General features: G+C 36.3%; 1 protein-coding gene and 1 long non-coding RNA gene across 3 annotated transcripts; one reads left to right on the forward strand and one right to left on the reverse strand.

Moving 5' to 3' along the window:
- Positions 1-18,481: 18,481 nt before the first annotated feature.
- On the forward strand, positions 18,482-37,070 carry LOC111917068 (probable 2-carboxy-D-arabinitol-1-phosphatase). Of its 2 annotated transcripts, XM_042901859.1 has the most exons (7): positions 18,482-18,620; positions 32,615-32,766; positions 34,120-34,239; positions 34,434-34,533; positions 35,250-35,389; positions 35,475-35,554; positions 36,830-37,070. In XM_042901859.1, the coding sequence occupies exons 1-7, from the start codon at positions 18,566-18,568 to the stop codon at positions 36,954-36,956; spliced, it is 774 nt and encodes a 257-aa protein (XP_042757793.1). In that variant the 5' UTR covers positions 18,482-18,565; the 3' UTR covers positions 36,957-37,070. The 2 variants fall into 2 exon arrangements, with proteins under 2 accessions (XP_042757793.1, XP_023768497.2); XM_023912729.3 differs by lacking the exon at positions 35,475-35,554.
- On the reverse strand, positions 29,956-31,969 carry LOC128133848 (uncharacterized). Its single transcript, XR_008232156.1, has 3 exons — positions 31,794-31,969; positions 31,408-31,536; positions 29,956-30,170 (listed from the first exon to the last, which is right to left on the reverse strand). It is a non-coding gene; the product is annotated as an uncharacterized LOC128133848 (long non-coding RNA).
- Positions 37,071-72,089: the final 35,019 nt, after the last annotated feature.

Genomic DNA, 72,089 nt, shown 5'->3' on the forward strand with positions numbered 1-72,089 from the left:
TAAATTCCATGAAGTGATACCAGTGAGCGTGGGTTGATTCCAATACTCAGAACTTATGAGTACTCGTGAAGTGTTGTCCTAAAACTTGACACCTACAACCAACTTCATGACAGTCTTAATTCATATCTACTTCCAACATATGACCGACTGTGGAAAATTTGAATAACATGTAAAACGAAACATAATACTCTAGAAGTCAAAACATGCAAAAGAAATTATAGTAAACGATTAACAGAAGATAGTAACACTTTACTCATAAATTAAGACAACTTTTATTCATCATCAAATGTCAATTACACTTTACAAATTTCCAAAATTATCTAACTACTAAAACTTATATCATCCTTTAGCCCTATGCTCCGAGCATGCTGAAGATGCTTAACCCGACCCAGTCCCTTCGTGAGGGGATCTTTTGGGTTCTCATCTGATGATACCCTCTTTGCCACGAGGATTCCTTCTTCTATGCGATGTATGAGAAAGTGATATTTTCTGTCGATGTGTCTGGATCTCCCGTGATCCCTTGGTTCCTTGGCTAAGGCAACAACACTTTCACTATCACAGAAAATTTCCATAGGCTCCTTTATAGCTGGTACAACTCCAAGGTCTCCAATGAAGTTCTTTAGCCATATAGCATCCTTTGTTGCGTTGATTGTTGCTATATACTTTGACTCACAAGTAGAATCAGCTACTATCTCCTGCTTGGAACTCTTCCAAGTGATAGCTCCTCCGTTTAGGGTAAAGATCCAGCCCGAATGAGTGCAAAAATTATCCATATCAGTCTGGAAGCCAGCATCACTATACCCTACAACTCTCAAGTCATCACTCCCACCGAGGGTAAGGACCCAGTCCTTAGTCCTCCGTAGGTACTTGAGAATATTCTTTACCGCAGTCTAGTATGCCTTGCCAGGGTTCCCCTGATACCTGCTAACCTTGCTCAAAGCAAAGGCTACATCAGGTCGAGTACAAGTCATAACATACATGATCGATCCTACAACCGAAGCATAAGGTATTCGACTCATTTCTGCTATCTGAGCCTCAGTACTCGGGCTTTGCGTCTTACTCAATCTGGCGTTACACTGAATAGGTAATTCTCCTTTCTTGGAGTCGTGCATGTTGAATCTCTTCAACACCTTATCCAAGTAGGTACTCTGACTAAGTCCAATTAGTCTTTTACTCCGGTCTCTTAAGATCCTTATCCCTATAATATAGGCAACTTCTCCTAGATCCTTCATAGAGAAACACTTCCTAAGCCAGGACTTCACTTCCTGCAGAGTTGGGATGTCATTTCCTATGAGTAGTATGTCATCCACATACAATACAAAAAAGCTAACTATACTCCCACTAGCCTTGACATATACAAAAGATTCATCTTCACTCCTAGAAAAGCCAAACTCTTTGACTTTCTCATCAAAGCAAACATTCCATCTACGAGGTGATTGCTTTAAACCATAAATGGATTTCTCAGGCTTACACACTCTATTAGGGTACTCCGTACTGACAAAACCCTCTGGCTGACTCATGTAAACATCCCCAGCCAACTTTCCATTAAGGAAAGCGGTTATGACATCCATTTGCCATATTTCATAATCATGAAATGCAGCGATGGCTAACAGAACCCTAATAGACTTAATCTTGGCCACTAGAGAAAAGGTCTCATCATAATCAACTCCCGGAGTTTGAGAGAAACCCTTTGCAACCAGTCGTGCCTTATAAGTGTGTATATTACCATCCATGTCGGTCTTCTTCTTGAAGATCCATTTGCACCCTACAGTCTTACGACCTGGTACATTCTCAACCAAGTTCCAAACATGATTGTCATACATGGACTGTATCTCGCTGTCCATTAAGGAAAGCGGTTATGACATCCATTTGCCATATTTCATAATCATGAAATGCAGCGATGGCTAACAGAACCCTAATAGACTTAATCTTGGCCACTAGAGAAAAGGTCTCATCATAATCAACTCCCGGAGTTTGAGAGAAACCCTTTGCAACCAGTCGTGCCTTATAAGTGTGTATATTACCATCCATGTCGGTCTTCTTCTTGAAGATCCATTTGCACCCTACAGTCTTACGACCTGGTACATTCTCAACCAAGTTCCAAACATGATTGTCATACATGGACTGTATCTCGCTGTCCATTGCCTCTTTCCACTTGGTTGACTCAGGGCCTGCTATGGCTTCCGCGTAACTGTTAGGTTCATCCATTCCTATCAGTGTCTCATCACTGATAAGTGTATCACCTTCCGCAGTAATATGGAATCCATAGTAATGCTCAGGTGCATTCCTAACTCTCGTGGAACACCTCAGAGGTACAGACTCCTCAATTAGCTCAACAGGAGTTTACTCCTCAAGTTGAGTGCTAGAGTTTGAAGTTCCTTCACCACTTCACTCTTGAATTTCTTCAAGGTCAACTTGCCTCCCACTGTTTCCTTGGCTTATGAACTCTCTTTCTCGAAAGAAAGCCCTCCTAGCTACAAAGACCACATTCTCACTGGGTCTGTAGAAGAGGTAACCAAAGGATTTCTGTGGGTAGCCGATGAAAATACACCTCTCACTTCGAGGTTCAAGCTTATCATGAGTCTCGCATCTCACGAAATCCTCGCAACCCCAAATCCTGATGTGGTCTAGTTTGGGTACTTTACCAGTCCACATCTCATGAGGAGTTTTGGCAACTTTCTTTATAGGGACTAGATTAAGGATATGGGTGACAGTCTCTAAAGCATACCCCCAAAATGAGATTGGTAGTGAAGCTCAACTCATCAAGGAACGAACCATATCCAACAAGGTTCGATTACGCCTCTCAGCCACACCATTCAATTGTGGTGTCCTGGGAGATGTCAATTGTGAGACAATCCCACATTCCCTAAGATAGTCGAGGAACTCTGAACTAAGATACTCACCACCTCGATCGGATCGAAGCATCTTAATGTTCTGGCCTAATTGATTCTCGACTTCCTATTTAAACTCTTTAAACCTTTCAAAAGTCTCTGACTTATGCTTGATGAAGTATACATATCCATATCTATTGTAATCATCAGTAAAAGTCAAATAATAACGATTAGCATCCCTTGTGGCATGTTTGAAGGGTCCACACACATCCGTGTGTACGAGATCCAACAAACCTTCACCCCTATCACAAGAACCAGTGAAGGGTGACTTTGTCATTTTTCCAAGTAAGCATGATTCGCAACTATCATCTGACTTTAGGTAAAATGACTCCAAGAATCCATCCTTTTGGAGTTGGCCTATGCGTTTCTTGCTTATATGTCCATGATGACAATGCCATAATGATGCTTTATCAAAGTTATTATCATTAACAGAATCAATACACAATACAATATTTTCTAAGTTATCTACAACAGATACAGTTTCATACACACCATCACAAGGTAATGCTTTAAAATAAAGAACATTATTAAAGAAAGCATTAATCGAACCAACTTCATTATCAAATGAAAAGGTAAAACCTTGTTTATACAATGCATGAAAGGAAATAATATTTCTTGCCATTTCTGGCAAGTAACAACATTTATTCAAATCTAAACTAAACCCACTAATTAGCAATAAAGTATAAACTCCAATCTTGGTGACAGGTGAAGCTTTCCTATTCCCCATGATCAAGTTTATTCTTCCATGCTCCACATTCTCACTTCCTCTTAGTCCCTGCAAATCAGAACAGATATGAATACCGCAACCGGTATCAAGGACCCAAGAGTTAGAATAGGGTGAGTTATTAGATAAGATAGTGTAAATACCTGCATAGTTGGGTTTAACTTTCCCATCCTTTACATATTGCTCGTACTTTGGGCAATTCCGCTTCCAATGTGCCTTTTCATGGCAATAGAAGCATTCAGCCTCTTTTGGATCAGCAGAAGGAGTGACGAAACCTTTCTTGGTTCCATTTGAAGAGGAGCCTTCAAGGGTCTTACCCTTGGTACCCTTCGAGGGAGTTTTCCTCTTCTTTCCCTTCCTTTTCCCAATTGCCAAGACAAGGGCGGAGTTGATAGGAGTAGAAGCAACAACTGACATACCCTTAAGACCACTTTCTGCGGTCTTTAGGAGTCCTGGAAGTTTGCTGAGTGTAACCTCCTCCTTATTCATGTGATATGTCATGCTGAATTGATCATAGCACGAGGGTAAAGAGTGCAAAATGATATCTATTGCAAGCTCCTCGGGGAAGTTCACATTAAGCTTCAGCAAACAGTCCATAAATCTGTGCATTTTCTACATGTGGCCCGTGATAGGTTCACCATCCTTCATTCGGGTTGTTATCATGGAGGAGACGATTTCATACTTCTCTTGTTGTGCACTTTGATGGTATCTTTCCATTAAGTCTTGGTGCATTTAAAAAGGGTAGAAGTCCTCATAGGACTTTTGGAGTTTTGATGTCATGGTGGCCATCATGATGCATGCCACTTTGGTGGCATCCCTTTCATGTGCCCGGAAGTCAGCGATCTCCTGGGGAGTTGCAATGGTCTCATCAATCTCTTTAAGCTCCTTATCGAGGACATATTCCTTGTCCTCGTAGCGGGTAATCATCCTGATGTTTTTGGTCCACTCATTGAAGTTGGATCCATCAAAAGTGACTTTACCACACAAGTTCATAAGGGTAAAGAAGCCATTAGGATTAGAGCCAGAAGCAGCATTGTTTGAAGACATCTGAGCAAGAAGAAAGACACGATTAGTTTAGATATAGATATAGTCCTAAATAAAACATCCAAATGTAATATTAAGGCTAGGACCCAATCACAATATATTATACTTAGAAGAGGTATGCCATAATCTAAGTAATAACATATTTGAAAGGTAGGTGAATGACGATTCACCAATTTCCACCAAAAATGAAATATTAATATATTAAGTTTTTAATTTGGTTCTTAGAAATTCCTAGATTATTTTGAGATTCAATGAACTTTTCAAAGGCATGTTTCAATCTCGAGTGTGCCCTCCAAGTTTTGTGAATGGGATACTGAGGATCACAAAACGAGGTGTGAAGTAACCATGCAAATCACTTGGTACCCTTAATGTTTATCACTCAATCGATGTGTCGATTAACCACACACGCTCCACCGATACTATGATAAACCTTAAGTCACCCTTTACCTATCTTGTTAAGTCCAAGTTAGTGTACCGGTTAACCACACACGCTCCACTAACGACTTAAACAAAGTGTAAAGTGTAATTTCATGGATTAGCACAATATTCACATTTTCCTAAAGTAACTAAGATTGGGAATTTACTAAAACATTTAGTTACTTTATAATATTCATTATACTTTTAATGAGAATTTGTAAGTCCTTGTCCTACCCGTTTGGGTAACGACCCTCCACCGATCAAGGAAGCGGTGGGTGAGAGTGGACACCCATTAAGTTGCAATTTTATAGGCAACAACCTTATAACCCCCCCCCCCCTTATAGACCGGCTTCGTGAATGAGGTGTACTAGCGGTAAGACGACTTGATCTTATACATATATATATATATATATATATATATATATATATATATATATATATATATGTATATATTATTAACTTATAATATTATAATAGTATAAGGGTTGAATTTTAACTTTTAAAATTCTAAGGGTTGGAACTAAAGTTTTAATCATGACTTTACTTGTTCCAAAACTTGAGGGCAAGTCTTGTAAACTTTCAAAACTTTTCATTTCGCATAACTTATGAATTGATTGAGTATTAAAAATGAAGACTCTTGATTTTTATAACTCTTGTGTTCTTATAATGGATTTTATTAAAGTGTGACCTTTGGTTTTCCATAACTTGAGGACAAGTTATGGACTCCATTAAAACACATAATGATCATGAATTAAACTACCAAGTAGGTTACAAACAATTCCTATGATCATCTAATCTTTATAAGTTCAAGAACATGAATATGAACATTTCAAGAATCATAAATTACTCTTAAAACTTGTAATTTTTTGATAATTGCCATTGTAAATGGATTAGCATAAACATTACACCATCTAAAACAAGTTTTAAATCACCAAAACAGTTTAGGGTAATGTTTCTAGTCCATTTCCAGTAACAAAAGTCGAAAATCTGCTGTCAGGGCCTCCTACTCGTCGAGTGCATGAACCTACTCGACGAGTAGGATGAATTTTCACTTGGACTCGTCGAGTCCCCCCATGGACTCGGCGAGTACAGTCGCAAGACAACAAGCTGTTTCGATTTTTAACACATTTTTGCACAAATAACAAACAAACAAGCCTAGTCTCTAATACCATTAATGGGTTTTGAGCATTCTAAAACTTCCTAAGTGTACATGCAACCCTAATAAACCTTGGATCTATGTTTGTCTAATATTCATGCAAAGTTGATTTCCAAGGTTCTTGATCCTATCTAGCATACATGAGGAACATTTTAACTTAAATGTAAGGTAGAATAACATACCTTGTTGTTGATTTTGATTCCTTGAAACCTTGTGAGCCTAGCACCCCAAGTGTGATGCCTCAAATGATTCACACAACACCAAATGTTATGGAGTAAACTTGGAGAGAATCTTAACACTCAAAAATCGGCTCTAGCCCTCAAGTATGCATGTGTAGCTGATTTTGGGAGAAACATGAGCTTTATATAGTATGTTGCATTAGGGTTACACCATGTAAACCCTAATGTAACATGACTCTTCATTTCCATGATCCATGGGTTAACTCCATGGAGCATCCTATCGGTGGAACCCAACTTGATAATCCATGGAGCCTCTTAGCCCACTATATAAGTTATGGATGATTTACATAATCAACCCATATATTTAATTAGTTATCTTTTGATCACTTAATTAATTCTAAATTAACTCTTGATCAAACTAATTAAATAATATTATCAATATATTAGAACTTATAATATATTAATAAACCATAAGTTTTATTTCTCTCGTTTAGTTTATCCAATTGCATGGTGCCATGCAACCCAAATGGACCATGCCGGGTCGGGTAAAGTACATACCATATATAGTTATGGACTTAGACACCTTATCCAACAAACTCTTCAAAGTTCATAAACATCAACAACAATGAAGAATCTTCCTTCCTTATTAACACAAATGGGGAGATTGTTGAGGTATTTAATGTGTTGTGTCAATATTGTTTTGTACTAGAATAGTCCATAATGTAACGGGTTGGGCCTGTCCACCCGGAATTTAAGGATATTAGGGTTAGACTATTAATAGTGCATGCATGCAACGTTTTTAGGGTAATCGATTGTATTTCCCTACATCGCCTTTACAGAGAAGTTCACATAGAACTCTTCTAAGGCTTTGATAATATATCATTCAACACTTTTTGATCAACTGTTCTTCCTGTTTTGATTCACTTTTCTGCTAAAGAATCTATCGATCTTAAAATTATTTTTTGAACAGGAAGATTCAAGTTTTTAAGGTTAAAGCGAGTACGCGGGGCGTACACATGTGTATGCATGGCGTAGTAATGTTGATTCCAGTACGCGGGGTGTACTATGGTGTACGTTGGGTGTACTGCACTAATGGATCTCGAAGCCTTAAGGGAGTACGTTGGGCGTACTAGAAGTACGTGGGGCGTACTCCAGTCAGACCCAAACCCTAATTTAGGTTCTTGGACCCTATTTAACCTACTTAAATCACCACCAAACCTTATTATCTTCAGCCTCCATCGCTCTAAACCCTATAAACGAAACTCTATCCCCCAATTTGAGTGGGTTTTCAGCTTTTGGTGGTATTTCATGGTGTTTGGTGTTCATAAAAGAAGATGGAATTTCGTGAAGAAGTGTAGGATTGCTTGAAGTTTTTGGATCCAGGTTTGTTGCATCTTGATATACCCTTTTGAGGTATAAAGTTTCTATCTTGATGAATCTAGGTGTTAGATCTAGTTTAAGGTGTATTTTGGGTTCATTTTGGTCCTTGGAGTCATCCTTGTGAGTATGAGCTACTCCAAGAGCTTAGAATGATGGATCTTGGATTTTTTTTTTCTGGGGGGGGGTCCCTTGTTCATAAAAATGTCATTTTGGTGAGTTATCTTAGACCATGTATGAGTTGGATGTTTATTGTGGATGTTATTAAGGATTTTGGTCCTATTAAGCCATGTAAAGGAGTAAAGTCGCCAACTTTACGTGTTAAAACATCTCATTAGGGTTATATCTGAGCTTAGAAGCCATTGGCTTAACCATTAAGAGCTTAATATTTATTTTTGGACCCTGATGAGTATGATGGACGTACACAGGAAGTACGCTCAGCGTAATGAAGTTATCGCGCATTAGCTGCTTGTAATATGTGCTTAACGGGTGAGTATGTTATCGCGGTGCGTACTCCCCAGTTTTCCATTTTGGGCTTTTTGAGACTTGGGCCTTGATGGGCCGTTGGACTTGGACTTTGAGCCACGGTAAGACTTTGAGTTTTCTTGGAAGCAGGTCCATGATGGTTTTGGGGCCCAATTGGTTTATTGGACCATAACATACTTTTGTTGCTTTTGAATTGGGCTTTGAATTGCCATTTTGGGTTTTGGGCTTTTTATGCATGTTGGGCTGGGCCTTGGTTAGGAAACAAGTAAGAAAAGGTTAAAATGGTCTTTTACCCTTTAGGAAGTTAGTTTATGGAGTAGGCCTCAGATTTTGGGTTATCGTGTTAATTATTGATTAAGATTGTATTTATTGTTAGTTGGTGTGAGGTTATCCGGTTCAATGATCCGAGTAGTTATTTGGTTATCATCAGATTGAGGTGAGTTTTCCTTACTGTACTTGTAGGTCGAAGGCACCAAGGTAAGGCCTTTGGGTTTGATATCCTGATATGTGATAGTATGTTATCTTGTTGTAGTGATCTATTAGATCGGTATCCTGGTATATAAGATGATGTTATGCTTAGTGATTTGTAGATCGGCCCAATTGTCTGTTGATTGGTTATATGTTAGTTGGTGGTTGAGGCTTTACTGCTGTGTGCATGAGCCAACAGGCCGGGGGCATACCAACCCGATGATTGAATGGTTCCGAGGGTCTTCCATCCTGAGGATGACATGACCCATTGTAGATTGGCATTCCAACTCAACGATTAAAGGGCCTGGGGTATTCCAACTCGATGGTTAATTGGACCCATATTGTATTGGCATTCCAACACGATGGTTGATTGGGCTTGGGGTATCCCAACCCGATGGTTGATTGGACCCGACATGATTGTATGGTATATGGTGAGACTGTACTACTTTGTGCATCAGTCAACAGGCCTTGGGTATTCCAACCTGATGGTTGATTGGACCTGACATATGTGTTATTCCAACTCGATGGTTGATTGGACCAACATGTTTTACGAGGGTATTCCACCTCGAGGATGACTGGGCCCATCAAGACATGCCTGGTATTCCAGCCCGAGGTTGATTAGGCCAACCATGAGTAGTAGCATGCTTGTTTGTATATTTTATCTGTTTGTGTGCTGGTACTTTAGGGGAACTCCCTAAGCTACATGCTTACAATTTCAGTTTATTATTTCAGGTGCTTTAGAGGACCGTGCCAAGGCGAAGGCATGACCGTACACATCATTGGTTTTGCAACTGACTGGATCTTGGTAGACTCTGATTTTAAATCATGTTTTGGAAACAATGGTTTTGTAAAGACTTTGATTAGTAAATGGGTTGTTTTGAAAAGTTTAAATTTGTTGAAAATTTTGGGATATTACATACTCTCCTTGATGGTACGAAACAAAATAGGGCTTCCATCCAAAATTCCACGAGTAACCTCGTCCGCAATAAGCTCACGCAGCCTCTTATCAATCAGTTTTGTGCCCGAGTCAAAACCAGAACCAGAACCTCCTCGAGTAATCATCACCATCCTCAAACTTAAACACACCATAGAAACAATCATCATATGACTCAAATGAATTATCACAATACATGTCTCCTTAGAGTCTCCAGGTCCATTCTTGTCTCAGGTACAGATCCTGTGCTTCCAGTAGTATGGGTCCAATACTACCTTTTACTCCTATTTGTACCTTCCTCAAGAATCGTCCTAATTCCTCTAAGTCACCACGCTAGCAATATAAACCAATCCTATTCCAAAAAACATACATATCATAGGCACTCCTAGGAATCCTCATCTCTTATCGCTCGTAATACTGAGAACCTTAATCAACACCGTTGGTAGCTTTATGCATGCAACTTATATACAAACAGAGATGATATAGACTGTCAAATAACGATTCTACCCTAAGTCCACAACCAAACAACGAACACGAAATAAGGAAAAGTTGGTCATTAAAGAATATATGATCCTAATCGTATACAACTTTAAAAGCATACACTTAGCAATTAACCGAGCCAATATCAATTCCAAGTAATAAATAGCACCCAATCCTCCTAGGCTATAAGGCATTACAAAAATCAAGCAATTTTATCATATGACACGCCCGGAAGTGTGCCCGAACCCCTCAAACCAAAACTTTGATACTAACTTGTAACAACCCAAAAATAGTGATAAAATTTTTCATTTTAAAATCAATAGTTCAACTACCAATTTGTTCCAAAACATCCAAATAGTAAAATATCAAAATCATTAGAGTAATAATATCTAAAAAGTAAAAAGTATGGAAAACATGAGGGGAGAATGTTGTGCCATTATGCCGGGCCCTTCCCCTTAGTACCGGAAATACCTGAAACCATAAACATAAACTGTAAGCGCAATACTTAGTGAGTTTGCCCCAAAGTACCACATACCAAACATAAAACTAGGCCTTGCCATTGGATATATATCAGTCCAATAAAAAATATAGGCCCTGCCCTAGGGTATATTTCAACCCGAACATGCCATATTTGGCCCAGCCCTGGGGTGTATTTCAACCCAATCATGCCATAATAGGCTTTGCCTTAGGGGGTATCTCAACTCGCCATACAAAAGTGGTCCCCACCCTAAGGTGTATTTCAACCCGCTCACATCACACTTAAATCATACAATGACTAACGTACCATATAACTGAATAATGGGCCGACCTTGGAGCCTTCGACCCGTAGATACAGTTAGGAGACTCACCTCATAGATAGACGAAAAAGCTGAAACAATACGCTGCTCTGAAAACCAACTCTACCGGTCACCTTTACAAATAGCAGTGACCAAATCTTAGACTACAACTCAAAATACCCCTAGGTCAAACTAGGTCAAAATCTGGTCCAAGTCAAAAGGTCAAATAGTAAAAAAAACTCAAAAAAGTCAAAAAGTCAACCCAACTGAGAATGCATGGCGTCCGGAACGGACGTATAGCATTCTCGATGCATGGCATTCCTTGGGAACGCATAGCTTTCTCAATTTGTTCCATTTGTCTTCCGTTAAGAGCTTAATCCTTAAGCTCTTTTGCTCAAATTCTAGATCTAACCTTAAACTAATGTCCTTAACTATAAATTTTCCAACTTTATGGTCTTGCATGGATAAAAAGTGCTTAAAATAAAAAACCCTCACTTCTTAACCTAATAAGACATCCTAATTCATGTATGGGAGGAAACCAACAAATAAGACTACATTTTTATGGCTTATCACACCTCAAAACATCTTAAAGGACAACTTAAAGGTCCTATAGTATTCGATACTCACAAGGATCAAGATTTGGGACAAAAAGAAGTAACTTTAAGCTAAAAAAGATCTAAAGGAAAACTCATCAAGGTTGGAGCTTTATACCTCAAGAAGATGCACAAGGGAGAGTTGATGATGGATCCAAAGCCTTTAGTGAAACACCACAACTTCAAGATCCTTTTTTCACCACCAAGAACACCAAAATGACACTCCAAACTTCAAAACATCCCTCACACACTTTAGGGTTTCGAAATAGAGAGGGGGTTGGAGTTAAGGAAGGGTATGAGGTTATAATGATGCTTAAATAGGGGTCCAAACCCTAAAAATTAGGTTTTTGAGTCCAAGTCGAGAACGCATAGCATCCATAACGGACACATAGCGTCCCCAAGGCATGACGTTCTCAACGAACACAACGTTCTACTGAATACATGTTTTTCTTCAAACGTTACTAGGGACCCTTTTGCCAACAATTCTTATAACAATGGTATAAAATGAATATTTGGAAAACAAGGTGTTACATTAAATAATTAAAAATAAAAATTTCATAATAATTGATTGATTAGTCAGAAAACCATGTATTACTAATTGTACATCCCTTTTTACTAATTGTACACCACTTATTTAATTTTTTGTTTTAACCTATCTTGTCTTTTATTGTCTCTTTTTATTAATATTATTTGATTTATTTGATTTATTATTATCATTATCAAAAAATATAATAAATAACAATAATATAAATAATAATAATAATAAAACAAAATTTGTTTTTATTTATTGTCACATATATTGACAGTTTGAGTATTATAATCGTGTGGTGGATTATGCATATTATACAGAACATAAACATTCAGTTGAGCACTATAAAACGTTTTTCATTTAGCAAAACGTTATGATCTGTAAATATGCAAATATGCAGTATACATGGTTTCATGTACAGTTTGCATTCCGCCCCAAAATTATTGTCCACGTTTGATTTCTGAAGTCTTTTCATGTCAACTTTGACCATAAATTACTTTATTTGTGTTATATATATATATTTTTTTTTTATGAAACTTAGAACAATGAAAATACATTTGAAAAACAATCTATTCATATATCTTGCATAAAAAATTATATAACAAAAAATAAATTATTTAAGGTCAAAGTTAAACAAACGAGACTTAAAAAGTCAAACGTGGACAATATTTTAGGACGGAGATTATTATTTTTTTTGACTATTGTTGTATTGTTTTTTTCTGTTTAGACTATTTATATATTATTTTTGTTCGGATGATCATTATGTTATTTTTCTTCGGTCGGATTATCCATATGTTATTTTTTATCATTCAGACTATGCATGCGTTATTTCGTTCATACTATCTATGTGTTTTTTGTTCCGATTATCCATGTGTTATTTTTTGATTCAAACTCTCCATGTGTTATTTTTTCATTCAAACTATCCATATGCCATTTTTCTGTTCAGACTATCATTGTATTAATTTCTTTCTTTTTTGTTCGAACTATCACGTGTTATTCTTTTGTTGTGATTTTTGTTAAAAAAAAAAAACAATTATTGAACAATACATAGATGGTTCCAAAAAATATCTGAAAGACAGTCTAAACGAAAAAAATAACATAATGATAGTCCAAATGAAAAAATAATAATAACACAGGGATACTCTGAACGAAAAAATAACACATTATTTTGAACAAAAAAAATGACGTATGGATAATCGGGACCAAAAAAATAACACATGAATAATCTGAAAAAAAATAACACATGGATGGTCGGAATGCAAAAATAGTTTGAGGATAATACAACCAAAAAAATAGCATAATGATAGTTTAAGCAGAAAAAATAAAAAATAGATAGTATGAATGAAAAAATAGCCCAAAAATAATATGAACAAAAATAACATATGAATAATCTGTACGAAAAAAATAATATAATAATAGTTGTAACGGAAAAAAATAACACATCGATTGTCTGAACCATATACAACGTGACTATAGATTGTCTATATACAACAATAGTTGGAAATAAATATTATTATTAATAACAATTTTAACGTCAATCAATTATTCAAATGCCTGTCAAGTCAATTATTCGAATGATTACATAAATCCGAACAACTATTTGTACAATACAAAAAAAAGTATTTTATAAAGAAAAATTGATGAGATGATAATAATAATAAATTATTAAGAAAAACGATAAAATAACAAAAAAAAAATGTCAAAACATTTTTGGACGTGGGTGATACTAAAGATAATTTAAGGATAGCTAGGAATTTGGAGATACAATTAGGCAATGGTGTATGGGCGAGTTATTTACGCGTAGAGGATGAGGTGGCATGCTTCTTTACGCGTGAACAGCGCTCCTCGTCCGTAAAGGTGGTGTGGATTGACTCGTGTTACACATCCTTATTGTTAATAGAATTGATTTTTTTTACCAAACAGTCACTTTTTGACCCGTTGCAATGTAAAAAATATTATCTTTTTAAACTTAAACTAAACAATATAAATACCAAATTTTTTATACCATTTCACACCACAAAACCATTCAAATATCTTCCTATTCTCTCATCTTTTCTAAAAATCATGGATCAAAATCAAAAGACCCCAACTACTCTAAACACCCCAACAACCTCAAACACTTCAAATGATGAATATTAAGGTTACATGCAAATGTCAACATCCCTAATCTAACAACAACCTCTATTTACCAACATTTCGTATCAACCAAACTACTTCCAACAATAAAGACCACAACAATTCAGTCAACTCCACTTCCAAGGGTTCAACAATTTTAATCTCAACAATTCTAAACACAACTATCTCAGCAATTTCCAACACACCAATCTCAAGTCCCTTTATCTCAATCCCTACCTATAAACTTGGACAATGACAACGACGACCGGATCGAAGAATCACAACCATCTAGAAGAAGGAAACCAAAAGGAAAAGCTACAAAAAAAAAAGAACGACTTGGAACGAACATGAAGAGGAAGCTTTGGCTAAAGCTTGGATTTTTATATCGCGTGACTAACGTGAAACAATTTTTGGGTTCGTGTTTTAGATCACTTTCACTCGCTTTTGGGAAGGAAAATGGGTCAAATATACGACGCGATGAATGGAAAATGGCGTGAACTACGAGCGGCTTGCACCAAGTATAACGACATATTTGAAAATTTGAAAAATATGCATAAAAGCGGTAGCAACGATTTCAATATTTTATCAACCGTTTGACAACAATACAATGTTACCAATGGTAGTAAAGCATTTGGCCACCAAAAAGCGTGAAAAATTTGTCGTAATGGTCCAAAATGGGTCCTTAAACCGGAGACTTCACATTTGGAATCGACCACCGGCTCCAACAAAAGGCCAAGAACATCCGAGTCAGACGTGAGTTTTGGTGTCGACCTCAATGAAGACTTCGACGACATCGAAGGAGAGGGTCCACCGGAAATCCAACTTCATCGATCATCGGGAAGGGACAAAGGGAAAAAGCGACGTCTTCAAGCGAAAAACAAAGTAATGAAGACGTATTTGCGGAAAAATTTGACAAAACTCTAAGTTTAGTGCAAAAAAAAATATGACTTGACGGAGGAAGCTCGTCGTGAAAACTAGCACTTACCGATCTTCACATTTTAAACACAAAGCCGCAACCAGATATCGACCCGAAAAATTTAGCCACGTTTCTGAAAATTCAAAAATAAGTTCATAACAAATATGAAGATTAGGTTTTTAACGGTTTAATTTTTATGTTTAATTTTCTATAGTTTTTAAGCCATTTATGTTTAAATTTCTATGGTTTTATGTTTTTTTTTAGTAATTTAGGTTTGAAATTTTATATTTTTATGTTTTTTTTAATAATTTAAATTATGTAATGTGAAACATTTATTTATGTTTATTAATTATGTTTTTTATTTAATCTAAATATAAAAAAATGATAAACAATATAAAGAGATAACCATTTTTTAAGGCCAATGAATATAATATGTAATAGTGAATATGTAGTGAAATATAATGGAAGTAATGTAACACACTTTTGTAATGAAAATGTGACCTCACCCAATAACCTTAGGGAAAATGACTTGTAAGGGTAACAAAGTATTAGCCTTTTACAAAAAATATCATTGAATTTTTTTTTGTACACACATCACCAATCAACTATAACTATTGTACATATATGACCATTAAACTTCATATTTGTTCAAAAAAATATCATTATATTACCGGTAATACTAGGTCATTAGCCACGTAGCATGCCATGTGGCTGCTGACGTGGATTTTACTGTTTGTTATGTACACATTATACCATTAAACTATTTTTTGTACACATTATACCATTAAACTTTTTTTGTACACATTTTACCATTAAACTTTTTTTGTACACATTTTACCATTAATGTTATATAATTTATTGAAAAAAATATCATTTCAAAAAATACATATTATTACATAAAAGTAGGTTTCCCATCACCTTATGTGAATTTTACTGATTTTCTAAATTTTAGTAAACTTATCATTATAAGTCATTTTCCTATCGGTACACAATGACACAATTTTAATGCACTTTTTTAATCATCAACCATAATCAAGAAGAGGGGGGATTATAATAAGGTAACATATACAAAATGTTTCATGAGTTTATAAGTGTGCCTCAAACGTAGTTTCCTAAGAAAATGTGTAACAACGTAAATTTTCAAAATAATTTTTCATTTTTAAAACATTCATTTACTCACAAGATAATATCAAAACATATTGTATCAAATGTTATTATCACAAAACATCTGCCCGGAATCCAAAACATAAACTCCACAAGTGTGTACGAATCATGTCGGCGCCTTCCCGCGTTCATCACTGGTACCTGAAACACATCACACAACAACTGTAAGCATAAAATGCTTAGTGAGTTCCCCAAAATACCGCATACAACACATACGCCACTCGAGGCTATAATACGACCCTCCGGTTGATGTGTCTTAGGGTTTCTCTCTAGGGGTTGGTGGCCACAAATGACGGCCATAAGGGCCTTTAAATAGGTCCCAAACCCTGGAAATTTGGGTTTCATTAAACAGCGTGGACTCACCGAGTCCACCCTTGGACTCGCTGAGTCCAGACGCGAACCCGCGTGAACATCCGCGATCCTACTCGGCGAGTCTAGACGCCAACTCGCCGAGTCTCCTCACAACACTCAAAAAAATAAAAGAACAAAAATAATACCTGGGAATCTGGATGTTACAAAATGACTTATAATAATATGTTTATTAGACATTAGCTAAAATAATGAACAATTGAGTATTTCTTCGCCGCTCTAGATAAAAGTCTCAAGTTCAAACCTTGTGGGTTTCAATTAGGGGTGTTGAACGGGTAATTTTTTCGGGTTTCGGGTAATTCGGGTCGGGTAATTCGGGTTTTTCATGTTAGAAAAATTACCCGTTACCCTACCCAAACTAAATTCGGGTAATTCGGGTATCGGGTCGGGTTTGGGTAATTCGGGTATTACCCGAAATATATGATTTTTTTTTTTTGAATTTCACCTAAAAATAAATTTAATGAAATAAATAAGTCGTGCTTTATTGGTCTTGTTTATATAAACAAACGAGACATAAACGAAGTTACTTAAGCTTTGAACATTGAGATTTTCTACTCAATAATACATGAGATATCAAGTAATTTTTTAACGACTTAATCTAATCTAATAAGATGTTAAAAAAACAAATACCTAAAGATCTTAATTTAAAAGTTTAAAATGTTTAAGATAAATGTAGTCATAAGTTTTGCCATGTTCTAAAGTTTCGTCAAGATAATGAGTTTGTTAATTGTAATAAAAACTATAATAAAAAAACAGTTAAATTTTAAAGAACGTGATGATATATAAAAATTACTTTTAATATTGTTAATGTCGTATTGTCATAATAAATATATTTATGTTTTACAATAATGATAGTTAGTTTAAGCGTGATCAAATACCTGTTATATAGTACAAGCTCTAAAAAAAAAATTAAATAATTTGGGTAATTCGGGTATACCCGAAACCCAAAAAGTATACCCTTTACCCGACCCAAAAAAATTTCGGGTAACCCGATTACCCGGAAAAATTTACCCGATACCCGATTTACCCGACCCGTATTACCCGATACCCGAAAAAATCGGACGGGTAATTCGGGTATCGGGTATTTTCGACAGGGCTAGTTTCTATTGATGTATGACCAACATAAATTCACAATGTAGTTGTAAAAGAAAGTCCTTAGTATCATTGTAAAAAACAAACCGTTTCCCCCAAACCTTACAAAATCAGGGAGTCACAATAGGTGATGGAAAACCCATTTTATGTAAAAATATGTATTTTTTGAAATGATATTTTTTAAATAAATTATATAAGATTAATGGTAAAATGTGTACAAAAAGTTTAATGGTAAAATATACACAAAAAAAAGTTTAATGGTATAATGTGTACAAAAAATAGTTTAATGGTATAATGTGTACATAATATACAATAAAATCCACGTCAGCAACCACATGGCATGCCACGTGGCATGTTACGTGGCTGGTGACCTACTATTACCGGTAATATAATTGTGTTTTTTGAATAAAGGTGAAGTTTAATGGTCATATGTGTACAAAAGCTATAGTTGATTGGTGATATGTGTACAAAAAAAAGTTCAATGGTATTTTTTGTACAAATCTAATACTTCGTTACCCTTGCAAGTCATTTTCCCATAACCTTAAGAGGGAAGGTAGTTGTAGCAACACCGCTTTTGTAGTACAACCTTAAATCATTCCTCTTTTGTCTGTCTCTCAAGTCTTGAGCATGTTCACCACGTGCATTTTCTTACACTCCTGCCTTTTCCAGGTTTTTCAGGTTTGAAGTTATGGCCCTACGATTAAAGTTTCCATGATAGGAGGTGGCCCTCATCCAATAATTTCACATATGGTTTCTCCTCAACCATTCCCTTCCCAACAAAACACGATATATTCCCCAATTTTAGGAAAAGATTGATGCTAAAATTAGACAAACGCACTAACGCACCGGATTAACATGGGCTCTAGAGTTCCTCTAACAACTACTCAATTACCTTTCAATCCTATAGCAGGTAAATCTCAAAAGTTTCTTCAATCCTACACACCTTGTTCATCTCCACGATTTCAGATTCTATGCTCATTATCAGGTTCAAATTATATGCTCACGATTATGTTGTACATGATAATGCGTTTTGAATGATTGGGCTGATTTGAGTGGGTTAATGTTCATCAACTTGAGTTGGATTTGTGTGAATCGCAAACAACCTTTTTTATGTTTATGTTGTCGGAATAAAAGCTGAATTTCGGAATTTGATTGATGAAGTGTTCTATATATATAAAAGTTGGATTGACTGAGAACTTAAAAATAAGTGAGGATTGCGAGAAGTAGTAATCTTTGTTGTGGGATTGAAAAAATAAAAAGTTGAAATTTGATTTTATTTATCGTTAATATATCACGAGATAATATGTTTTTTTTAGTAATTAAGGTAATTAACTTTTCAGTTTGTTCACATGTATGTAACTATATTTTTTTGTATACATCTAGGTAACAAACTTTTTGAAACTGTTCACATATGACAATTACGACCTGCTGTAGCATGTTACATCCGGCTATAGTAGGTCATAATGGTTACATGTGAACACTTTCAACAATTTCATTACCTAGATGTGTACAAAAAAAATAAGTACCCAAATATGAACAAAACCAAAAGTAAGAGTAAATTACACGAATGGTCTCTATGGTTTGGGGGAATTTGTACTTTTGGTCCCTAACTTATTTTATTTTATTTTATTTTTTAATTTGGATGGTCCCTACTATTTATTTTTGTTGCGTTTTGTCCCTGTCTTACCTAAAAAGACTATTGTGCCCTTATTAATTAATTTTTTTAATTAATTTTCTTATTTATGTATTTTTTTTATATGCTTAAAAAAACTAATAGACCCCACATATCTGTATCTCCCCACTATCCCATCTCTCATCATCCTCAACTTTTATTTATTTTCCATCTTTAATGACATCGACGTCTTCACCATTCATTGTTTTTGGTCATTCAACTCCAGGGAACCAACACCGCAACCCACTAAAGTGAAGAGATAGTGTGTTATGGTGTTTGTTCACCAAAGTTGAAGGACCAAAAAAAAAAGGATGGCGAAGACTTCCATATCACTAAAGATGGAAATAAAATAGAAGTTGCAGATAATGAGAGATGGGATGGTGACTGGTGCGACCCAGATTAAATTTCTCAAATGTGGTTTCAGGTTTATGGTGAAGAGATACAGATATGTGTGGTCTATTAATTTTTTTAAACATATAAAAAAAATGCATAAATAAGAAAATTAACTAAAAAATTAATTAATAAGCCCACAATAGTCTTTTTAGGTAAGACAAAGACTAAGCACGCAACAAAAATAAACAGTAGAGACCATCCGAGTTAAAAAAATAAGTTAGGGACAAAACACACAAATTCTCCCAAACCACAGGGACCATTCGTGTAATTTACTCTTACTTTTGGTTTTGTTCATATTTGGGTAACTATTTTTTTTGTACACATCTAGGTATCGAACTTGTTGAAAGTGTTCACATATAACCATTATGACCTGCTGTAGCTGGATGTAACCTACTACAGCAGGTCATAATGGTCATATGTGAGCAGTTCCAAAAAGTTTGTTACCTAGATTTGTACAAAAAAAAAGATAGTTACTTATATGTGAACAACCCGAAAAGTTAATTACCTTCATAAGTCATATTCCATTGATAATTTCCAAAAAAAAAATTAAAAGGTTTGAATACTAAAATGAAATAAAAAGCGTGTGTCTAGCTCCCCCCTCCCCTCAATGTATTTTTCTCTTTTTCACCTATTTTTTTTTTTATTGCAAATTTTTATTTTTGAAAATAAAATTTGGAAAAATCAAAGTTTTTAAATGCAAGATAATGAAAATTTGAAAAAAAAAACTATTTTTTCTATAAAACCCAAAAAAATTTCTCCAAAGATCATAAAAATCTAAGGGATACTTTTATTCAATTTACTAGAAAATTTTTCAAAAATAAGTTTTTGAAATATTTATTTTTAATTTAAAAAAATATAAGTTTTAAAAAAAATATTGAACATAGTATGTTCCAAAATGTCATAATCAAAATATTTATGATTTAAATAAAAAAATTTATTCAACTTGTTTATGATCCTTAGTTTGTTATTACCTAAAAATATTTACACTCAAATATTTTATAATCTTTAATTATATCTTTTATGATTCAAAATTAAATGATTCAAAATATATAATGATCCATAATTTTCTTTTTGAACAAAAACTATTTTTAATTGAATATATTCTTAATCCAAAATTATATGATTCAAAAATGATTTGGTTCAAAATACTATGATTCAAAAAAATTTGATTCAAAATTTTATGATAAAAAATAATGGGATCCAAAAAGAGTATGAATGGAAAATATTATAATCTTTAATATTCTTCATATTTAAAATTTTATAATTGTTAGACATTTAAAACTCAAACCAATATTTAGTTAACAAAAACATTATTATCTTCATGTTTGTAGTAAAGATATTAAAAAAAAAAGAAAAAAAAAATGAAAGATGAAAAAAAAATGTTTTTAAAGGTATGTTAAGGCTAATGGGAGTGGAGTCATTATAGGACTAGCTATGACACTCGCTAGGAGAAGGAACACCGTCCCTTAGCTCTCGCTAGGGGACTCGCTTCATCAAGGTCACCAAGCCCTTTACGAGAGGAAAGAGAGAGGAAACTTGCTTATGATGGGTTGGTTTATATATGAACAGGCCCACTTACGTTTTTTTGTAGATTTGAGTATTTTCTTCTAGATCTACCTTCGTATTCCATGACAGTATTTTATTCTTGAATCCTTCCCATACAAAGAGGGAAATTCTCATGAATCGAAGGATGAATTTGTTGTCTATTCGATTGGGGATGATGAAGTGTAAAAGGATTATTATGTTGTTGTTGATGAACTCACATGGAATTTTGTTAATCAAAACTTCCTCCCGCACCAGAAATCATATTCCCATATGATAAATTGCCATCCATTGATATCTAGAAGAAGATATTCTAGAATTTTATATCAATCCAAAAAAAAAACAATAAAACCCTATTTTCGTCCTTGAAACACGCAACAAATCTACACTTTGACAAAAATAAAATTTATATAATATTTAGAGAAAATTACACGGATGGTCCTTGTGGTTAGGGGTTCTTTGCACGCTTGGTCCCTAGAAAGTATTTTTAACTCGGACCGTCCCTAAAACTTAGATTTGTTACCCGCCCAGTCCCTAAACTAACTTGACGTCTATTTTGCTGTTAAACCATGGTGAAAAGACATATCTACCCTTACTTTTATATTTAATATACAATTATTCTTGAAAATGAGACCTATCCCACCCAAAAATATACCTCACAGGCCCACACTTCATAACTTACAATCGGCATCGTATCCCCCTCTCAACACCTCCTTTCCACCGACCGGACTCTTCGTTATCATCACCACCAAAACCCACTTTTACTGCCCTATACCCAATCTCGTCACCATCTTCTTCCTTCTGAGTTCTAGAAACACCCTAATCACCTTCTCGGTCTCGTTTCTCTCTCAAGTTCTTGTTTTTTGTTTCTCTTTCTTGTTCTCATTTTCGCGATTGCTCTATGTGAAGAGATCACAATGTTCCAAATAGATAAAGCGGGTATTTCAATTTGGTCAAATACACAAAAAGTTCTTTGCAAATTACTTGGCTGAGGAGACTAGGATTGAAGATAAAGTGGGTCTTTCAATACAATCAAATCGAGCGTGAATCATTCTAACAATAACACTAATGTAACCCTATTTCATAGGTGTTAGATTCACATAGCTCTTCTTCACTTCGATTCAAGAACTGTAAATTAATATTTCCACATAACTTGCATACTCGAGTGAAGCTTTCTAACAATAGCACTAATTTCATTGATGTAAATCGCTCCATCATCAGAGCAAAACATGAATTTCCCAAATGGTAAAAATGAAGAACAAGTTGTCATCACTTCCATCGATCTAGCGACAGATTCAAAATAACACAGTATAAATGGAATCACTTGGATTTCTAATGTTCTTTGAGTTACGTACCTAAATCCCAGGTGAAAAACGGTGAATTCATGGTTAAGTGCCATAATTTCAGGAGGTTGTGGAGGTAGGTCGTGATTGGAGATAATGGTGTGAAGAGCAGCCATGGGAGGAGATCGAATTTTAAAACTAGTTTACAAAAGTTAAGACTCAATCATTGTTGTTGGATGGATTTGGAAAGGGGTTGGTTTCCAATCACATGGGAGCCGAAGGTGAAGTAAATCAAAGAGGGAGGGGAAGAGATTGAATGGAGATATGAGAGGAGCCAAATTGAAGACATGTCGGTGATGGCGCGTCCAAGGGAGTGTCCTTTCTAGGTTATAGAATATGAGGGTATATTTTGGGGTGGGATATGATTTATTTGGTTTTTATCCTTTTAAGAATAATTATATATTAAATATAAAAAGTAAGGGTAAATATGTCTTTTCATTATAGTTTAACAGCAAAATAGACGGCAAGTTAGTTTAGGGACTGGGCGGGTAACAAATCTAAGTTTTAGGGACGGTCCAAGTTAAAAATACTTTCTAGGGACCAAGCGTGCAAATAACCCCTAACCATAGGGACCATCCGTGTAATTTTCTCTAATATTTATTTATGGTTTGAAAAAATAAAATTTATTCAATATTAATTCTTTGTGGTTTAAAAAAATAAAATTTATTTAACTTTGAAGAAAATGGAAAAAAAAGAGTGTTAGGGGTGCTACCACTCCTTATGAAATGCTAAGTAAAAAATGCTAACGATGTGGCAAACTAAAAAATGACATGGCATGCAAAAAAGTGATGTGGCAAGGTGGTAGGATTGTTAGCACTCCCTCTAGCCTATGACTAATGGGAGTGGAGTCGTTATGGGACTCGCTACGACACTCACTAGGAGAATGAACATCGTCCCCTGGCTCTCGCTAAGGGACTCGCTTCATCAAGGTCGCTAAGCCCTTAACGAGAGGAAGCTTGCTTATGATTGGTTGGTTTATGTATGAACAGACCCACTTACGTTTTTTTTCTGTAGATTTGAGTATTTTCTTCTAGATCCACCTCGGTATTCCATGGCAGTATTTTCTTCTTGAATCGCTCCCATACGAAGAGGCAAATTCTCGTGAATCGAATGATGAATTTGTTGTCTATTCGATTGGGGATGATGAAGTGTAAAAGGATTATTATGTTGTTGATGACCTCGCATGGAATTTTGTTAATCAAAACTTCCTCCCGCACCAGAAATCATATTCTGATATGATAAATTTACATCCAGAAGAAGATATTTTAGAATCTTAGATCAATCTATACTAAAAAAAACAGTAAAACCCTATTTTCGTCCTTGAAACACGCAACAAATCTACACTTTGACAAAAATAAAATTTATATAATAATTATTTGTGGTTGGAGGAAATAAAATTTATTTAATATTAATTCTTTGTGTATAAAAAAAATAAAATTTATTTAACTTTGAAAAAAAAAAAGAAAAAAAATGATATGTTTACAACACGATTTTATTTAAAATTTATTTAATAGTATTTTATAATATGATTCAAAATGATATGTTTACAACACGATATTATTTAAAATACTATGATCCACCAAAAGGGATATGATACAAAACCTCTTATGATTCAAAAACTTTTATGATCCAAACATGGTATATCCAAACATGTTATGATCCAACAATCTTTTATGATCCTCAACTCTACAATGTTCTAATTCTAACAACTTTATCATTCAAATATGTTAGAAATTAAAACTTATGTTAAAAATTATAAATACAAAATGAAATTATGTACTAAAACCACTTATGATTCAAAAACTGGTATGATCTAATCACCATACAAACCTGTTATGATCCAACAATATTTTATGATTCTTAACTGTACAGTGATCTAATTCTAACAACTTTATCATTCAAACTTGTAAGAAATGATAACTTATGTAAAAAATATAAATACAAAATAAAATGATGTACTAAAACCACACCATTTAAGCTGTGATACTAGTTTTAGAAAACTCATCAAACGAATACAAAAAACCATATCTACTTTGAGGATCAAGAAATGCCAAATAAAAAGGCAGAATTCAACAATAAAACATCACTTGCACCAACCGATAAGGCATTTAGGAAAATTTTGGTCGCGGGGGGGGGGGGGGGGGGTGGGTGGGTGGGAAGTGGGCAGCTGCACATGACCCAATTTTTTTTATTATATATTTTTATATAAAAATTCAAAATTATAATAAAGATAAGGGTCATATTTTTCTTGTTTGTTCTGGCCTTTAAGAATATTTCATTTTTCAGGATCAATCCTAATTTTGGTTGTGACAGTTCAAACGATTAAAGCATGAATCGTTTTGTATTATTATAGATATACTAGAGTACAAATGAGGGAAATATAATAAAATAAATGTCATGGTGACTTACACATAATTTTATTGCTATACATAAACAAATTTTTTGTTTATTTCAACTAAGAAAATATGTTCTTTTTCCCTAATTTACCATGTTCCAATACACAATGTTTAAGTTACCATATTTATCTGAAAGCTATATATGAGTTGTCAATTACGCAAAGAACAACATAGCTAGAAGGTAGAACCAAAATGGGGAAAAACAATTCAAGTAAAAAAATATGAACAAGAAACTAAAATTAAATTAACACAAGAATTGTAAAGACAAATACAATCTAAAATTGCAAAAGCTTCCAATTGGTTAGAGTAAACTAACCAAACAATTTTAAGTAGTTTTTATTTATTTATTTAAGCCCTTTTCTACTTATTACACAATAAATTTTGCTCCAAATAAACAATAGGAATGACAATAATATCAAAATAAAAGATATAAAAGAATACACAATCAAAAGAGAGCTAATAAATGATAAAGAATCATAGGGTGTGTTTGGCACAGAGTTTTTGGAAGCGTTTGAGAGCTTCTAGCTTCTAGCTTTTGATAAAACGCTCTAGTTTAAACAAAAAATTTCGTTTGGCAGTATGAGCGTTTAGCTTTTAGTTTTAACAAAACGCTCCGATTCTAAAAGCTACTTCATGTAGCGTTTAACAAAACGCTCCTGAACTTTTGAAATCAATTTCCATAATTACCCTTAAAAATATATTTATATATTTATTTATTTTTAATCAATTGTCATTTTATATATTTCAAAAGCTTCCATCTACTTTTACCAAACATTCATATAACAAATAAAAGTTACAGCTTCCCGCTACCAGCTACCAGCTACCCGCTACCAGCTAACCGCTAATCGCTTCCAGCTAACAATACTTTTGCCAAACACACCTATAAACTTGTTATTGGCGAGTTGGTTGTAGCAATAGAAACACCAGAACAACAACAATATTGACATAGGCGACAACATCATTGGAGGTGGAGAAATAGTCAGAGCCGACATCTTCTTTGAAGGCGACATCAACATTAGAGGTTGCTTACTCATCGTAAGCAACAATGTTGTAGATAGAAGATATGTCGTCGGAAACGTGAGGTAGAGGGAAATCGTGACAGAATAAGGAAAGATGGAACGCACCTACAACTGATTAAACCCTATCCAAGAATTGTTTATTTACATTACTACCATAAGCAAATGACTAGTTAATATTTTTACTCATGGTTCCTATATATATATATATATATATATATATATATATATATATATATATATATATATATATATATATATATATATATATAGGGAGATGATCAAATGAGAACACTCAAAAGGTTGAGAACACGAGAACAGTTCTGGACCAATCAATATACAAGGGTATATGGGTAAATGTGTAATTGAATTAAATTACAAAAAATAAATTAAAATGGTATGTTACTAAATTTTAGGGATTCAAATTACTGTTACTAAAAACAAGATTTATTCATTTTTTATATTATTAATTAAAGATAAAAAACATTTTAACAATTTTTTTGTCTAAATTTAAAAATCAAAATATTTTATCTTTCTTTACCTAATTCATGTTCATAAATGAAAAAATATCAATCTAATTTATCTTGCTTGCTTTAGTTCTATCAAGTATTGTCATATTCATAAGTGAAGATGCCATGACTAGACTCATTTTTTTCCATGATTTGAAAACAAAGAATGTTTAAGAATTTATCATTTCATTCGAAAAGAATAAACAACTAATCATAATCATAAATGAATACAAATCAAAACAAACTCTTTTCATTACAAAAGAATAAATCTCTCGAATACAACTTTATTTTAACAAAATACAAAAGACTTCTAAATTTCTACATTTCCAGTGGTTATATTCATTGATAAAATATACCACTAATCATAAATGAATTCATACGTCATTATTTTTCTTCAAATTTTGTTGTTGCTAACATACACATAGAAACAAAGAGAGGCGCCCTAGATCATGTTGTCGATTTCCCAACTTAGAGTTATCCATATTCAAAATATCAAGCTCTTAGATTAAACCTGTTCAAAACATCAATCATTAAGGTATAAACGCATGCAGTTATAATATAGTTCTATTCATTGATGATTAAACTCAAACAACCTATTTATAAAATCTGATTTATCAATTTTGACATTCACTTGAGAGTCTTCTAATTAATCTTGAATGTTTCCTATATATAGTGTTTGTGTGTGAACATTCAAATATGTGCATGTATGCAAATTAAAAAAAAAAAACATCAAATCTTTTTTTAGTTTGGATGTCTCTTAGGCCTAGCTCTAGGAAATTAAATGGTGGTCCTGGTTTTGAAAATAACAAGAAAATAACAAGTGGATTAATTAGGAGTTCTCGACTTCTCACAATAACTTAACCTTATATATATATATATATATATATATATATATATATATATATATATATATATATATATATATATATATATATGTTTAAATGAAAAAAATTATATAATTAAGAACACGAGAAAAAAATTTGGACCGCATATTTCTTTTTGCCTCAAAACCCTCCTGCGTATCGATGTGACACGTATTGATGTGACAGAGGAATGTAATATTTATATGTGAATATAAAGGTTAGTATATGCTCATGTTTAGCACCCCGCCACTGTAACCACTTACCCCTACTGCTATAGCTAGCACTACCCTCGCCACCGCCACCAACCGTCATATTCATATATGAATAATCACACATATTTATTCATATATGAATATACTTATGTATTATTATATGAATATACTTATTTTTATATGAATTACTTATTCATATATGGTTATCCGTCATCCTCATCAACACCTCTACCATCCATCCACATTATGGATTAGAGTGGGTCCAAACCCGGACCGGTAGACCTGGAACCAAAAAACCCGGTAATCAGTTAATGAGATTTTGTAGAATCAGAAACTAGACCGGTATATAGGAATTGATTCCGGTTTGATTCTGGGTAAGGTAACGGGTAAAGTGGGTCTAGAACCGGAAAACTCGGAAACATTAAAGTGGGTCGAGTGGAACCGATTAAAGTAGATGTAGAATCAGAAAATCCAGGAAAGCCGGAAGTTTTTGGTAATTACTTAATGGTTGAACTTTGAAAATTTTCAAATTTGATACCCCAACTTTGAGGGATTATAAGTCATTGAATATTAAACCAAAAATGACAAAATTATACTCTAAAATCATGTACAAACTCTAAGCTATATGTTCCATAAAACATAATGATAATCCGACTTCAAAAGAATTAGATATGCATTTTTAAAGTTTCACAAAATATAAAATAAAGCTGAAAAATAGAAAATTCACAACATTGATATCTCGACTTTGGGGGACTATAAGTCAATGAATATGAAATAAAAAAATGACAAAATTATAGTACAATACCATATACAAACTCTAAAATATGCGTTGCAAAAAACCTCATGATAATCCGACTTCAAACAAATTAGATATGCTTTTTTAAAATTTCACAAAATATAAAAATAAAGGTGAAAAACTGAAAATTCACAGCTTTGATATCCCAACTTTGGGGAACTGTAAGTGAACGAAGATGAAATGAAAAATGATAATATTATAGTCTAAAATCATGTACAATACTCTAGACTACACTTTGGAAAAAACCGCATGTTATTCCGATTTCAAACGAATTAGATATGTATGTTTTAAAACATTCATATAATACTAAAAAAAAATCTAAAAAACATAAAATGTCTAGCTTTGATATCCCGACTTTGAAGGACTGTAAGCCAATGGATATTAACTCAAAATGAAAAAATTATAGTCTACAATCATGTATAAACTATAAATTACACTATGAAAAAAACTTTTTGCCAATCCGACTTCAAACGAATGAGATATGCATGATTTAAACTTTTCATAGAAACCGGTTTCAGCCCCTAAAACTGGTTCCGGTTCCTAACACGGTTCCGGATCTTAAATTTGGTTTACCTGGACCTGAATGACCCAAAACCCGGATAAAACCATTCTTTAAACCAAAGACCCAGACCGGTCATATATATTTCAGTTCTAACGGTTCCCGTTCCAATCTGATTCCGGTCCCGTTCTTGTTTTTCGGTTCTGAATCGCATCCTAACCGACACCACGACCGCCACTGCCACCACCGCCTCCGCCACCATTTACCATATTCATATATGAATAATCATGTGTGAATAGACACAAACTTATTCATATATGAATATACTTATATATTGATAGATGAATATACTTATATATTCGTATATTTGTATACTTATTCATATATGAATATTATCTACTCCGTCGTCCGTAGATCTGGTATGATGGAGTGCTTAAGCGGCAGATTTAAAATATGTTAGAATATATTTACATATGCACATTACACTCCTTCGTCGCACCGCTATGCATGAGGGTTCTGTGGTAAACAAATATGTAGCCTAAATTTATTCTCGTAATGAGAACCAAAAAAGGTTATTAATTCTAGGAACCATTTTTTCATTACGGGTATTTTGGACAAATCAAACATTAATATTATATGAAGCAAACTTTCCTTACCGTAATTTACAAATAGTTGCCACTTGTTGTCGGACGGCCGTTGGACTGTCGTCGGACCACTGTGGGATCGTCGCCAGACTAACAATAAATCCAGTGGCATTTTTTTAATTGTATTCATAATTTAATAGAATAAAAATTATCGCTCCTATTTCTCGAGTAATATTTTTAAAAACATACATTTTCATTTTTTTAAGCGAAATATGAAAATTTAATTAAAAAAAAGAATAATGCTTGACAAATTCAGTTTTCTTTCTTATAAATTGTATATATCTTTAAAGAAAATGTATCATTTATCATAGATATTAGTAGTTCAAAAATATCATATTCACAATTTAATAAACATATTACAGTCTAATATTTTCATGTGTACGTTCATTTATATTTTAACATGCAATACATTTTCTATTTAATACATAAAATTCACAACTTAATACAGTCAATTATACATTAATTCACATATTTAAAGAATCAATCCCAAACTCTACCACCGCAACTACCACAGATCACCACTAACCACTGCCACCACCAACCACCGGTGCGGCCACCACCACCTTCCTTTTTTCCTTCCAGATTTGTATAAAAAAAATCAAACATTCACAGAATAATACTTATAATAAATCATGCACTAACAACTTAACACTTATGTTTTTCATGAAAACAATCATATTTGTATAAAAAATATGCATTTACAACATAAAATTTACTAAAAGACATAATGCTTTCACAACTAAAAACTTATATAAATTCATGTATTAACAACTTAGAACTTATATTTTCTTATTAACAACAGTCAAAACTGACATTAACAAAGTTAAACAATAAAATTAAACTATCAAATTTCACAGGTTAAAAAACTTAAGTTAACATTATATGTGAAGATACTAACACCAAAAAATATAAAAATTATAAAAATTCATGCATTCACAACTTAAAGCCTATGTTTTTCATTCAAGCAATCAAATATGTACAAAAAGTCATGCATTCACACCTTACAACTTATGTCTGTCGTTGGAGTAATTAGATATGTATAAAAAACATGCATTCATAGCTTAAAACTTATGTTTTTCATTGAAGCAAATCCATCAAACACCTTCTATTCCTAAAAAAAAAAGATATTCATGTCTATTTAAAAAATATGCATTCACAACCTAAAATTTATAAAAAAAATAATCTATTCATATCTTAAAACTAACATTAACATAACTAAACAACTTGTGAAATATTAAAACATCATAATTCACAACTTAAACTACCTAGATTCACATTATTAAAGAAATCAATATTATAATAACCCACATTCTAAATTCAATTCATAATATAACAACCAAAAAACCTAAGCTATGAGCAAAAACTCTTTGCAAATAAGAAAACAATCATGGATTCACAATTTAATAGTAGTTAAAATTAAGATTGACTATAGAAAACAACAAATGAGTGACTAAAACATTAAATTCATATCTTACGAGAAGAAAAATGATAAAAAAAAAATGCATCATAGAGATCTACAATTGATGTAAGTAGAAAAGTAAGTATAAAACATGTATTAACAGATTAAAACTTATAAAAAAAACATATATTCACAATTTAAAACTTATCAAAAAAATCATGTATTCACAACATAAAACTTATATTTTCTTATTAATAATAGTTAGAACTAATATTAACAGGACTAAACAATTAGTAAAATATTAAAATATCATTTCATCGTTACCACAGACACAACTGGTCAAATATTTCACAAACATGTTGATTGTAAAAATTACTAGAAAGTATGTTTTAAATATGGAATTAGCCAATTACCGAGAATTTGGCTTGAAACATCTCTTATGCATTCTATCGAACATCTTCTGTGCATTATCCAGTTGTCATAGCTTTACCTTGAAATATAATGTCAAACACCTTCAACAAGTTGTATTAAACACCAAACACCTTCACAACACCAAAAATTGCACCAAAAGCATGAGAAAGATTCATGAGATCATGGGAAAGGGAGAAAAACAAAAGACAATATCTGGAAAAAAAAAGTAGGAAAAAACAAAAATATTAGTCGGTCCTTTATTGTTTTGGATTTCTTCTCCCGTGGACGACAATAGTGAATACATAGGCAAGAAATTAATTAAAAAAAATATCTTATAATTATAGATGACAAAGGAAATTACAACCCTAGAAACTATTAAAATGATTACCTGGAAAGTGAATCGAAAAATCGCAAAGCAGGGAGAGTTAGGGTTTCCTTCCGTTAAATCTAAGAAATTAAGAAGGTCGACCTCGATAGAAGCTTGGATTTAGTGATGACATCTTCAATTGGAGAGGGTGGCGGCGATTGTGGAGAATGAAAGAATAGGTGCGGGAGGTAGGGAAGGAATGAAGCCACTGGATGATGTAAAGGGTCGATGGGTTGTTTTATAGAGATCAAAAACTAATTTCCCTGATTTAAAGGATATTAAGTGTTTTAAATATTTACCATAATTAGTCAATATTACTATTATACCCTTTTTATTATTTGTTATTGCATTTATTTTTGTTTAATTCTGATTGGTTGTTAGAGGCATACAATATTTATTAAAAACATATGAACCTAATTCTCTCTTTTTTTTCTCTCTCTCTCTCTCTCTCTCTCTCTATATATATATATATATATATATATATATATATATATATATATATATATATATATACTAGTAAGATACCCGCACGATGCATCGGCAGATATTTGTTTCATTCCTAAAGATTAGTTTGTGTCCATAGTTTTTTTCAATTCGGTGGTCGTAAAATCGTTTTTCTTTAGGTGTATAGTTTCCTTTCGATAGACATTATTTCTGTTAAAAATAAAAATACTTTGTTATTTGTTTTAAATGTACGTGGTTTATATATATATATATATATATATATATATATATATATATATATATATATATATATATATATATATATATATATATATATATATATATATATATATATATATATATATATATATATATATATATATATAAAACCATTGCAGGGACAATTGGCAATGATGCTTTAGTGGCCGGTGGTGCGTACAATTATAGTAAAGCAACAACTTCTCTTACACAGAAATTATTGTCTTCCCCGAAGCAAGTGACTCTTGTAAGGCATGGCCTAAGCTCTTGGAACGATGAAAATAGAATTCAGGTTTGCCATTCTTTATTTTACCTTTAATCATCTGAAACCATGTAGGCATGTATACATATTAAGACATGGCTTAAGCTGTTAAAATAATGATATTAGAGCTCACTCTTTGATGAGTAAAGTATGCATACTATCAGGGCCGTTCCTAAGGATTTAAATATCCTCAAGTGCCTAGGACGAGCCAAAAAAAGGCTGTTTTCGCTATTATAAGTTTTTTTATTCTAAAATAATTATATATATAATATATAATAAAATTTAGGTCATGTACAGCTGACTACTTTGTCCCCCTCAACACTCCATGCACACTATAAATAGTGTTTAGAGAAAAGAACACATGGTAAATAGCATGAACGACTTTGTTTCTCATTGAGTGTTGTGTAGATAAATGATTTTTAAAGACTATTTGAGAAAATGATAAAGTAAGGAACGAGGGCAAACTTGTAATATGATACGATTCAATGGGCATTTTCCTCATTGTTTCTATTAACTTGTTCTTTTTGAATTAAGTCAAAAAGAAACACTCACATATAGCCGATTAAGGTCAAGCTTCTGTTTGATTTTTAATTTTTTTTTTCCATCAAGTGTTTACTGTATGAAAAAAAACTGTTCTTTATGTTGAATGAGAATAAATGACTATTTTAACCTTGTGTCTATAAGTGACGATGAATAAAGAATGATTGTTTATTTGAGAACTGTTGTACTTAAGTCAATAAAGAATCAAATGTGTTTGTGGGACTCAAATCAATCTTGCCATATTTTTGTAATGACAAGAAAGGACGCACAAGTAATCCTCTCTAATAAATGAAGGCTTTTTTGTCATTTGTCAAATTTTTATGAGTTTTGCTACATGTAATTTTGTGGAAGTTTTAGAATTATTATTTTCCACTTGTCATTTTTTGGCAATTTCTATTTTTTTAAAATAAAATTCCACAAAATTCTAATGAGTTTATAAGGAAATAGAATCATTCTATTAATTTGATAATAAAGTCTCATAAATGCTCTAATTTGATATGTTTTATTAATGTTCCAAAAGATTACATTATGTTATTATGTTATGTAGAAGTATTATTTTATAAAATATTTGATGTTTAAATATTTATATTAAATTTTTATTTTTAATAAACCCATGTAATACACGGGTCTCACACCTAGTTATATATTAAAAAGTAACCTAATTAAAAGGTAAGTGTTACAATTGTCAATTAGCATGCCGGATAGAAAATTATCACAATTTTCCATTTCAACGTTTCTCCCTTAAGCATTATTCAGTTTATTACATACATAAAACATCAATTTATTGTTATGATTTATGATTGTAACATTTTGATAGTTTCCGCTAATTTTTATGACATTCAGGGAAGCTCAAACTTGTCGATCTTAAATGAAGCTGGAATTATGCAAGCAGAAAGATGCAAGAAAGCTTTGGCAGATATACATTTTGACCAGTGTTTCTCAAGTCCAATTTCTCGTGCCAAGGTTCATATGAAACTATTGCTTTTGGTAAATTAAAGGGCTGAATGCAAGAAATAGCAAAGTACTTATTCAATTTATTTAATTAGAATGTTCTAACAAAAAACAATATAAAAGTTCAAGAAAAAAAATGAAAGTACATTGCTATTTTTCTTGCATTTAGCCGTAATCTACTTCTTAAATTTGTGATCTTGATGCAGTCGACTGCTGAAATTATGTGGGCGGGGAGGAAAGAGCCTGTGATCTTTCTTGATACATTGAAGGAGGCACATTTATTTTATCTTGAAGGCATGAAAAATGGTCAGCATATACATTTTCTAAAGGGTTAAATGCAAGAAATAACAACGCACTTTCATTGATTTGTTTATTAAAGCATCCTACTTTTGTTTATTCATGTTAGAGCATTGTACTTTAATAAATGTACCCAATTATAGCTATGTCACCCAACAAAACACAATTTTCATTGGACAAAATTTTTAAAGTATAATGTCCTATAACAAAAGTACAAAAATGCTATAAGTATAATACCTTAATAAGAAAAAAAAATTAAAAGTACAATGTCATAATAAAAAGAAATGAAAGTAAATTGTTATCTCTTGCATTTACCCCTTTTTAAAACTGTTATTTTTTTTCTTTTTTTTTTTATACGAAACTCAATACATATGATAAAATCACCTAGATATGATGTACTTATGATCGAACTGAACTAACCCTTGTTTCTTTTCTTTTCTTTTTCCCTTTCTTTTTTTATTCTCATTAAGTGATGTTTGGATAAAGTGATGTATAGTTAAACAATATTTAAAAAAATTGAGAAAAGAAAAAAAAAAAGGGTCAGATTTGTAAGAATTTAGGACTTAATGGTGAAAGACCCATTTCTATGAATTTATCTATTAAAGTATTAAGTCATTCTTTCTTCATTTAGTCAAATGAAACACACATATATATAGCTTACTAGATTAAGTCATGTCTCGAGTCTCTATGCATTATACTAAATGAGTTTCAACATTTGGAGGCAGATGATGCTAAGCGAATATATCCAAAGGAGTACACAACGTGGAGACAAGACCCTTCCAATTTCAATGTAGACGGTGTTTATCCTATTCGCCAGCTATGGGACACTGCAAAAATTGCTTGGAAGGAAATCTTGTTTTCACCCGTAAGAACTCTTGTTTACACCTAAAAGGGTATTTTAGTCATTTGACCATTAGCCAAACACTATGGCTAACAAAGTTTGTTTTTAGGGAGATAATTTTCTTGTTGTGACCCATAAATCAATATTACGGGCATTAATATGCACGGCTCTTGGACTAACCCCCAAGAGGTACGTATTTATTTCATCGTAAGGAGGGTATTTACGTCCTTTATGTATAAACCATAGATTTAGAGCTTCTACTTTTTTGGGTGGGATAGAAAAAAATATAGTTTTTGTCCTCTTGATATAAGTCCTGATTCAATGTATGTAAAACACACTACAAAGGAAGAATAACTTATGATGATAATAAACTATTGATTTTGTTCATATTTAGTCTCTCTCTCTCTCTCTCTCTCTCTCTCATCCAAGCTGTTGAATCTATATACATTTTACCCTTGTGACCTGCTAGCATAAGTAAAAGGGTAATATTTGAACACTTCATCAAGTTGAATGGTATATATATAGTTTACAAGAGGAAAAGGACTGAATGTGAACAAAAAAAGAACCTCCCCCGATACCTCCAACCACTTCATCTACCACCAACACCGCACTACCACCTCCACCTCCGCCACTGTTACCACCACCACCCCTTGACCACCACCTCTGTCACCGCTACCGCCTTCGCCTCCACCTCCACCTCTACCTCCACCACCACCATCTCCGTCACCGCTGCCTCCGCCATCACCACCACCACCTCTACATTCACCACTACCACCACCTCTAACCGCTGCCACCACAACCATTTCCATCACTAACGGCACCACCAGCACCACAAACACTTCTGCCATCACCTCCACCAGATGCGGTGATGGAGGTGGTGGTGATGGAAAAGGTGGTGGCAGTAGCGGCGGTGGCGGAGGTGGAGGTGGAGGTGGTAGTGGTAGTAAATGTGTCTAATGGTGGAGGTAGTGGTAGTCGTGTTCATAGGCGGAGGCGGTGGTGGTGACGGTGGCGGTGGCGGTGATAGAGGTGGTGGTGGTGGCAAAGATTGTGAAGGTGGTGGCGGCGGAGGCGGTGGCGGAGGTGGAGGTGGTCGTCGTGGTGGATGTGGTGGTGGAGGTTGAGGTTGAGGTGGAGGCGGTAGTTGAGGTGGATATGGTGGTGGCGGTGTAGGTAGAGATGGAGGTGGTGGTGGTACCGGTGGTGGTGACGATGGTAGCTGTGGCGGAGGTAGTGCTGGTGGTAGTAGAGGCAGCGGCAGTAGCTTTGGTGGTGGAGGAGGTTGTTGGAGGTAGTGGGGGAGGTTCTTTTTTTGTTTACATTTAGTCTTTTTCTTTTTGTATACTATATATACCATCTAGCTTGTTGAACTATTCATATATTACCCTTTAGCTACGGTAGCTCGTCACAAGGGTTCCCTAATACAAAAGTACAGAATAGTAAAAGCGAATTTTGAATTATTAGGTTTCGGGCAGTTGATGTGAATAATGGTGGGATAACGGTGTTCAAGTTTAACGTGGAAGGCGAACCCATGCTTCAATCTTTGAACATGACGGCTCATTTGTACACCGATCACACTTATGTTTATTGAACATGAAGATTTCTATATCACTTGTGCATTTTTTAAAGCTATTTTGATCCTTTTTACCTCATAAGTTGTCTGTTATGTATTATTTTCGATGGTAGTAAATTTATGTTTTCATTATATGTATTTGAGATGATGTTAAAAGTAAAAAGTGTTATTGTGAGTTATTAAAACAAATAAATATATTAAAGAAAGTATTAAATATTCACCAGATATGTTACTAAAAAATATAAACAATGGTACATTATCCAAAAAGATGCGATTGGAAGTTGGAACTTGAGAGTTGAGACCAATGCCTTTGATGATTTTGCCATGCGTACAGCGTACGATTGCTGTATCTATTTCTTTTTTCATCTAAGAAAAGAAATTTTGTATCGATAGAGATTTTTTTGACACCCCTAGAATCTAGATCTAATTCTTCTTCTCACAATTTCCACAACAAACAAGGAGTCTTCCATTCGCTAGAAGCACATCAATATATTATATACACATCTTAGTAGCTTTCTTGATCATGTCGTATCCTCCCTCTTCCTGGCTTTGTGTTGTAAGAAGATGATACATTTTCGAAAAAATTAACACAACTCTACTGAAGTACGAAAACCTGTGAGAAAATTATGTACAATTTATGTGTATATAGCTACTATGTCTTGATTTATGAACTTTATGTTCAGTTATTTATAAAAGATATGCGTGTATAAGCCTTTGTGGATGAGACGCTAGTAAATAGAAATCATTTTTTTTAAAATTATATATGTACCAAATCGTTGCTATGTACGCATATGTAGGGGGTCATAAATGATTTAAGGCCTCCGGCAAAATTAAAAAAATAAGGCCATTGACAGTAAAAAAAAATTAGAAAAGGAGGGCAACACTTGTAGAAAATTTTAACTTAAAAAATATAATACAATAAGGGGGGACTCCCTACACATATGGAAAGGAAAAACCTCTAAGACATGCCCAGAAACCAATCAACCAAACAACTAAAAAAAACAAAAGCTCAAAATTGTCTAACATATCTTTCACAATGTATAATATGGCCAAACTATTTAATCAAGAATTTCTTGTGACATTGATGATCTAAATAGTTTTTTAATAATTGTAATTTTGAAAAACTTCTTTCTTTCGGTTGACACTACAGTAAGAAAGGTAGAGTTAATAACATTTGTTATACAATGAAAACATTTGGTAATAATCTTCTTCTTTAACAAACTCTCTAATATTTCAAACATCAAACACATTTGGTAAAATTATTTGCAACACTTTGAGTTCTGAAAATGAATCATTTAAATGCACATTACATGAGTTATTATGAGAAAATTGTTTTGCAAAATTATTACAACTTTTCTTAAGTTCAATGTCATCTAATAACTTCAATTTTTTGATTCATACAAAAAACCAAAAATATTTTAAATTTTTTTTAATTGTTTAAATCTATTTTCTAACACAGCAATTGCTATATCAACAACAACAATAAAATACTCAATTCTGAATTCAGCAATAATGCTAACAACCTAATATCTAACAAGATTACTTCTCTTAGTCTTTCAATCTATCTACAAAATAAACACATATAAATCAAAATTTTAGTAAAATCAGAAATTAGTTTTCATCATTTCAAAAATCAGTTAATCAGAATTTAGAAACTCAAAATCAGAAATTGTTTTCAATCCAGAAATCAGTTAATCAGAATTCAGAAACTCTATATCAGAAACCATTTTCAATCAAGAAATCAGTTAATTAGAATTCAGAAACTCAAAATCAGAAATCTTTTTCAATCCAGAAATCTGAAATCTATTTTTAGAATCAGAAATTAGTTTTTATTCAAAAAACAAAATCAAATAAGACATTAGTTTTTATTCAACAATCTTTTCTTTCATAAATCAGAATCAGAAATCAGTTTTTTATTCAATAATCTTTTTCATTCATAAATTAAAATCATAATCAGAAATTAGTTTTAATTCAAAGAATCAGAAATCGATTTTTATTATGAAATCAGAAATCGTTTGTTAATTACAATTCATATATCTTATTCATTTAAAAATCAGTTACTTCACTTATTCCAATTTTATGTTTTCATTGGCATCTTGGCGAACTAGGTAAAAACGATTTTCAGTCAAAGATTCGGATCATCAAATGAACAAATTATAAAGAATCAACCATTAAGAGCAACGGAGGTGTGTGGTGCGATTGTGTCTTCGTGCGGGACCAAGAAGCAAGGAGAATTGGAGAAAGAGAAAAGAAGATCCATTGTGATTTTTTAATTGTTGTCATTAGCTAGGTTCTTTTTTTTTTTTTTTATTTTTTTTTTAATGAGAAAACGTCCCTTAGAATTCTCCCAAAATTTTTTTGGCTCCAATAAATTGGCTATTTACCGATTATAATTCATTTTGCCGCCTTCTTCTAATTTAAGGCATAAAAGGGTTTTTTTTTTCTTTTCCTTTAGTATAAATCTATACTAATGGATCACTGCAACATGGGTTGCTTTTCTTTTGTATAAATATATAATATATATACATAGGTACATATGCATAAAATGGGGTTCTAAAAAAATTTGAGGCCCTTGGACATCACCCATGTTACCCCTTATTGGCACTACCCTATGTAGATATGTAGATGCAATACATCACAAAAATAAAGTGACAAGAAATCTTCATCTTAAAGAATCATCATATACATGTTTATACACAAAGTACATTGAAAAAAGGAGGCTACAAGGTGATCATGATAGCTATTGAGAAGTATGTCAAAGAAAGACAAACTAGCATCGTCTTGGTGTTAGAGTCAAAGTTACACTTTCCCCCTGAAAAATTTTAGTATATAAAACATGAGACTTCTCTGATCTCTCCCATTTATAACTTTTACCCACCAGCTATGTGGGAAGCATGAATATGGTAAATCTTATTTTCCTCTTAATTTCCTTTTATACAACAAATAAACATTAATTTTCCACTTACTGGTTGTTGGAAATTATATTGGGAAATGCAAGTTAGTTAGATTCTCATTATTAAGCATTGGTGGGGGAAGAAACATTTAGTGAGTTTACAATGCTTTTCTCTTCAAAGGATTTAAGCGGATCAAGAGATGGGCTAAAAGTAAAAGCTCCTCAACACCTATTGACCAATGAGTCATGCCAAGTGCCAAGTGTGCCTAAATATGAGATTGTTTAAATATCAAGTCTGAAATTAAACATTCTTAAAGGTTTATATTGTGATATAAATTTCAGACTTGTGGACACCAAAATCTCATCTGCTTATTTCTGACTGGTGAACCAAGAGTTCGCTCGACATGTCTGATACGATGGTCACAACTACACCGCTCAGCCGATAAGGACACGTTCATGCTTCATGTGTTGAAGCTAGCCTATGTTTTGGACTCTATCTTACCCCTAATTTTTGCTGATCCAATTCCCGAAGCGGGAAAGACTGTGGATCCAAATGTCATCTCTTAATTGGAGAAATGAAGGGCTCTGCATAGAGATTCTGAAGAATTATGTGTTGGCTACATCAATAACTCTTTATCTAGTCGTATCTATGATATGTGTATGCCGGTCTCAGATTCAAAAGAGTTATGGAAAGCCTTGGAACTCATGTATAAGGCACATTAGGAAGCTACTAACAAGTACCTAGTGTCTAAGTACCTAGAATTCCAAATGGTTGATGACAAACCTATCAAGGAGAAAGTGCACAAACTCCAACTCATGTTAAACAAGTTGTACACGATTTCCATCTCTCTTCCAGAACCCTTTTAGGTTAGTGAGATTATCACAAAATTTCCACCCTCGTGGAAAGACTTCTCTAAGAGAATTATGCACAAATATGAAGACTACTCCTTGGACGATCTTTAGAAGTACCTTTGCATTAAAGATGAAACTCGCATTATGGAAAAGCACGATAATGTAGGATCGAGTGTACAACATTTTTCAGTCGGGGTTCTGGTCATAAAGGCAAGACTGGGGGCATAACAAAAGGAACTTGGGACCGAAGAAACAAAAATTCAAGAAACTGAGTAAATTAGAACCCTAACTAAAAGCTAAAGAGGGTGAAACATTGCCACGTTTGCGGAGAGATTGGTCACTATACGAGAGAATGAAAAGATTGCAAATCAGGACTAGTGGCGCATGTAGTGGAGCAAGTTATTGACCTGGTGGCTAATGTGAACCTTGGAGAGATTTTCATATATTTTCTCTGACTCGAGCAATATCAGCACACGGATGGTTCGTCGACACCAGAGCCACTATGCATGTTTGTAGGCAATGAGAAAGCTTCCGTACTTACCATCTAACATTACTGGGAACAGTAGTGGTCTGTGCAGATGGATATCCAGAGTTGATGTTTAATGGAGAGGTGATGTTCGCTTGAAGTTCACACGTGGTAGTAGGATTACCCTTTGAGATGAACTTCATGTCCTGCAATCTCAAAGCAATTGGTTTATGTTAACAAGTTCGACAAGGCTGGGTTCAAGATGAAACCTGAGAATGGCAAAATTATGATGACTAAAGGCAAATTGTATGTTGGGAGGGCGAACAATTACACATGAAAGTATCTTCTTTGCTTTAGGTAAGAGGACATCATGGATCACAGTTATATATTTCATTGTACAAAACACAATAATGTAACACGTAGTAAAAACTTTGATTAGTGAATAAATGTTACATCCAATATTGGGTGTAAAGTACTAGAAATTGTAATACAGAACAATGCCTTAACAATAGGCATAAATTATGAAAATATTAAACAACCATAAGTAGATTGTCATCGCATGATTATTCCAATTATTGTACCCATAAGACTCTTCATTCCCTTATAATATATGTGATTTCAAATAGCATCAACATAATGTTGATGAGTTCACATCTTTGTAATTTTTGAATCATAAGTACTTTTTAAACCAAAAAATATGTGTTTTACCCTATATAAGTTCTTCCAAGTTATATATATATATATATATATATATATATATATATATATATAACCCAAAAGTATGTGTCTTTACTATATATAAGTATTGTTTTAAATTATATATTAATGTATTTACACTGCTCTCAACATAACAATGAGTCCATATAACCGAATTGCTAACTAGTGTGTGCCACTCTCGATGCTTCATCAGATGTCGTTAATGTATAGATAGTTATCACCTGTGACTTGACTATCGAGGATGTATCTAGAAACCACAGGTGAAGGTGTCAACCCATATAGATCTATACACTACTCTCCCGCTTAGTTAAGATTTAACGGTTATTGATAAAGGGTTTGCTAAGTATTACACTTACGCGATGAAGATGTCTCATGTAAATCATTGAGTGAGTAGTTCTAAAAATGATGTGGACAGAGTAATGACAGTGCATAACTACCATATAAGTTATCTAAACAGAGTAACAACAGTGTAATATATCATTTTATATAAGTGATAGTTTAACGACAGTTAAATAACGATTTAAGTTTATATAAATGATAAAAGAAATTTTAATCATGTATTCTTCCCCAAAAGCTATAAAAGGTTTTAAGATGGGGTCGTGAACTCATTTTCGAAGTGTGCTTTAAAAGTCAGGTTGTAGTCGGAAAAACCGGAGCATGTAGGAAATTAGTCGGACAGAGCTTCACCGTAAAAAGGTTAGAAACTGACTGGAATCAAGGGGGCCAGTTTCTATAAATTTCTTATGGAAAAATTATCAGAAAAGTGTCTTCTTTCTTCGGAATCTCGCTAGAGTGGTGCTATCGGTGGTGGTCGTTGATAACGATGGTGGCTGCCTGAGCTATTGTTGGCAAATGGGAGATGGTTAGAGGTCTGATCAGAGCTAAGGGAGGTTGGATGGGCCTGTTTAACGGCTAGAGGTGGTGGCTCACGATGATGTTGGGTAGCGTCGGTGGTGGCATTGGGTGGTTCTTCTGTAGGAAAAGCAAGGAAAGAGAGATCGGAAGATATATATATATATATATATATATATATATATATATATATATATATATATATATATATATATATATATATATATATATAAGGGTGGGAGGAGGTCAGCCCTCCAAATATTTCAAGATATGGCTAGTTGATGTGGGTGGTTGAGAACGTGTCGTGTGACGTGTTCTCTAGCCACGTGTCCAGGCCCTGGATTCCGACTTCTTGTAACACCGAAAATTTCAAACAAATTTTTTCATTTTAAAATAATCGTTTAATTCTTAGAAACACTTGTTTAAATTTCTCATTCATAATCGAATCACAAAACATGACTCCATTTTCACTTGTATAGAAAACCAAGATCCTCAAAACATGACTCTTTCTCTGGTGTGTACAATCAAGCCGGTGCCGTCCCGTGATCCTGAAAGAAACCTGCAACACAACATAAAACAAAACACTGTAAGCACGAAGCTTAGTGAGTTCCCCAAAATACCACACACAACACATACTAGCCACTCGAGGCTATAACTCTGTGGGTCCGTGGACCCTGCTCTGTGAACCCTCTGGTTCTAACTCTGTGAACCTTCCAGATCTAACTCTAGGAACCCTCCGGTCCCAACTCTGAAAACATGCACACCATAAATCACATAGAAATAATGCAATACAACACATAACATACATAGCATACAAATACTCTGTCACATAACTCTGGTTACCTACTCAAGGTAAAGTATAGTGAGAAGACTCACCTGGCAAGCAGAAAGCAGATATCCCCACACTTGAATCTCGAACTCGCCACCGCCTAACACGTAAGGCATATACTCTCATAAATATAACTCTCGAGACTAGAAACAACCCTCTCATGGCACCATCTTAAGGGTAAGAGACTATTTCACCCCTCTCTTGGCCCCAAGGCTACATCGCTGACCAAGCCCTAAAAGTCAACGGTCAACTCATGGTCAAAGTCAAAGTCCTCAGTCAAAGTTAACCCTCCTGGTTGACCCTGATCGCCGAGTCAACCCGTCGACTCGTCGAGTCCCCATGCTCAGAACTTCCCCAGTCTGCGACTCAACTCGCCGAGTCACCCCGAGACTCGCCGAGTTCCACAACTCTGAGTCCACTCGCACACAACTCACCGTGTCATCCCTTGACTCGCCGAGTCTAAGGCTATCTTCAACCTACTCGCTGAGTTATTCATACAACTCGCCGAGTTCCAGGCCATCTTCATCCAACTCGCCGAGTTGTTCTTCCAACTCGTCGAGTTCCAGCTCATCTTCAAGCAACTCGTCGAGTCCACCCATGTGACTCGCCGAGTATCTCCGGTTTGAACCCAAACAGAAGCATTCCGGGCCATGCAATTGATCCAAAACATAAATCTAGCCTCCTACAACTCATCCATCACGTAAAGTGGCAAACTTTACGTGAATCCAATGAGATCTATGCAATATCACATTAGGGCTAAGGTTTGGGACAAAATAGCTCCATCAACCACTCACAAACAGGGACTTTCATGCATTCCAACCCTTCTCCATTCCAGATCTGAGGTAGCAACCTCAGATCTAACTTCTAAACTCCAATACATCCAAAGATATAATCTCTAATACCCCCAAAATGATGCATCTAGGAAATAGCAGCTCAAAAACGAGATATTACCTCAGAAGAACGCCCCAACTGCAATGAAACTCAATTCCAAGCAAAGCCCCTTGCTCCAAGCCTCTTCTTCTCTAAGATCTCTTCAACAACCACCTCTCCAAGCTCTAATTTGCTCAACAATGGGGTTCCTCCACGAAATTAGGGTTTCTGGGACTCAAGGGGGTGATAAAGAGGTTGGGAAGGAAACATAATGTTCTTTATATAGGGCTCAACCCCGAGAATTAGGGTTTTCTCCACTTAGCACCTACTCGCCGAGTCCATCTCATTGACTCGCCGAGTCGGCTACTTAACACGCGACTAAATCGCGACTCTACTCGCCGAGTCCATCCATGGACTCGCCGAGTCACTCTTTCCCAATTTACTCTTTTAGCCCTTCAACTCTACTCTTGATATTTCGGGATGTTAGAATTCTCCCCCACTTAAATTAGGCTTCGCCCTCGAAGCCTACGGCAATTCAACTCCAAAATACTCCGACGACGCACCACCTGGCCCTAACTGGACCAGGTTCCTCAAGCATAACCATCGAACTCGAACTCACTTCCTCTTTCCTTGCGGTGTCCTGACCACCGTCTCAAACCGGCCACCGGCTGTACCCTCTGATAATCACACTCAATAATCGAGAATTACCCATGAAGCATCATTGCCCCAAATCTCAACAATCACTCGACCCATAAGGGCTAGAAAGCCATGAACCATCGGATCCCCGATCCAAATCCCACTCTATCCATTCCGTGCTGACAGAAATACCCACTCTTCAATCTCAGAGCAACTCCCACGAGTTCTCCTCTTGAAATCACATACGCATGCTGAACTTGCTCCAGCACCCTTAGGTTGGGAAAAACCCGATGCACTGATGATATCCTCCAACATCCCCCAGGATGAACCACTAGTACATATCCAATACCCTGATCATAATCAAGCTGGGAGTCCCAGACTCCCTCCCTGCATCCATCCTGAGACTCTTGGCTCTACACCCGCGGAACCCCTTCCGCGTCCTCAGCAGATATCCCAACATGATGTCATTCCATACCACTGTCACAGACACAGTGTTCAACCACCAAACTCCAAATCATCCATTCTCACTACTACTTTCACTTCCGTGGACCAACACTTCCCCCCTGGGGGTTACATACCTTTCACTTCCCTTACCTAGGGATACCCACTTGTCAACCTTGCCACTACTCCATGTTTCGCACATGCTCTGGATTTGCTCGCAAGGGCTCTCGGTTCCATGCGCTACCTCTCCCCAACAAATGAGGGTCCGACACCTCCTCCCACACAACAGCTCAAAGGGTGGCATACCAATGCACTAATGATGGCTGTTGATATAGGATAACTCAACCAAGGATAAATACGTGCCGCAACTCCCTCCGAAATCTAATACACATGCCCGAAGCATGTCTTCGAGCGTCTGAATCGCTCGCTCGCTCTGAAGTGTCCTCAGACATCATCATGATAAGCTCTAGCTCATTTCTTATATCCCTCTTCGAGACTGAGCACCAGGTCAGCTTTTGACTCCACAGTTGAGCCTCCAAAGGTCACCCATATCATGATCCAAATATCCCACTAACTTCCTCCCCATGACCACTATCTTGGCCCAGGGACACGCAAGTCACAAAATTCTCTTTTCCTCATGCGAGAAAATACAATCCAACCGAGGATCGTCTCAACTCTGATCTCTGGTTTCTGCTGCGCATATCCCTTGCGCATCTCCCGACAGAGACGGAGACCCCAGTCTTGCCCCCGGTTCAACACCCAGGCTCCAAAAGCTCAATACTAGGGCTACTCAAGCCCAAAACTCTTTACACTGATCGGAGAACATTCCATCATCACATTCTCTTGCCATCTACTGAGTACTACGGCTCCCCGCAGTATCACAACACCCTCTGACTAGTGAGTACTACGGCTGCCCGCAGCATCACAACACCCTCTGACTAGTGAGTACTACGGCTCCCCACAGCATCACAACACCCTTTGACTAGTGAGTACTACGGCTCCCCGCAGTATCACAACACCCTCTGACTAGTGAGTACTACGGCTCCCCACAGTATCACAACACCCTCTGACTAGTGAGTACTATGGCTCCCCGCAGTATCACAACACCCTCTGACTCCACTAGCTCATGCTCCGCAGACTATCATAGGCAGCTACCCATACTCGACTCGAATACGCATCACGGACTCTGGAGGCAATCGACATATCAAAATGCCCACCCTTGCGAAGATCCACTTCCTCAAATAATCTCCCTGGATGCCCATACTCGAAGGGCTCGCACTAGATCCATAGATACCTGATATACCAAAAGTCGTCTCAACTCCATATTCACGAGTAACCCCGAAATAAAGATATCATACCCGGATACCTCGGAATATCCCAATAGAATCATCACCAGATCCTGCCACAACCACTGATCTCCTGCCCCCAAGCATCATATAGATACAATAATACATTTCCTCTTAACCCCATAATTAGATCTACATTTTTCCCAAAGTGCAACTTCGGTGTATCCAATTTCTCAATTGGAATACGAGAAAACGCTAGCGCTACGAAATACGCTGATAATTCTCCGAAACCCTTTTTCGCACCGCTCAAAATCCAAACAAGGATATGCATACCGACCCGGGAGTTGGCTGCCCAGTCATTCTCTAACAACACTAACCACTACCAGGTTCCTGACCATTAAACACCTGCCGTGGAGACATTCATTCTTCTCAAACAAGTACTTCTCGCATTAACTCACTCTGACCCCCTTCCCTCGATCACCAACATCTCTGGTCTCATGATTTCTTACCGTAGATCTCTATACTCCACTTATAACTGCTCTTGGCAAATCTCTGCTTTCTTACATACGGTACCCGGTTCTCCCCCACTCAGGGTTCGAACCATCACCAATTAGCACACAACCAACCCACAACTATTTTCACCAGCAAAATCGCACCTGCCCCTGGAAAGTGCTATACAATGCCCGATAATCCCCTTTAAGGAAATCAATCGACCTCATATACTTTGAACCTCTGATGGACTCCTCAAGAACTTCTCGACACGACTGCCCCTAGTCGTTCCAAATCTCGTACCAATCTAGCACCAAACAACTCAACTGCTCAATAACATCCCTGGCTCATAGACTGAACCACAAAATCATCGTACCCCTCACCTCAACTCATCAACCAACGCTCCAACACCGGGATCATCCCAAGAACAGGGACCCACTCCCATATTCAATACCTAACATAGATAGAAAACTCTCTGCACTGCTAAAATCGACTGAACTCCCCACTGATACCACTACAATACATCCTACTATACTCAAATAGGCGTAATGTGGTCCTCGACTATCTTAGTCCCAACTGACTATCTGATCATGATAAATCACTGCCTCGCGGCACACATGCTACCTGATACTCTGGTGGGAAATCATCATCAATGACGACCTGTAGGGTTTACCCCCAAACCCAAAACTTAAACATCATGCTTCTCATATTTTGCACACGAACATAATCAGTACCACCTAGATCATAGAAGGTGACATCTCCTTTATCGACTGATCGCTCAACTGAGATCAAAATTCTCCCTTCTCACTGACTCCTTACTAAAATACTTTGAGAAGCTCTCGATCTCCCTCTCAAGGGACGCCTCTTCAAACTCAAACATGACCGGATATCCGGAGAACCACAAGCATCATTCCCTACGAACCATGGTACTCATTCCATGACATCTCTTCTCAAAATGCTCCGGCGTACGGTACTCGAACCATAACATCACTCCTTAGTCCGCTCCGATGTATGATACCCGAACCATAACATCACTCCTCAATCCTCTCCGGTGTATGGTACTCTAACCATAACATCACTCCTCAATCCGCTCCGATGTATGGTACCCGAACCATAACATCACTCCTCAATCCACTCCGATGTATGGTACTCTAACCATAACATCACTCCTCAATCCGCTCCGATGTATGGTACTCGAACCATATCATCACTCATCAATCCGCTCCGATGTATGGTACTCGAACCATAACATCACTCCTCAATCCGCTCCTTAGAACCTTCAGAATACTCCCTGTATCAAGTATGGGTCCTCTGCTTTCAGTAGTACGGGCCCATACTACCTGTCACATCTACCCATACTTTCCACACGGACCATCCCAGAGCTCCTAAGTAGCTGCTCGACCTGCTCTTTCACCAATCCCATCGCGCGTGCTCGCTCCCCAGCGAAATTCTCTACCCTACCAGTGCGCTCATCTAGCTAAGGTTACTCTCTAGGCTCTTCCTTGGTCCTCCTACTTCTTTGCTATCAGCTGCTGAAGAGCTCCTAATGATGCCAGCCATCTACCTCCTGAATATCGTCATATTCGCTTGGTAGCTGACTCCCATCATCGAGAGTTCCACAAAGCACAAAGCAAGCAGCATTCGAGCATCAAAGAATACATAGAACTCACTCTCGGTGATAACTCCACTTTCTCGGCTCATCCTTGAAAGTACCACCGAACTCTGTAACTCTACCCATCATGGGTTCTAGCTGGATACTCTCACTCATCACATACTCAAAAGCATAGCACATATAACAACAAGTCCTAGGCTAAGGCATCACAAATCAGGCCACTCTAGTCCTAAGATATGAAATACCTAGCCTGTCTCTAGCATGCAATAATATCTCATAAAGTGCATCATAAATATCTCATAACACAAAAGTAAGGGTATTTTGGGAAATCACCGTTAGGGCTCTGGCTGATTGTACACACTGCTCTTTCTCGCTTTCTCTTTGAGCTCTTATTCATTTTTAGAAATTCCTTTCTTTTGAAAACTTTTCTTACTTCCTCAGCTTGAGTCCAGATTTACCCGAAGGCGCATCCGAATCGCTCAAACCAAGGCTCTGATACCAACTTGTAACACCGAAAATTTCAAACAAATTTTTTTCATTTTAAAATAATCGTTTAATTCTTAGAAACACTTGTTTAAATTTCTCATTCATAATCGAATCACAAAACATGACTCCATTTTCACTTGTGTAGAAAACCAAGATCCTCAAAACATGACTCTTTTTCTAGTGTGTACAATCAAGCCGGTGCCATCCCGTGATCCTGAAAGAAACCTGCAACACAACATAAAACAAAACACTGTAAGCACGAAGCTTAGTGAGTTCCCCAAAATACCACACACAACACATACTAGCCACTCGAGGCTATAACTCTGTGGGTCCGTGGACCCTGCTCTGTGAACCCTCTGGTTCTAACTCTGTGAACCTTCCGGATCTAACTCTAGGAACCCTCCGGTCTCAACTCTGAAAACATGCACAGCATAAATCACATAGAAATAATGCAGTACAACACATAACATACATAGCATACAAATACTCTATCATATAACTCTAGTTACCTACTCAAGGTAAAGTATAGTGAGAAGACTCACCTGGCAAGCAGAAAGCAGATATCCCCACACTTGAATCTCGAACTCGCCACCGCCTAACACGTAAGGCATATACTCTCATAAATATAACTCTCGAGACTAGAAACAACCCTCTCATGGCACCATCTTAAGGGTAAGAGACTATTTCACCCCTCTCTTGGCCCCAAGGCTACATCGCTGACCAAGCCCTAAAAGTCAACGGTCAACTCATGGTCAAAGTCAAAGTCCTCAGTCAAAGTTAACCCTCCTGGTTGACCCTGCTCGCCGAGTCAACCCGTCAACTCGTCGAGTCCCCATGCTCAGAACTTCCCCAGTCCGCGACTCAACTCGCCGAGTCACCCCGAGACTCGCCGAGTTCCACAACTCTGAGTCCACTCGCACACAACTCACCGAGTCATCCCTTGACTCGCCGATTCTCGACTCAACCAGAAAATATTGGGACTCTTCGACAAGACTCGCCGAGTCTAAGGCTATCTTCAACCTACTCGCTGAGTTATTCATACAACTCGCCGAGTTCCAGGCCATCTTCATCCAACTCGCCGAGTTGTTCTTCCAACTCGTCGAGTTCCAGCTCATCTTCAAGCAACTCGTCGAGTCCACCCATGTGACTCGCCGAGTATCTCCGGTCTGAACCCAAACAGAAGCATTCCAGGCCATGCAATTGATCCAAAACATAGATCTAGCCTCCTACAACTCATCCATCACGTAAAGTGGCAAACTTTACGTGAATCCAACGAGATCTATGCAATATCACATTAGGGCTAAGGTTTGGGACAAAATAGCTCCATCAACCACTCACAAACAGGGACTTTCATGCATTCCAACCCTTCTCCATTCCAGATCTGAGGTAGCAACCTCAGATCTAACTTCTAAACTCCAATACATCCAAAGATATAATCTCTAATACCCCCAAAATGATGCATCTAGGAAATAGCAGCTCAAAAACGAGATATTACCTCAGAAGAACGCCCCAACTGCAATGAAACTCAATTCCAAGCAAAGCCCCTTGCTCCAAGCCTCTTCTTCTCTAAGATCTCTTCAACAACCACCTCTCCAATCTCCAATTTGCTCAACAATGGGGTTCCTCCACGAAATTAGGGTTTCTGGGACTCAAGGGGGTGATAAAGAGGCTGGGAAGGAAACATAATGTTCTTTATATAGGGCTCAACCCCGAGAATTAGGGTTTTCTCCACTCAGCGCCTACTCGCCGAGTCAGCTACTTAACACGCGACTAAATCGCGACTCTACTCGCCGAGTCCATCCATGGACTCGCCGATTCACTCTTTCCCAATTTACTCTTTTAGCCCTTCAACTCTACTCTTGATATTTCGGGATGTTACACTTCTAGTGAAAAAAATTTGAGTTATAGAAAGATACTAAGATTTTAGAGTCCATAAAATGTATAATATATCATCATGACGACTCTCTAAACTAGGTGAACGAGTCGTTTGAATGTACGTTAACAATGTATTTTCATTTACTGTGACATGCTTCTTTTCATAAAAGTTTAAGTTTGTCGCACAACGGAAAAGTTAGGAACTAACGCTAATACTAGATGATTTCCTAATCTGTAAAATGTTAATATGTTTTTTGTGATGAGCCGCATAGATAACCTAATAAATCATTTCTAGATTCATTATTAGGAAAGGCAATATTGCTCTGTCTTGATCTTATCCATAACAATGTTGGGTTTTTGGGGAAATGAGTTAGAGTTGGAACAGAATACTAGATTGAATGGTGATTAAGGAAAAATTGTTTGAAATTCAAAAATCATATATTAAGGTACCTAACGAAATGTTTAAATTTTCGTTATTATGATCAGACCGTGTTTCATTATCATTCATTGTCAATTTTCTTCGAATCGTCATAACTTTTGCATATGAACTCCATTTTCGATGTTATCTATATCCATAGATTCGTAATTATGTGTACTATTATCTTAGTGTATCTTCTATGCATAATTACATATTCAATCATGTTTTACACAAATTAATGATTTAAATGATATTCTGGATGTATTTCAAAGTATAATACTTTATTTGCATCAAAATGAGTGGAATATTATAAACTAGGTCTATTACATTGGTGTTTAGCATGTTTGTGGTTGACGATTGTTGACCTAATTTCTACAGTTGTCACATTCTCCCCCCGTTAAAAGAATTTCGTCCCGAAATTTCACTCGTACTACTCGTAGATAGGACATTATTAAATATATGGGGGTATTTTCTTTTCATTTAATCATCGCATTCCCAGGTAAACTTTGATCCTCGTTTAGAGTTCCATGAGACTTCTACTATGGGGATGCGACTTTGTTTCAACCTTTTGATCTCTCAATCCAAGATTTCCATTGGTTCTTCAACGAGGTGGAGTTTAAAGTTGATTTGGATTTCATCAAGAGGTATGGAAAGAGTATCATCGAAAAAACACTTCTTGAGGTTGGATACAGGGAAAGTATCGTGTACATTATTGAGCTCATGTGGCAACTTGAGTTTGTAGGTTACAGGACCAATTCTCGCAAGAATTTCGATGGCCTTTGATTTATCTTTCCTCTCTTTCTAAAGCATATGAATCCTTTCCAAGTATAGAATTTCAACATGACATGGTCTCCAACTTGGAATTCGAAAGGCTTACGTCTCCGGTCAATGTTACTTTTCTAACAATCACTTTCAACTTGAAATCTAGCTAGTATCTATAAAATATTCTCTGTTGTATCATGTATGATCTTGGGGCCAGTAAGTAGTGTATCCCTCATATGTTTCTTTGCTATTTGGGTATCACCTACTTCTGCCCAACATATCGATGATCAATACTTGTGCTTGTAAAAAGGAGCCTCAAATAGTGTGACTTTAATGATGGTGTGATAATTGTTATAGTAGGAAAAATCAATCAAAGGTAGATGAGTATTCCATGTGTTTCCAATATCTATGACACAAGGGCGGAACATGTCTTTTAGTGTCTATATGGTTCTTTTGTTTTGATCGACTATTTGTAGATAGTAAGTTGTGCTCATATCTATGTGTGTTCCCAAGGACTTTTGCAGTGATTTCCAAAATCGAGAAGTGAATCTGATATCCCTACCAGAGATGATAGACATTGGCACCCCATGTAATTTTGCGATTTCCTTGAGGTAGGTCCTAGTCAGCTTCTCCATCTTATCATTTTCTTTGATTAGAAGGAAGTGGGTAGACTTAGTCATACAATTGACCACTACCCAAATAGTGTTATAACCACTAGATGTCTTTGGTAGTTTTGTTATCGAGGGATTTTGGTATTCTGCTTCGACTTTGGAACAAGTCAAGCATTTGCCCACATAAGTGGCAAGTAATGCTTTCATGTTTGGCCACCAATATAGTCTCTTTAGATCTAGATACATCTAGTCAGAGCCAGGATGGATGAAATACTTTAATCTATAATTGTCATCCATGATAAAGCTTCTATAGCCACTAAATTTTAGGGTCAAAATTCGGTTATTGAGGTATCGTTTTCCGTCATCCCTAAGATCAAATTTTTATCCATCCCTTGTAAAGATTCGTTTGCAACATTTTCTTTTTTTAGAGCCTCGAGTTGAGCGTCAAGTATCTGAGTGGAGAGGTTTGAAAGGATGTTCATTGTTAGTCCTCGTACTCGGCGGGGTTTTGTGCATTCCTTTCTACTCAAGGAATTTGCTACTCATTTTCCCTACCAGGATGATAATGAATTTCACATTCACAGTCATTTAGTAACTTAAACCACCTGCGTTGCCTAATGTTGAGTTCTTTTTGGTCTAAGATGTGTTGAAGGCTTTTGTGGTTTCTGAATACGGTACACTTCTTACCGTAGCGTCGGTGTCTTTAAATCTTCAAGACGAAAAGTACCGCTCCTAGTTCGAGGTCATGAGTAGTGAAGTTGTTTTGTCTTTAAATCTTCAAGGTGAAAACTACTGCTCCCAGTTCGAGGTCATGAGTAGTGTATTTGTTCTCAATTACCTTGATTTGTCGAGAATCAAAAGCAATAACATTGTCTCTTTTCATTAATACGCATCCCAGTGCTTGATGTGGCGTGGCGCAGTAAATCATGAAGTCATATGTGATGGGTTTTGAGCATTCTAACACTTCCTAAGTGTACATGCAACCCTAATAACCTTGGATCTATGTTTGTCTAATTATCATGCAAAGTTGAATTCCAAGGTTATATTCCTATCTAGCATACATGGGGAACAATTTTAACTTGAATCATAGATAGAATAACTTACCTTGTTGTTGCTTGTGTTCCTTGAAACCTTGTGAGCCTAGCACCCCAAGTGTGATGCCTCAAATGCTTCACACAACACCAAATGCTCTTGGAAAGACTCTTGAGATAACACACACTTCTCAAAATCGGCCAAGCCCTCTAGTTTCCTTAGTGTAGCCGATTTTGGTGGAGAATATGATTCTTATATAGTGTTGACACATCTAGGGTTACACCATGTAAACCCTAATGTGTCATGACTCTTCATTTCCATGACCCATGGGTTTGTAACTCCCATGGAGCATCCATGGAGCATCCTATGGGTAGAACCCAACTTGATAATCCATGGAGCCTCTTAGCCCACTATACAAGATATGGATGATTTACATAATCAACCCATATATTTAATTAGTTATCCTTTGATCACTTAATTAATTCCAAATTAATTCTTTGATCAACTAATCAAATAATATTATTAATATATTAGAACTTATAATATATTAATAATCTCCAAGTGTTATTCCTCTCATTTAGTCTAACCAATTGCATGGTGCCATGCAACCCAAATGGACCATGCCGGGTCGGGTCAAGTACAAGCCCGAAATAGTTATGGACTTAGACACCTTATCCAACAGTCTCCCACTTGGATAAGTCTAATAACTATATCTCTAGTACTTCAGGAACCGACCGGCAATCATAGCTCTTACAAGGTCTCTCAGAACTGAGAAGATGATGGTACGCCATTTAAGATAAGTGATCATATAATCCTCTGTTCTAGATATCAGCCGGACAAATACATGGAACATTGTCTTGCTTATTGTCCAGCATTTGTTTCCCGATTTCCGATTTGTTTGACATAGAACTTAATTGAACACATCAACTTAGTTCTGACCGGGCCCGGTACATGGGTCAAAACAAAATCATCGAGGGGCCCAGATATCAGCTTCTAATCCAAGAAGGAACAGATAAACTTCGACTCATATGTTTGTTCTACCACTCATTGAATTACACACAAAAGTACGTTTTATAACATCGAGTTACCAATGCGGTTTCATACAGTCAATGCATAACCAACTTGTAAGTAACAAATCATATCTCTAGGTTTGAAGACTTATACGATATTACCGTCTCACGACCACTCGAGATAGAATTCCATGAAGTGATTCCAGTGAGCGTGGGTTGAGTCCAATGCTCAGAACTTATGAGCACTCATGATTGTTGTAGCCTTGTCCAAGACCTCTACAACCAAACATGACAGTCTTGATTCATATCTACTTCCAACATATGACCGACTGTGGAGGTTTGAATAATATGTTATACCAAACAAAATTATTCTGGAAGTCAAAACATGCAAAAGAAATATAGTAAACGATCGACAAGAGATAGCAACACTTTACTCATAAATAAAACTCTTTTATTCATCATCAAATGTCAATTACACTTTACAAATTTCGAGATTATCTAACTACTAAATCTAATATCATCCTTCAGCCCTATGCTCCGAGCATGCTGAAGATGCTTAACCCGAGTCAGTCCCTTTGTGAGGGGATCTGCCGGATTCTCATCTGATGATACCCTCTTTGCCACGAGGTGTCCTTCTTCGATCCGATGTCTAATGAAATGGTGTTTTCTGTCGATGTATCTGGATCTCCCATGATCCCTTGGTTCCTTGGCTAAGGCAACAGCACTTTCACTATCACAGAAAATTTCCATTGGCTCTTTAATAGCTGGTACAACTCCAAGGTCTCCAATGAAGTTCTTCAGCCATATCGCCTCCTTTGCTGCCTCGCTAGCTGCAATATACTCTGATTCACAAGTAGAATCTGCCACTGTCTCTTGCTTGGAACTCTTCCAAGAAATTGCTCCTCCGTTTAGGGTAAGGACCCAGCCTGACTGAGAGCGGAAATTATCCCTATCAGTCTGGAAGCTAGCATCACTATACCCTACTATTCTCAAGTCATCACTCCCACCGAGGGTAAGAACCTAGTCCTTAGTCCTCCGTAGGTACTTGAGGATATTCTTTACCGCAGTCCAGTGTGCCTTGCCAGGGTTCGCCTGATACCTGCTAACCATGCTCAAGGCAAAAGCTACATCGGGTCGAGTACACGTCATAGCATACATGATCGATCCTACAGCCGAAGCGTAAGGTGTTCGACTCATTTCTGCTATCTCAGCCTCAGTGCTAGGGCTTTGTGTCTTACTCAATCTGGTGTTACTCTGGATGGGTAACTCTCCTTTCTTGGAATCCTGCATGCTGAATCTCTTCAGCACCTTATCCAAGTAGGTACTCTGACTAAGTCCAATTAGTCTTTTACTCCGATCTCTCAAGATTCTTATCCGTAAAATATAGGCAGCTTCACCAAGGTCCTTCATAGCGAAACACTTCCCAAGCCAGGACTTTACTTCCTGCAGGGTTGGAATGTCGTTTCCTATGAGTAGTATGTCATCCACATACAATACCAAAAAGCTAACTATACTCCCACTAGCCTTGACATACACACAAGATTCATCTTCACTCCTAGAAAAGCCAAATTCCTTGACCTTTTCATCAAAGCAAAGATTCCATCTGCGAGGTGCTTGCTTCAATCCATAAATGGATTTCTCAAGCTTACACACTCTATTAGGGTACTCGTTGCTGACAAAACCCTCTGGCTGACTCATGTAAACATCTTCAGCCAACTTTCCATTAAGGAAAGCGGTTTTGACATCCATCTGCCATATTTCATAATCATGAAATGCAGCTATGGCTAACAGAACCCGAATAGACTTAATCTTGGCTACCGGAGAAAAGGTCTCATCATAGTCCACTCCAGGAATTTGAGAGAAGCCCTTTGCAACCAGTCTAGCCTTATAAGTGTGTACTTTACCATCCATGTCGGTCTTCTTCTTGAAGACCCATTTGCACCCTACTGTCTTACGACCTGGTACATTTTCAACCAAGTTCCAAACTTGATTATCATACATGGATTGTATCTCGCTATCCATAGCCTCTTTCCATTTAGCAGACTCGGGGCCTGCCATGGCTTCCTTGTAGCTTTTAGGGTCATCTTGACTTACTAGTGTCCCATCACTAATAAGTGTCTCACCTTTTGCAGTAATATGGAATCCATAGTAATGCTCAGGTGCACTCCTAACTCTCGTGGAACGTCTCAGAGGTACAGATTTGTCAATTAGCTCAACAGGAGTTTCCTCCTCAAGTTGAGGGCTAGAGTTTGAAGTTCCTTCACCGCTTGATTCTTGAATTTCTTCAAGATCAATTTGCCTCCCACTGTCTCCTTGGCTTATAAATTCTCTCTCTCGAAAGACTCCTCTTCTTGCTACAAAGACCACATTGTCACTAGGTCTGTAGAAGAGGTAACCAAAGGATCGCTGTGGGTAACCGATGAAAATACACCTCTCGCTTCGAGGTTCGAGCTTATCATGAGTCTCGCATCTCACGAAAGCCTCACAACCCCAAATCTTGATGTGGTCTAGTTTAGGTACTTTACCAGTCCACATCTCGTGAGGAGTTTTGGCAACTTTCTTTGTAGGGACTAGATTAAGAATATGGGCGGCAGTCTCTAAGGCATACCCCCAGAATGAGATTGGTAGCGTAGCTCGACTCATCATGGAACTAACCATATCTAACAAGGTTCGATTACGCCTCTCAGCCACACCATTCAACTGTGGTGTCCTGGGAGGTGTCAATTGTGAGACTATCCCACATTCCCTTAGATAGTCGAGGAACTCTGAACTAAGATACTCACCACCACGATCGGATCGAAGCATCTTAATGTTCCTGCCCAATTGATTCTCGACTTCCTGTTTAAATTTCTTAAACCTCTCGAAAGTCTCTGACTTATGCTTGATCAAGTAGACATATCCATATCTACTATAATCATCAGTAAAAGTCAAATAATAACGATTAGCATCCCTTGTGGCATGTTTGAATGGTCCACACACATCCGTGTGTATAAGGTCCAACAAACCTTCACCCCTCTCACACGAACCTGTGAAGGGTGACTTTGTCATTTTTCCAAGTAAGCATGATTCGCAACTATCATCTGACTTTAGGTCAAACGACTCCAAGACTCCATCCTTTTGGAGTTGGCCTATGCGTTTCTTGCTTATATGTCCAAGACGACAATGCCATAAAGATGCTTTATCCAAGTTATTATTAGTAGAATCAATACACAAAACATTATTTCCTAAGTTATCTACAACAGGTACAGCTTCATACACACCATCACAAGGTAATGCTTTAAAATAAAGAACATTATTAAAGAAAGCATCAATAGAACCAACTTCATTATTAAATGAAAAGGTAAACCCTTGTTTGTACAAAGCATGAAAGGAAATAATATTTCTTGCCATTCCTGGCGAGTAACAACACTTATTCAAATCTAAACTAAACCCACTACTTAGCGATAAAGTATAAACTCCAATCTTGGTAACAGGTATAGCTTTCCTATTCCCCATGATCAAGTTTATCCTTCCTTGCTCCACATCCTCACTTCTTCTTAGTCCCTGCAAGTCACAACAACTATGAATACCACACCCGGTATCAAGGACCCAAGAATTAGAATGGGGTGAGTTATTAGAAATGATAGTGTAAATACCTGCATGGTTGGGTTTAACTTTCCCATCCTTCACATCTTGCTGGTATTTTGGGCAGTTCCGCTTCCAATGAGATTTTTCATGGCAATAGAAGCATTCAGCCTCTTTTGGGTTAGAAGAAGGAGTAATGAAACCTTTCTTGGTTCCACTTGAAGAAGAGCCATCAAGGGTGCGAACCTTGGTACCCTTAGAAGAGCTCTTTCTCTTCCTCCCTCGACTTTTCCCGATTGCCAAAACCGGAGTAGAGTTTTGAGTAGGAGTGATAGCAACCGACTTCCCCTTAAGACCTGATTCTGCGGTCTTGAGAAGTCCCTGAAGTTTGCTGAGGGTGACTTCTTCCTTGTTCATGTGATATGTCATGCGGAATTGATCATAGCACGATGGTAAGGAATGCAAAATAATATCTATTGCAAGATCCTCCGGGAAGTTCACATTAAGCTTCAGCAAAGGATCCACATACCTTTGCATTTTCTGCATGTGGCTCGTGACGGATTCCCCGTCCTTCATCATGGTTGTTATCATGGAGCAGATGATTTCATACCTCTCTTGTCGTGCACTTTGATGGTATATTTCCATCAAATCTTGGTGCATTTCATAAGGGTAGAAATCCTCATAAGACTTTTGGAGTTCCGCTGTCATCGTGGCCATCATGATGCAAGCCACTTTCGTAGCATCCCTTTCATGTGCCCGAAATTCAGATCTCCTGAGGAGTTGCAGTGGACTCATCAATCTCCTTAAGCTCCTTGTCAAGGACATATTCTTTGTCCTCGTAGCGGGTAATCATCCTGATGTTTCTGATCCACTCATTGAAGTTGGATCCATCAAAGGTGACTTTCCCACACAAGTTCATAAGGGTAAAGGAGCCATTAGGATTAGAGCCAGAAGCATTGTTGAAAGACATCTGAAGAAAAGAGGACAAGATTAGTTTAGATATAAGAGAGTCCTTAATAAAACACCCAAATGTAATATTAAGGATAGGATCCAATCACAATATAATATAACTTAGAAGAGGTATGCCGTAATCTAAGCTATATCATATTTGAAAGGTAGGTGAATGACGATTCACCAATTTCCACCACGAAAACCGCAATATTTTAGTATTAGGTTTTTGAATGGTTCTTAGAAATTCCTAGATTCTTTGAGATTCAATGAACTTTTCAAAGGCATGTTTCAATCTCAAGTGTGCCCTCCAAGTTTTGTGACTGGGATACCGAGGATCACAAAACAAGGTGTGAAGTAACCATGCAAATCACTTGGTACCCTTAAAGTTTATCACTCAATCAATGTGCCGATTAACCACACACGCTCCATCGATACTATAATAAACCCTAAGTCACCCTTTACCTACCTTGTTAAGTCCAAGTTAGTGTGCCGGTTAACCACACACGCTCCACCAACGACTTAATCAAAGTGTAAAGTGTAATTTCATGGAATAGCACCTTATTCACATTTTTCCTAAAGTAACTAAGATTGGGAATTTAATAAAACATTTAGTTACTTTATAATATTCATCATACTTTGAATGAGAATTAATAAGTCCTTGTCTTACCCGTTCGGCTAACGACCCTCCACCGATCAAGCAAGCGGTGGGTGAGAGTGGACACCCATTAAGTCACCATTTTATAGGCAACAACCTTATACCCACCTTATAGACCGGCTTCGTGAATGAGGCGTACTAGCGGTAAGACGACTTTGTTCTTATACATATATATATATATATATATATATATATATATATATAATTATTAAATCATAATAATATAAGTATAAGGGTTGAATTTTAACTTTTAAAATTCTAGGGGTTGGAACTAAAGTTTTAACTTAACTTTACTTGTTCCAAAACTTGAGGGCAAGTTTTGTAAACTTTCAAAAATTTTCATTTCTTGTAACTTATGAGTTTAATAGAGTAATAAAATGAGGACTTTTCATTTTTCCTAACTCTTGTGTTCTTTTAATGGTTTTTAATCCAAGAGACTTTTGGTTTTCCATAACTTGAGGACAAGTTATGGACTCCATTAAAACACATTATGATCATGAATTAATCTACCACATAGGTTACAAATAATTCCTATGATCATCTAAACATCATAAGAATCAAGAATATGAATATGAACACTTTCAAGAATCAAAATCACATTTAATCTTTGTAATTTTGATAACTAGTTGTTGTAAATGAGTTAGAAAAGACATTACACCTTCTAAAACAAGTTTTCAAGTACCAAAACATTTTAGGGTAATGATTCTAATCCATTTCCAGCAACTCAAGTCGAAATTCTGCACTCTGTCGACCCTACTCGCCGAGTGCATAAACCTACTCGCCGAGTAGGTTGAAGATACACATGAACTCGACGAGTCCTCCCCATGGACTCGCCGAGTCCATCAGTCAGACAGCAGAATTTTCGACTTTCTTCAACTTTTAAGCACAAATAACAAACAAACAAGCCTAGGCTCTGATACCACTGATGGGTTTTGAGCATTCTAACACTTCCTAAGTGTACATGCAACCCTAATAACCTTGGATCTATGTTTGTCTAATTATCATGCAAAGTTGAATTCCAAGGTTATATTCCTATCTAGCATACATGGGGAACAATTTTAACTTGAATCATAGATAGAATAACTTACCTTGTTGTTGCTTGTGTTCCTTGAAACCTTGTGAGCCTAGCACCCCAAGTGTGATGCCTCAAATGCTTCACACAACACCAAATGCTCTTGGAAAGACTCTTGAGATAACACACACTTCTCAAAATCGGCCAAGCCCTCTAGTTTCCTTAGTGTAGCCGATTTTGGTGGAGAATATGATTCTTATATAGTGTTGACACATCTAGGTTTACACCATGTAAACCCTAATGTGTCATGACTCTTCATTTCCATGACCCATGGGTTTGTAACTCCCATGGAGCATCCTATGGGTAGAACCCAACTTGATAATCCATGGAGCCTCTTAGCCCACTATACAAGATATGGATGATTTACATAATCAACCCATATATTTAATTAGTTATCCTTTGATCACTTAATTAATTCCAAATTAATTCTTTGATCAACTAATCAAATAATATTATTAATATATTAGAACTTATAATATATTAATAATCTCCAAGTGTTATTCCTCTCATTTAGTCTAACCAATTGCATGGTGCCATGCAACCCAAATGGACCATGCCGGGTCGGGTCAAGTACAAGCCCGAAATAGTTATGGACTTAGACACCTTATCCAACAATATGTTCCTTTCGGAAGGGGTAGCATTGGTTCACTACACATCATCTGTTTCAGTTTTTCAAAAAAAAAAAAAACTCTTGTTTGTCTTCACAATTAAACTTCTTTTCTTCTTGTGTTAATTATGTGAGGGGTTTGGCTATCTTAGAAGTTCTTAATGAATCTTCGATAATAGCATACAAGGCCTAAGAATTGACGCACTTCTATCAAAATTTTCATGCTTCCTAATTCTTGATGACTTCTATCTTTGAAAGATCAACGTGAATCCCTTTTTTGTTATCCACATTCCTTAGAAAGTGTACTTCTCTAATCCCGAATTCACATTTAGAGAATTTAGCGTACAACTTTTCTTTTCGCATCAGGTCCAGGACTAGTTGCACCTGTTGACCGTGTTCCTCCTTGGTTTGTGAGTATATCATGGTTTGTGAGTATATCAATATGTCATCATTGAATACAATCATAAATTTTTCTAAGTATGGTTTGCATTCATGGTTCATGAGATCCATGAAAACCAATGGTGAATTTTTTCTGTCCAAATGACATAAATAGGAATTCGTAGTGACCATAGTGAGTCCTGAATGCCATCTTCAAAATGTATTCTTCCTAGACTCGAAGTTGATGGTATCCTTACCATAGGTCAATCTTTGAGCAGTAATTAGACCCTTTCAATTGATCGAACAAACAATCAATTCTAGGGAGTAGGTATTGGTTCTTGATCGCTAAATTGTTTAGCTCCTAATAATTGATACACATTCAGAAGGATCCATCCTTCTACCTGAAAAAAAATCGGTGCTCCCCAAGGTGAGAAGCTTGGTCTAATAAAGACTTTTTCAAATAGTTATTGTAGCTGGTCGGATAGCTCTTATATTTTGGAGGATGCCAACCGGTAAAGAGACTTTACCACTGGTGTTGCTCCTAGGATCAAATCAATTCATAACATGACTTGTCTAACTGAAGGTAATCCTGTAGATCTTCTAGAAATACGTCAGGATAGTTGCACACTTGCAGTATCTCTTTGATCCCCTTTTCTTTTCTCTTTTTAAATACAACATGTGCTAGGAAAGCATAGTATTTCTTGTGTAGATACTTTTGAGCCTTTATGTATGAGATGATCTTAAGGTTTTATCTTGATTTGTCTTCATAAATGATCAGGGTTTATTTGTTTGGTAAGCGTAATTGTACGACTTTCTTCTAGCAAAATATTTCCTCACAGTGAAGGGATAACCTATTGGATGAGGTGTCTAAGCCCTTAATTATAATTGGTATAAACTTGAATTGATAGTAGCACAGTCCCTTTGGGTTGCCCTCAAACCTAGTGATTAGACATGATGATTTTAGAGAGAGAGAGAGAGAGAGAGATTAATTTATTAAATAAATAATAAATTAAATAAATTTCTTATTGATATATTATGATAATAATATATTAATTGGAAATCATATTTTTTAATTAATAATTAATCTGAAGTTAATAAGAATTAACTTTGAGATTAATTGGATTAATTAAAAGTGTAGGGGTTGATTTGTTATTAATTAATAGTTGAGAAAAGAATGCTCTAGAATCTATCGGAAGGGGGAGGGACGAAAACCCCTAAGGGAATCCCTTAGATTTTTGTCCAAGGCCCCTTGGAATAGGGGTTATAGGCTACTTGGTCACCAAGCAAAGGATATAGGGGATTTCCCTTTAACCCAAGATTTGACACCAAGTTTCCTTAACTATATAAAAAGGCTCCTAGCTCCTTATTTAGATCACCTCCTTCTCTTCCACTGCTTTGGAAAATTTTCTCTCCTCCTTTTTAAGTCATTCTCTTGCTAGCTTGAGTGTGAGCCACTAGAGGCACGACAATTATGGTCTTGCTTCCAAAGGATCAAATGGTATGTTTTTCTTCTTTCTATCTGGATTTGAGAATACCTAGGGTTCCTTAGGGTTCTTATTTGATGTTCATAGTTATAGGTTCAATAGAGAAAACATAGATCTTTATTAGGGTTGCATGCACACTTAAGAGTTTAAGTTTGTTTCTTTTGCATAAAACCCATTAGTGGTATCAGAGCTTGGCTTGATTTCTGTTGAATTGTTATAATTTTTGAATTGATCAAATTAGGGTTTATGGCAATTAAACCCTTTTAGCTATAGATCTCGAAAATTAGGGTTTCTTGGACCCTAAGTTTCGAAATTTATGGTAAGGGTTGAAAACCTTACCTTCCTCCTTGATTTTCGATTTGGAGGGGGTTCCTTGCTCCTCAAGTTTTTTAATATAAGGTAAGAATTGAAATCCTTACATTCCTCCCCAAGCATGCAATTTTCGAATATGGTATCTATGAATAGGAATTCCTTAATTTTGGTAATTGTTAGTTTGATTAAATAGGATAATTACAAAATAAGATAAACCCACTGCCCATATTTTCGAAAATTAGGAGTGTGGATTAGGATTAAATTATTTGATTAATTTAATTGGATAATCCTTATATGATTTAATATAATTAATTAAATGTTTAAATAATAGATAATTATTAAAATCCATTGGTTTAATTTTAAAATTTAAATTATTTTTTTTTTAATTTCGAAATTTAAAAAATTAAACCTAGTATTTTGAAAAGTTTTAATAAACACCTAATACTCTATGTAAAATTAAAAATTTTAATATTACTATATGTATAAGATACTTCATTCAGGAAACCATGCTATAAAGAGGGTATAAGGAAGCGACCTATAAAATAGTCGTTGAATGGGTGTCCACTCTCACCTACCGCTCTTCTGTGTGGTGGAGGGTAGTTAGTCGAACGGGTTTGATAAGACAGATAACTCTCATTAAAAGTATAATGCTATTAAAAGTAACTAATTTTTTTTAAAATCCCAATCCTAATTACTTTAGGAAAAATGTGAATTTGTATGCTAAGCCATGAAATTGCACATTACACTTTATAAGTCGTTAGTGGAGCGTGTGTGGTTAACCGGCACACTAATGGGGGACTAATAAAGAGTGTTAATGAGTATCTCTAAAATTGTCATTGATTAATGGAGCGTGTGCGGCTAACAGGCACAATAAAATGAGATAATAAACGACATTGAGAGTGTCAAGCTAACTTTCATGGTTATTCACATCTTGTTTATGATTCTCGGTATCCCAGTCACAAATGGAAGAGCATAATCGAGATTAAACATGCTATTGAAAAGTTTCAATGAATCTAAAAAGATCTAGGAGTTTAATCAAAACTTAATTCTTTCAAAATTTCGTTTCTTATGGTTGAATTGGTAAATCGTAATTTACCTATCTTTACATACTTTACAATTAGATTACGACATCGCTTTTCTAAGTTGTGAATTATCTAGTTGGATCCTAGCATTAATATTTCATTTTGGGTGTTATATTGAGGATTATTCTTATCTAACTAAAAACTATCTTTCTTTTATAGATCTCTACTCCAACTAATGCTTCTGGTTCCTCCTTATCCTCAAATTAAAACTTCTCGTTGCTTAATATCTGCTCAAGGGTGACATTGGATGGCACCAACTACAATGGTTGGATGCGTAACATCCAGATGGCCCTTTGTTTTGAAGACATGGATTATGTCCTTCGGAAAGAACTTCTTGAGGTAGACGACACAAAAGCCACTCCTGAAGAACTAGCTGAATACAAGAAACACTACAATGATGCAAAAAAAAAAAAACTTGCTTGCATCATCGTAGCCACCATGACTCCTGAATTGCAAAGGTTTTATGAGGAATACGGGTCGTACGAGATGAACTAGGACCTTATGGAGGAGTACCATAAGCGAGCTTGTCAAGAAAGTATGAGCCACGTGTAGAGGATGCAACGATACGTGAATCGTTTGGTTAAGCTCAATGTGAACTCTGATGTGGAGTTGGCTATTGATATATTCTTGTGCTGGTTACCTAGTTTTTATGATAAATTCAATTTAACTTATCATTTGAACAACACAGAGACTACTTTGTCTCAATTATAGAACCTCCTGCAAATAGTTGACACATGCATGAAGGGAAAGAGTATTGCCTCCGCTCCTACTGCTACTCTAGTTCTAGCCATTGGGAAAAAGAAAGGGAAAAAAGGAAAGGTTCTCCTAAGCAAAAATGGAAGGGAAAGTCTCAAGTTGGGTCGTCAAGTAATGGACCAAAGGAAAATCCAGTTTTAATGCTCCCCCTGTCTCTGATCCTAAAGAGGCTACTTGCTTTTACTGCAATGACAAAGGGCATTGGAAACGAAGTTGCCTAAAGTACCTGTAAGATATCAAGGATGGCAAGGTGTAACCAACTTCGGCAGGTATATACACTATCTTATCTAATAACTCATCGTGTTCTTGATGGAAAACTTAGGTCACAAAAATTCTATCTACTAAGCGGAAAACATTCAAACAATTAAAATGATTAGGGCACATGCAACCTATTGAGGATCTATGTATTTCACGTATAGGCAGGATACTATGAACTAAAATCCTATAAAACTTTTCTAATGGAAAACTAATTCAATAGTTTAAGAAACTTACTTTGAAGATTTTTATTGTAAACAACCTTGAATCCTTCTTCAAATCTTTTGGCAGTTAGCACCACAAGCGTCGCGCCTCTGATGGTTCACACCCAAGACTAGCAACTAAGGATTTTGGTGAGGGAGGAGGAGAATTTTGGCAAGATATCTTCTAAGGATATGATTTCCTATTTATAGTGCAGTCAAGAAACCATAGATAAGCCCAAACCTAATATAATAGTATTATCTTGAACCAGATAATTATCCAACTTCCTAATTATCTACCAAGGTTAATTCTAGAAATCCTAAGGATCCTAAAAACGTCAAAGGCCATATGAAGGGTTCTAGAATGCCTCTTGCTCAACTATTGAACAATTTCACTTTAGTCCCTGCACTTTTAGTTGATTCTTTTAATCAGCAAATTAATTCAAATTAATTTCTGATTAAATATTAATTAAATATCATAATTTCTAATTAATATATTATTCCCATAATATGTTAAAAATTTCTTTATTTCCATTTATTATTCAAATAATAAATCATTCTCTCTCTCTCTCTCTCTCTCCCTCTCTCTCTCTCTCCAAAATAATCTTGTCCAATTGCTAGGTTTGAGGGAAACCCAAAATGATTGTGCTACTATCAATTCAAGTTTCTAGCAATTATAGTTATGGGCTTAGACACCTAATACAATGGTCTCCCACTTGGACTAGTTTGTAACTATAACTACAATTATAATTATAACTGCCAGTATAATCTTCCAAATTAATCAGCAAATTATACCTACCAAAATTTGTTGTCGAACTCTGACCTAATCAGTTACGTGTCCTAAGATAAGTAATCATATCATCCTCCATTTTGCAAGATATCATTCGAATATGCGATATGGAACAGAATCAATCTCATTGTCCAATACTTTGTTTCTTTGTAACAACGTAAATTTTTCAAAACAATTTTTCATTTCCAAACATAATATATTTCATAAAACAATTTTCAACCCATTGTATCACATGTCATTTCAATAAACAATTCCCAGAATCTCGAATACATAAAAACTCCATCAGTGTGTACGGATCATGCCGGCGCCTTCTCGCGATCATCGCTGGTACCTGAAACGCATATCACACAACATGGTAAGCATAAATGCTTAGTGCATTCCCCAAAATATCATATATAACACATACGCCACTCAAGGTTGTAACTCTACAAGACCTTCCGGTTAATGTATATCAGGGGACTTCCGTCCCATAATCCTGGTAGACCTTCCGGACCCACTTCTCTGACCTTCCGGTCCGTATCATCTTGACATTCCGGCCCATACATTATTGACCTTTCGGTCCATATCATAATACTCATAACATAACACAGGACATACATATCATATAACAACATACATCACGTACTCATCATAACACATAAGATCTTTCGGTCACCCATAATTACCATTAAGGTAAACTATAGTGAGAAGACTCACCTCATATGGTGTCAGATAACCTCTCGTGCTCGATAATCCGATCTAGTCTCCTCCTATCAAAAGATAACATCCCTAATCAAATACTTTCTCTTGACCTCGTTTCTAAAGAATGGGTAGAAGACCATTCTACCCCTCCATGACCTTCCTTGAACTAGCTTGACCAAAACCCTAGGGTCAACTGAAGTCAACTCTAGTCAACGGTCAAACTTTGACCAGACTCGTCGAGTGCACTCGGGTGACTCGGTGAGTCCATGCATGTCCTTTGAATCCTCCTAAGGCCTCACTCGACTCGTCGAGTTAACCTTTCACTTGACGGGTTACCACCGGTCATGAATCGCGGGGCAACCCGACTCGACTCGTCGAGTTCCCTTATGGACTCGGCGAGTTCCTTCCATGGCAACACTCAAATGACCTTCTGAAGTTAGATCTGTTTCTCTAACCTATAGATCTAACATCCCAATGCTCAATAATCACATAAAGGTCCAATCTTTAGGCCCATGCAACACACATAAGACTTAGATCTTTTGGTGAAATAGCTTCTAAAATGGCAACCTAGGTTCATATCTCTAATGGAATAGCATAAATCATAATGGTTGGGACTCTCTGGACCTCTTATGGTCCAGATCTAAGATTTATTCCACCTTGGGAATCCAAGCTAAAGAAGTGATAAGAAAACCCTAGATTCAAGTAGTTCACCATGTACACGAGAATGAGTGTAGATTCATACCTCTAGTAGCACCTTCTGATAGAATAGCAGCAAATCTGAGCTCCTTATCCCACCTAGCTTGTCCTCCTTCCTTCTTACTTGCAAAATCACACTAGAGATGATGAAAATGGCTTCCTCTCTCACTCACTATACTGTCTGGTGCTCTGGTTCTCTCAAGGCAGAAGGTGGCCGCCAATGAAGGCCATAAGGTCCCTTAAATAGGGCATAAGCCCAAAGATTTAGGGTTTCTGTGAACAACACATACTCTTCTATTCGACTCTCCGACTCGTCGAGTCCATTCATTAAACACGTCACCAAGTCGTGATCCTACTCGACGAGTCTAGGCGTTAACTCGTTGAGTCCCTCTTCTTAACTCAAAATAAATAATTAAAATATGCTACCTGGAAATCCGGATGTTACAATTCTCCCCCACTAGAATCAGACTTCGCCCTCGAAGTCTCGCTCTGCGAACAACTCTAGATGCTTCTCCTGCATTTCCAACTTCGGCTCCCAAGTCAGCTCGGACCCTTTCCGATGTTGCCACTGGACCTGAACCAGGGGCACCTCTTTGTTCCTTAGAACCTTGATCTTCCAATCCAATATCGCAGTCAGCCTCTCAATGTAACTCAGGCTTGCATCCACCTGAATGTCCTCTAGTGGTACTATTGCCATCTCATCGGCTATACACTTCCTCAACTGGGATATGTGGAAGGTATCATGTATATAGCTCAACTCCGAATGGAGCTCCAAACGATATGCTACCTTTCCCACCCTCGCGGTCACCCAGAAAGGACCAATGTATCGGGGCCCCAGCTTGCCCCTCTTCCTGAATCGGATAACTCCTTTCCAAGGAGATACCTTTAGGAGTACGAAGTCTCCAACCTAGAACTCAGGTTCGGATCGTCGCCTATCAGCGTAACTCTTCTGGCGACTCTGGGCTATCAGCAACCTCTGCCTGACCTGTTGTATCTGCTCGGTAGTATGAAGCACATCTCGGTGCTTCCCATCACTCGCTGTCATACCTCTCCCCAACAGATGGGGGTCATACACCTCCTCCCATATAACAGCTCAAAGGGAGGCATACTAATGCTCGAGTGGTGGTTGTTGTTGTAGTAAAACTCAGCCAAGGGTAGGTATGTATCCCAACTCCCACCGAAGTCCATGACACATGCCCGCAGCATGTCCTTAAGCATCTGTATCGTCTGCTCACTCTGTCCATCCGTCTGCGGATGGTAAACAGTACTGAAATGCAATCTTGTACCCAACTCCTCATAGAACTTCTTCTAGAATCTGAAAGTGAAACGTACATCTCGATCTGACACAATCGAGATTGGCACTCCATACCGCGACACCACCTCTCTCATGTATGTCTCTGCCAGCCTCTCTGCAGAAGAGCTCTCACTGATAGCAAGGAAGTGAGCGCTCTTTGTCAGCCGATCCACAATCACCCAAATTGCGTCAACACACCTTGTGGTCCTCGGAAATTTGGTGATAAAATCCATAGAAATTTGTTCCCACTTCCACTGGGAACCTCTAATGGCTACAGCTTGCCATGCGGACGCTGGTGCTCGGCCTTAACCTGGCGACAGGTCAAGCACCTATCAACTACCCACACGACATCCCTCTTCATACAGGGCCACCAATAGTCTCTCTTCAGGTCCAAATACATCTTAGTGGCCCTTGGATGGATCGATAATCTTGATCTGTGAGCCTCCTCCATCAATATGCTACGTGCCCCTCCCATAAATGGCACCCAAATCTGACCATGAAAGGCATAAGCCCTCGGATATCAGTAACAAACTCGGTCACCTACCCAATCACCTGCTCCCTCTTGCGGTTCTCCGGTCTCACAGCATCTACCTGGGGCTCTTGGGATAGTATCCAATACCGGATTCATCACCGTCATCCTCATACTGATGGGTTTTGGTCATAAGACATCCTATGTGCTCATACAAACCCTAATGCTTGGATCTAGGTTTCTCTATTGTACATGCTTTGAATCCAAAACTATAAACCCTAATTCTAGCATATAAGTAATCATATTAGATATTAGAATAGGTTTATAATGTTACCTTGATTGTTATGTAGCAATAACAATCCCAATTCCTCCTTGAATTGACTTTGGAAGGCTTAGAGTCACAAGTGTCACTCCTCTAATGGTTCACAAACACCATAAGCAAGAGGATGAAAAGGAGAGAGGATGGAGGCTGCCAAAACCATGTGAAAACCCTAGAAGGTTGCTTGTCCACGTTTTTTATCCTTAAGGGTTCTATATATAGTGAGGCAATTAGGGTTATCTAACAAGGAAACCCTAATTTGGTTGCTTAAGCCCTAAGCAACCCATGGAGCCCTTTCTTAAAGCCTTGGACGATTTCATATGGGCTACCCCCATAGAATTCATCCACCTTATAATAAAAGGCAATCCATGGCCCAAATTGCAATTATCTTATAATTACAATTCCAGTCCCTCAAGTTTAATTAATCTCTTTTAGTCACAAAACTAATTACCAATTAATTATTGACTAATATTAATTAAACAATATGATTTCTCCTTTAATATATTATTCCCATAATATATTAATAAATCATATTTAATCCTTTCTCTCCATAATTCATCCTATCAAGTTGCTTTGGTGAAGGCAACCCAAAAGGACCATGCACCATCGGGTCAAGTACATACCAAAATAGTTATGGACTTAGACACTAATCCAACAATCTCCCACTTGGATAAGTCTAATAACTATTATGCGTATGACTTCAGATCCTGATGTGCAATCGTAGCTTTCCAAAGCCGCTGTCAACTCTGATCATATCAAATACGTGTGTCCTTAGATAAGGGATCATATATTCCTCCATTCTAGATATCATATGAGACATGATTTCAAATCATTCTCTTTGTACTACTTCTCGATTTCTGATTTATGTCGACAGACTAATTGAACAAATCAAATTAGCCCTAGCCTGGCCGAGCATTTACGTTTGTCATCACAAAATCATCGAGGGGCCCAAAGATATCGTTTTTATCCTACTTTGAATAAAAGGAACAGATAAACTTTGATACAATGCTTGCTTGCACTCACTAACCAAATTACACACAACAATATGTTTTATAACACCAAGTTACTAGTGGGTTTACATATTATCAATGTGCAACCGATTTGCAAGATACAACTCACACATCTCGGTTTCAAGAATATAAGATGTTATCGTCTCACCAATCACTCGTGATACAATTCATGGAGTGATCCAAGTGAGCGTGGGTTTAATCCAATGCTCAAATCATATTCGTAAGCACTCATGAACGTTGCAGCAAACATTTGCTTATGTCTAATACTTTTCTAGACAATCCACACACCAATTCACGACAGTCTTCATTCATATCTACTTCCATCATATGAACGACTGTGGCCCATTTGAATAATTCGATTATTCTTAATAAACTCAATTATTCTGGAAGTCAAAACATGCAAATGTGAAACACAAGAATAATACTAATCCCATATGGC

This window comes from Lactuca sativa, chromosome 4 (genome assembly GCF_002870075.4).
Source record: "Lactuca sativa cultivar Salinas chromosome 4, Lsat_Salinas_v11, whole genome shotgun sequence".
NCBI lineage: Eukaryota > Viridiplantae > Streptophyta > Magnoliopsida > Asterales > Asteraceae > Lactuca > Lactuca sativa.

Bases quoted from the DNA above. Each gene is read 5' to 3' on its own strand.
- LOC111917068 (XM_042901859.1), top strand. From the start codon at position 18,566: ATGGGCTCTAGAGTTCCTCTAACAACTACTCAATTACCTTTCAATCCT. The intron at 34,534-35,249 runs GTCAGCATATAC...ATTTGGAGGCAG, and splicing joins TCTTGAAGGCATGAAAAATG to ATGATGCTAAGCGAATATAT. The intron at 35,390-35,474 runs GTAAGAACTCTT...GTTTGTTTTTAG, and splicing joins AGGAAATCTTGTTTTCACCC to GGAGATAATTTTCTTGTTGT.